Below are 69,994 nucleotides of genomic sequence, written 5' to 3'. Positions count from 1 at the left end.
TACTCACACCCGCAGACAACAAGCTTCACTAACCTAGATTTTGAAGCCATGGAGTAACCAAGCTTGGTAAAGCAAACACTTGTGACTGTCTCTCTACCAAGCTCACCCTTTTACAATAAATATTACATAAAAATATTATGAGTCGTGGTCATGGAACCAAGCTTGGGATTGCTTTAGTGAAAATAGATCCTATGAATTTGAAAAAAAAAATAGAAAGTAAGAAATTGCGTTGACATATAGAGTTATTTTCTAAAAAATGTAGTGAGGTTCAAATCACCAATCAAATGCATGGTTTTCCTTTTGTTAACTTTTTAAAATGTTTTTTCTTTTTCACAAAAGGAATATGAAACTTTAAATTTTTAATCTCTAGTAATCTAATTACACGAATTAAAAAAAAAAGAGAAAGCAATAAATTCGGTTGACATTTTGAGTTATTTTCTTAAAAATGTAGTAAGGTTTCAATTCACCAATCAAATGCATAATTTTTCTTTGCTTAACTTTGTAAAATATTTTTTCTTTCTTAATAGTTTAAATTTGAAATCTACTTTAAATATGTAACCTTCTCCAAACTATTAAAATTCTTCGCTACAAGTTCAATCCCAATTACTAGTAAATATTCTTTTGGGTCCCTGAAAAAAATACGATTTCCACTTTAGTTCCTTACAAAAAGAAATTAGTCGTCTGGTTCCTATGAAATTCAAAGTGGACCCATTTTAATTCTTTTGAGAGACTAATGTGGGTTTTTTTTGAATTTGTGAGGGACCACGATTTCAACTAAATAGATTCATTTTGAATTTTTCAAGGACCTCGAGACTAATTTTTTTTTTAAGGGTATAAATGGAGACCGTGCTTTTTGTTAGGAAGTAAAAAGGTATTTACTCTACCTTTTAAAATGCTTTTAGTAAAAGCCATTTCCTTCAATTCAAGAAAAAAAAAACGTTATTTTTTTTTTGGGATTACTTTCGATCCGGATAAAATCTTTATCCTAAGTTGAATCTTTTTAACTGAATTTTAATTTACTATCCACTTGCGAGTTTGCTTGGAAATTATTATATTCTCCCGTTAAAATGGAATCTAATAATGAGTACTAAAATAATTACATAAAAATTATTAAAGTGATTTTAACATATCTTGTGATAATTATTCATGGGCTAGTTTGTTGGATTGGATAGGATAAGGATAAATAGGATAAGAAGGCTGCATAAAAGTAGGAAAAGATATAAATATGATAAGCCCATATCCTATCTTGTGTTTGATATACATTAGTTAAAGACTCTTATAGAATTGTGTTATCCTACGATCTTGTGTTTAGATAGACCAAATAATTTCAGGATATGATATAAATGAATAAAATATCCTTTATAAAATAATTTTATAAATTTTTACATAATTAATTTTTAAACATTTTTTTACTTTATAAATTAGTTTTTATTATAAGTTCTTAAAATATTTAAAAGTAATAATTTTAAATTAAATATATAAAATAAATATTAAAAAATTTATAACATTAAAAAATTATATCTTTACCAACTGATTTAAAAAAATAAAATTGATTGATAATATTCATGTAACAGATAAATTCATTTTAATATTATTGCCCATAAAAATTAAAAATAATTAAAATAGAAGAAATGAACCCATTCAGAATTTACACTTCTCTTTCTCTCTTTATCTAGAAGGGGGGCATAAGTTCCAATTTTTCTTCGACCCTTTTTGCTTCAATACCCAAATGATTAGAACCTGTTGTGTAGTGGCTCACAAGGGCAATGAATGAGAGTTTATGGTTTGCACTTTGCAGGTTGAAGTGCAAAGTGCAGGTAATACCACTACCAAAAACCAAGCATACACAGGCGGTTATATTATCATTCATAAGCGGTTCAAACCGCCTCTGTTTGCTCTATTTGGCGGTTACTCAACAGTCGGAGATAACACAGTCGCAATGTCATCCTCCGACGATTAATCTCAACCGCTGGACTAACCGCTTGAGGTAAACTCCGACGATCCCTGTGACGGGTGAAAACGCCTGAATTATCATCCAAATATATTGGTTAAGAATTCAGAGGCGGTTTTTAAAACCGCCTCAAATTAACATCTTCACGGTCACAGACGGTTATTAAAAGTTAAATTTTCAAAATGTTTCTCAGGCAGTTTCGTTAACCGCCTCCATATATAAAACGTGATTTTATTTTTTTTTGGTTAATAACGTGACTTTTTTTAACTGGCACTTTTAATAGGCAGTTATTTTTGTCCTTTTATGCACACAAATTCGTTTTTCAGTAATTTTTTGACCTTTTTTTTAGAAAACATATTTCTTTTAAAATAATTTATAAATTTGTTTATAAAAAAATACTAATTTATTTTGTATGTAAAAATTATTTTCAATAATTTTTTTTTTACATCATTTTTTATTTTGGTTAAGGTTAACTATTCTACAGTTAATTTTACAATCTCCAAAAAAAAAAGTAATTAGAATTTTAAGAATAAGAACAAAACATATCCATTAATAAACGAGAATGTAAATATGCATACATTCATTGAAGGAGTAATAACCTAACAAATTTAGCTAACAGTGCATATTCAACAACCATAACCTAGGGACTTAACTAGAAATGTCAACAGTTAAAAATCCAGAAAACTAACAACCATTCATGGAAGAAATCCATGCACAATGTCATGTAGCTAGATTATATCCAGGAAGCAAAAAGTGTCCATACATGGATTGCAAAAAGTGTATATCCAGGAATGCAAAAAGTGTCAACAGTTAAAATTTAAGATTCTGGTGCTAGTGGTGGAGGTTGAGCAAGAGGTGATGCATTTGGTTCTTCACAATGTGGGTCATAACTACCATTAGAGGATCTTCTGAGTCCCGGAGATCCCAAGTCTGCAGCCTTATGCAAAAGAAAAAAAGAATAAATGAGCCATGCTGAATTTACAAGTTTCACACACAATTAACAAAGAAAGTTCAAATAAAAGAATTTCCTGCATTATCATCAGAAACAGAAACAGTGGGAGCAGTTACATCAAGTGTTCATTCTCATCTCACCATACGTTCTACTATCTAAAAACAATATTGCAGCAAATTATTTGACCGATTAACTGAGCACAATAATCATTAGTAACCTCAATAAAGCAGTAACAATTTTTTATAAATGAGTTGTATCTTAATTACATATAGAGAAGTAGCAGAACATCTACATAAAGAGCAATCTTCAAACCAACAAACTCATTAGTACAAATTAAAATTCAAAGGAATGTTTGTCACATAATGAGTTAGTGCTTATGCAGCCATATTTGTTCCGTTCAGCGACATCAAGATATGGGAGGGTACAAAATCATTACAAAACAACTTACAGATTGTATATGTTTTCAATAACTCTCCTAAATGGGCGTTGTCTTCCTATTTCTAAATTTTGGTTCAAAGTGCAAAATCTCGTGATAAAATTAGAAAATACTTTTGAGTTATTTAGAATTAAAAATATATTAAGGGGCTGCACATTAGAAATAAAACATGTATTCATAAAAAAAAGTATATTAAAGTGTTATATATGGGCAGCAAAAAAATATTTTAAAGAATAAAAATATATATTAAGATGTCGCACATGAAGAATAAAAAATACATTAAAGTGTTGCTGCACTTGATAAATACAAACATATGTGAATGAATAAAAACCTAAAAGGTGGCAAATCAATACCTAACCAAAAAGGTAACTTGTTACACTAGCTAAAAAACAAAGTAGGTCTAGAGTTAAAATTTAAGCACAATATACATAACACATAACACAACTTTACTTGTAATAATAGGTTAATAGGAGAAATATGGAATTCAACAAATTAAGGGCTAAAATTGAGAGCTGAAATGTTTGCTTACAAGATGACAAAAGTCTACTATATAGTTTACACTTGTTAGGCATGCCCCATCATTAGTTGTCTAGTTCAAAGCAAAGGACACCTGCAAAGGAAACAACTTTGTTCTAAATCCACAACAATGCTATCATCAAAAGGCTTGATTGCAATGTCTTATCATGCAACGGGAAGACCTCTAATGAGTCGACTTTAATATTTGTTCTTGTATATTCACTATTCTAAATCAATGTCTTATCATGCACTGTTCTGTTGCAATGCAATATTTTGTTTCCCCCAAAAATAAAAAAGACAAAACACATGACCATTTATTTGCAGAGATATTAGCAGAAAGTTGTCAGGTTTATTGATTTTCATGTAGAAAAAGATTATAGACAGACACAGAGATAATGCATATGTTTGGGCACCAAGAAATCAAGTTCTCTTAAAAGAAATTACTATATAAATGTCAAGTTGAATAAAGACATAAAAGTAAACAGCAATGATATCAATATAATGGCAGTTGCTAAAGAAACAAAATTCAAAACTACATAAAATAAATAATAATACAGCCTGTATAATTTCCTATATACACAATTAAATAACTTTTGATTGTTTTATACTTTAGGTCAGCAATTGCAAATTGAATCTAGCGGGCATATAAATGGCACACAATGAGCATCAAAGTCAACCTTTGATGGTAAAAGGGTTTAGAGATAGAAAGGAGTTTGATAGATTAAACTCCTTATTCACACAAATTGTAAACATTAACTCTCCCATCCCTGGCCCCTTCTATTATATGTCTATGATTTCACCATTTAGGAAATAATATAAGGCTTCAAGTCTTCAACTTCTAGAAAATTGAATAACACACATATCTTGGCTTCAAAACAACTTCTATAATGGGTTTTGTTATAATTATAAATCCAACTAAGAAACAACAAGACCTTAACAAAGAAAAAAAATAGACTGTGTAATTTGTAAACATACCTGAATAGGTTAAACATCCATGTCAGTTCCAAGAGCAACAAAGGGTGGAGAACTATAACCAATTTCAGCAACAGTAACAGTCCTAGCCATAGACCACTTGTAAGAATCGAAGGTAAAAAAATTGCAACTTCAAAGTTTCCATTAACCTCACTTATAAAATCAACTCATGCGCCCAAAAAAAATTACAAATAATTAAAAATATAATAAATATCTGTCCAAAAAATTGCCATGCACTTTGCTAGAAAATATAAAGAAAAAAAAAATCAATGATTCAAAAAACAAAACACAAAATCAATGTAAAGAAGCCACCTTGGCGGTGACTTGTGTGAAGAACACTCACCAAGTTTCAGTTTGCAGGGTGATGTTTCCTTGCACGCCTTCTTCACCGTTCACAGCCTCAAAACATCTTCATCGTTGAATGACAGCACCACGATGGCAATGAATTAAACCTAAATGGTGAAAGGATGAGAAAAAGAGTAAATCGTCAGAAAAACATGAACTTTGGACAATGACATTGACGCGGTGAAGAGTAGATTGAAGCCAACAACAAAAACCTAAACTTTAGTCGCCGTTGAACGATGGACGATAAAAAGGAAATTGCAAAGACGATGGAAGTGAAAATCAATTGCACTTTGGAACACAAAGAAAATCAGTAGCGGGAAACTGAAAGCGGGGAAAAGGGGAAAGTGAAAAGGGATTGATTTTGTGAATTTGTGAAAGGGGAAAGTGAAAACGCGAAAGTTTTACTGAGTGGAGGGGAAAGAGAAAGTGCAAAGGGGGGAAGGGGTTGATTTTGTGAATAAAGACGAGGGGGAATCAGAATTCAGTAGATGGAATCACCAATTTTATTAATACTATTACTATTTAAAAACTAATTGGTAAAAGTAAAAAATTATAATCTATTGGTCACAATGGTTAAAAACACTACAACGGACATCATGAGCATGGGTTCGAATCCTACTCTAGTGTATTTTTTTATAATCCAAATATGAACCGCCTCCAAATTCCCCTGAAATCGCCTAAAATTAAGAATTCTCATGCGGTTAATATATAACAGCCTTTGTTTGCTTAAAATTTTCCGACCTCACTCACAAGGGTCGTGAGAACCGCCTCAAAAAGTTAGATACAGACGGTTGATTGTAAACCGCCTCAGAATTATCGCCTCTAAATGCCTATTTCTTTGTGGTGTACAACCACTCTCGATTAATTTGATTTACCTTGGTTCATCCAATTTAGACTACGTCCAGTTTGTCTATACTATATTCATCTCACTTGCAACAAGTATAGCCGTACATGGTAGGGAAACCTAATATTCGGGAAATTTTTATAATACTCTCATCTCACCTACTTTTCCATATTCTCTTCCAATAGAAACCAGACACCAATGTTGATTGATGACATCGAAGAGAGAAAAATATTATCTTAAATACAAGTGTTTGATTGTGAATGACAATATTATATGTTGGGAACTCGGTTCCCTCAAGTCGGCGCGAGAGCGTTTGCAAGTCGGACGTCAAGCTTGAAACTCGGCACACACAATCAGAGGTCGGTCTGAATCACCAGGTCGGCCAGTATGCTGCGAAAATAGAAAAATGCATTGGAGAGAGAAAAAATACAACAGATCCTAACATGCGAAACCTTCTTCAATATAAAGAAGTAAAAAACCCGCAGGACACTAGTCTAGAATCAAATTTTCATTATGAAAATAATGGATACACGATATCAAACTTCACCAATAATGGTTGTACACTCTAATCTCACCTACAATGATGTTATTCTTTCAAACTTTCTTAAGAAAGTCCAACACTCAAGCTTCTCCCTAGAGGTGCTCTCAAAATTGTCTAACCCTAACCTCTCGTATAACACAAGCTTATATAGAAGAAGAGGGAAGATTCTAGAATATCAAAAGTGAAAATTTCTTGAGTCTCACAAAAATAATATTAGGTCTTGTGTAACATTAAGGAGGAAAAGCCTAACAATAAATGAGCTCTAATATTTGAATATGGGCTAATTAGGGTGGAGGACCTACAACAATAACTTTTTGATGAGTAAGTCTATTATTAAGATTACAGATTAGTAGATTTTTTTTTCTTGAGTTAAGTAGTTGAGTACTTAATAAAGAATAGGGCAACTGTGAAATTAAACGAAAAAGCTCCATAGTAGCTAGGTTGATTATCTAATAAGGAAAAAGATATTGTCAGTTTGCCACAAAAATATAAAAGAGATTTTTTTTTCTCTTATGTGTGTGCGATTAATATTGCTTTTTCAGATTGCGTTTTCGTCTATGATTCAGATTGCGTATATGGACAATCTCGAGAGTTCTTCCTCCACACATCGATATGCCATCGATCGATCTATCAAATCTATTTGTCCACTTATCGTATCTATCCATCCATCTATTTATCTATTCATGTTGGAGATTATATGTAACGTATATTGTTTCAATTCTTTGTAACCGTAGGTTTGAATTATATGTAACGTATATTGTTTGAATTCAATTCTTTGTAACCTTAGGACTGTTTAGATAGAGTATTTATTTGTTTTAGTCTGTTACGTTGTTACCATTTATTGTATGTTCGCCTATTTAAAGGCTACCAATGAATGAGATAAACACACAGTTGAAATATCAAGTTTATCTTGGTATCAGAGCTCCATCCATCTATTTATCTATTCATGTTGGAGATTATATGTAACGTATATTGTTTCAATTCTTTGTAACCGTAGGTTTGAATTATATGTAACGTATATTGTTTGAATTCAATTCTTTGTAACCTTAGGATTGTTTAGATAGAGTATTTATTTGTTTTAGTCTGTTACGTTGTTACCATTTATTGTATGTTCGCCTATTTAAAGGCTACCAATGAATGAGATAAACACACAGTTGAAATATCAAGTTTATCTTGGTATCAGAGCAATCCTAGTATACACGTTTCCGCATTCCCTTTCAGTGCGAAAGCTGGTTCATTTAACATGGCACCAGGTGGTGGCAGCAAGTCCAAAACAACTGATCCTAGTTCGCCATTTTACTTGGCTGGATCCGGCAGTCCAGGTCTCTTGTTAACGACTGTCATGTTGCGTGGTGAGGCCAACTATGACACTAGTTTGCCATTTTACTTGGCTGGATCCGGCAATCCAGGTCTCTTGTTAACGACTGTCATGCTGCGTGATGAGGCCAACTATGACAACTGGGCCAAGCTCATGAAAAACGCATTGAAGGCGAAAAACAAATTGGGTTTTGTGACCAGTTCAGTCAAGAAACCAGGAGAGGATGATGCCGAAGAGTGGCGCGCCCGGGAGAGTTGCAATTCGATGCTCAATGGTTGGATTCACAACACCATTGATGCAAAACTTCAACCATTCATCAAGTTCTTTGATGACGTCAAGGACTTATGGAATGACCTAGAGGAAAGGTATGCAGTGCAAAACTTTCCAAGACAGTATCAACTGAAATCCAGTTTAGCCAATATCAAGCAACAAAGCCAATATCAAGCAACAAAGCCAATATCAAGCACTGTCCATGTTGTTGCTGATGGTCATTCCAGCACAATTGTCGTTGCCGATGATAATTCCGGCACTGTTTAGAAGTTCCTCTTGAGGGGGAGCACCGTCCATGTTGCTGATGGTCATTCCAACACAATTGTCTTTGCTGATGATAATTCCGGCACTGTTTAGAAGTTCCTTTTGAGGGGGAGCACCGTCCATGTTGCTGATGGTCATTCCAGAATAATTGTCTTTGCCGATGATCATTCCGGCATCTTCCATGTTGATGTTCATTTCGACGAGCAGCTACAGCAGAGATTGTGTGGCTCAAGTCGTTTCTGACCTCTCTTGGGGTCACTCACTCAAGTCCTATTTCTTAGTTTTCTTCCCAAGTTGGGCATTTCATCCTTACATACTCCGACTTGAGGGGGAGTGTTGGAGATTATATGTAACTTATATTGTTTCAATTCTTTGTAACCGTAGGTTTGAATTATATGTAACGTATATTGTTTGAATTCAATTCTTTGTAACCGTAGGACTGTTTAGATAGAGTATTTATTTGTTTTAGTCGGTTACGTTGTTACCATTTATTGTATGTTCGCCTATTTAAAAGCTACCAATGAATGAGATAAACAAACAGTTGAAATATCAAGTTTATCTATTCAACTACCGTTTGAATTGGTCAAACCCTTCGTACTTATATTTCTTGCGCTCGAAGTAAAACCATCATTGATAGATTCCTCCAAAATTTTATTCGACCTAACAAATTCTCAAGCAAGAAGAAATGGAAGAGAAGCGTTCTCCGTTCAACCCGCAGTGTGGATTACATTGAAGGGTGTACTGCATTTCAACACCTAAGAGTAATTCTAAGCAAGAAGATCATCTCACGCATAGGTATGATATTTTACTACTCCATGAATTATTATGGAGATACTAGGTATTGCATGATATAATTATAAATAAACAAAAAAAATGTTTTTCATCATGCTTTATGATCTTTATCCAATAAAGAATGAATCTTTTTAGCTTTTAGTTTCGTTAAATGTTTACCGCGTCCATGTGCATAAGTTGGTGTACAGGAGTGTTGAAAATCGAGCTTCATCTTTGGAAATGTACTTTTTTCATTTGTTAGTTAATAGCATATAGTCATATTTTTTTTCCTATCTATTTATTCATAATTTAACATTTAACTGTTTAAATCTTTAAACCTCCTCCACGTAATTTCTTGGAAGCCACACAATTTTTTATTTATGTGTAAATAGACTGTTGCGAGGAGGATATTTAAGAAAGTAAAAGTTATAGAAAGACACGGAGGAAAAGAACATTTTTATTACTATACAACTCTTTTTCTTTTTGGTTTGTTACAAAATGATAGAGATGACCCCTATTTATACTAGTGACACCTCCTCAAAACAATGACTCCAAATAATTCTAGAGTTTTCTATACTAGCCTAGTACAAATATTAATTGTGGTAGTGCAACTACCCTCATTAATAATAGTAGGTGCTATTATCTTCTAGATCTTTCATGAAATTGACTAGAATAGAAATTTTTAGATCTTTGGTTAAATGTATACTAAGTCCAATGGACTAAAAACTAAATCAAGTTTATTTATTCAACATAGACGAACTCTGAGTAAAAGTTAAATTTTGATTTTTGTCCTGACTCAAATGCATAAATAAATTAAAATCTACATCTCTTTTGTATATATGTATAAGAAAAAAAAAACTCTAAATATAATATTATTTATTTGTTGTCTCTGAAAACTGAGTTGATGGAAAGACATATTTTATCTTTGGAACTAGTTATCCAGTAGGTATATGCATATGTCCATGTTGCACAACTCCGGATTTAAGCTCTCAACCAACTGACTATTATATAAATATTCATTCTTTTTTCCAGTTCTAGTTATCGAGTAGGCGTATGCATATGTCCCTACTGAATTCATTTATAACTGCAATTTTTTTAGTAATACACCTAACGTTCCATTTTGACAGGCAATGACTCAAGTTTATGTTCCACTTATTGTTTGGCCAGAGGAAAGATCTCGGGCAAATGGATTACCAAATTTCACTTTCACTAATGTATATGTGAAAAATTTCCCGGAAACATATACTGATGAGGATCTGAAAAAATTATTTGGCCCTTATGTACCATAACTAGTGCAACTATAATGAAGGATGTGAATGAGAAATCTAGGTTTTTTGGTTTTGTAAATTTCCAAAGTCCAGATTCAGCAGCAGTTGAGATGTTAAATGGAACTACTGTCACAGATAACAAGGTTTTATTTGTGGGGAGAGCTCAAAGGAAAGCGGTAAGAGAGACTGAGTTGAAAACCAAAATTAGCACATATGAAAAATTACAAGGAACTAATTTGTACTTAAATTTCTTGATGATAACGTAGATGATGAAAAGCTGAGAGAAGTATTTTATGAGTTTGGAACTATAACATCTTGTAAGGTGATGCTAGATGCATATGGGCATAGCAATGGATATGGTTTTGTGGCATTTTCTACTCCGGAGTAAGCAAGTAAAGCTTTAAAAGAAATGAGTCACAAGTTTATTGGACAAAAGCCTCTGTGTGTTGCTATAGCCTAGCGAAAAGAAGAGAGGAAGGCTTATTTGTCGGGTCATTTTGCTAAAATGCGTGCAAAAAATCTTGCCTGGAAGAAAGTTTAGTGTCGCTCGAGAGAGTCCAATCAACTTATCAAGGTCTAGCGGGTCCAATTTTCTTATATTTCACAATTTTCCCCTAATTCTCTTCCTATAGAACAGAATAGTAGATTTTTTTTCTTGAGTTAATTAGTTGAGTACTTAATAAAGAACAGGGCAACCGTGAGATTAAACGAAAAAGCTCCACAGTAGCTAGGTTAATTATCTAATAAGGAAAAAGATATTGCCAGTTTGCCACAAAAATATACACAGATTTTTACTTTTATTTATTTATATATACATATATTTTTATTTTATTTTATTTTATTTTATTATTTTATTTGTGTATTTTTATTTATTTATTAATTTATTTATTTTTTATTTTTTTTGTTACTTTTTTTCAACCGTTTTGTATCTTTCATGTGGGTTCATCTACCACCGACCCCAATTAATTTGGGATAAAGGTATTGTTGATGTTGATGTTGATGCGTGTGCGATTAATATTGTTTTTTAAGATTGCGTTTTCGTCTATGATTCAGATTGCGTATATAGACAATCTCGAGATTCCTCCACAGCATCGATATGCCATTATCAGAAGCAAAATGATACTTTCTAACCAAAATAAGGGTGACAAGTCGTGCAAGTTATGATTTATTTTCCAACTTAGTGTAAACTAAATGGTGAAACCATGCTGCTTCTTTTTTATATTTTATGTGAGTCATCTACCAATGAGTGAAGAGACCCACAAGACAGTTCAAGTAATAAGCAACCTTGAGCTCAGTCGTTGAGGGTCTCTTTCAATGTCAGGAGTTCGAGCCTATGGAAAGGTATAGTTGTCCTACCCCAAGTGAGGATTAATCTCTCAACCAAATGGTGTGGGAGAACCACTTAAAGATTAAAACAAACGAGTGATGTGAAGTTAAAAAAAGTGCATCTTTAGTAGTAAAAGCCTAAAACGAAATATTAGGAGTGAACTGGTAAGGTGCATCTTCTTAGTTCCAGATTTTAAAAAGGAATGGAGAAGTTAAAAAAGAGAAACAAAACATGTAGTGGCCAAGGATAAATTTTTATTCCTCCTCTATTACATTCTTTACCCACTTAAATTACAACACATGACATGTAGTATGCATTGCAATAGCACTAAAAATATATCCCGTGGTCAATGCTCATTGTCTCTGTTTTGGGCAAATGACTTTCCATTTATAACTGACAATCAAACAAGCCAAAAAAATGGTCACAAAAATCATGGCATGACACAAATCATATTCCTGAAAATATAGGCAGCAGGGTGCCTATCCCCTTTGGAGAATAATAACAAAAGAACCATGTCCATATTTTAGGGTACCCTATTTTGTGTAAATAAAGATTAGTGTAAATGAGGAGGAGTCTTTTGTATTTTGTATCAGATCAATATACAATGATTCTCTCTGTTATTAGCTCCATCCTTCCTCCTTCTATACCTAAATCTCTCTATAATTTCAACAAAACTGCACATATAGATCTCTATCTCTCTCTCTCTATATATAGACAACCATGATCATCAAATTTTCAGTTTGTGCATAACAAAGTATAGTGAAAGAACAAGGAAATCATACACAGCGGTGAAAACGAGACTAGTATGGTAGTAGAGGGTCCAATACCAAGTTATGGGGGTGAGATATTACATTAGTCTTCATCATAAGAGACATGAAAATTGGTGGTGCAGCCAGACGCCTCAGGGTCCTCAGCCCCACAGCAGTCGTAGAACTTGGCAGCATACGGAGGATCGTTTGGACCCAATTCATAGTACCTTCATAATTAACAAAGAAGAAATGAGAGAATATGGAAATAGATAGATGATTCGAACTCAAAATTTAACTTCAAAAAAAAAAAACAGAGAGAAGTTTCCAGGTCACCAGCCTGACTTACACCTCATAAGTTGAAGCTATCCTTACGAACTGGTCACCTCAAAATTTTATTTTATTCCTAGGATAGTAGCTAGCAGACTGTCTATCCCTTTAGCAGAATAATAAACACTTAAACTATGTCTATGTATGGTTCCTTATTCATGTTACATTAACTATATAATATACACATAAACATCCTCCAATATAGTAGTTTTCCATGCATAACATTGGCATATCATGCTTTGACTGATTTTTTTTAGGCTATAATTGGAAAATTTATGGAGATCACAGATTTTGACAAATGAAGAAACACCTTAATCACCTGGAACTCGAACAACAAACTTGATGCAAGATTTAGTTAGGGTATGGCGATTTCATAGCAAAAAATTTCCTTTATGTCAGAAAATTGGTTAAGACCGATAGATAACAAATACAGCAAAGTGACCATGTTAAAAATAATCAAGAAAGGAAATTCAGTATCAACTATAAGGAGAAAAGGGGGTGGGGGTGGAGAATGTAGTGATTTTTAGTTTCATAGAGCTAAATGATATGTTAAAGCCTTGGTAGTTTTGAATATCTTAAGATTAAAACAAATGAGTGTTGTGAAGTTAAATAAAGTGCATCTTAAGATTAAAACTAATTTTCTATAGTATTTTATATGTCCATAGTTGTTTACTAATGCTATTTTAATTGTGTAATAAACACATATACATCATCTTCCAATAATAGAGTTTTCCAAGCATAACATAGGCATATTATGATTTGCCTGATTTAAGATTTAAGCAAAACGAGTTCAAAGATCTAAACAGACAGCGCCATGTAAACCCAAAAAAAGAAAAAAAGAAAAAAAAAAAAAAGGGAATCGATGGAAAGAGGGTAACGAGTAACGCACCTCTTTTGGTCATCGTGACGGCGACATACGAAGAAGGAAGTATGAAAACGGCAAGATCTTGAAGTATTAGAAGCTGGGTTATATGTTTGCTTGCACCGCTTGCATAGTACCTTTGATTCTGATTCCTTCTCCCTCTTCTCCATCGAAACTCTCTTTGATTTTCGCCCAAGCACTTCTTATTCACTTCGACAATATTCAAAATCCAATCTTAAATAGAAAATAGAGTAAATACCTGACAAAAAATTACGGTACCCATTCTAATTTTTTACAAAAATAAATTAATCATTTACTCCCTAACTAATTCAAAGTGGATCCATTTTAGTCCTTTTGAAGAATTAATATGGATCTTTTTTGAATTTGTGAGGGATCACAATTTCAACTAAACGAGTTCACTTTGAATTTGTTAGGGACCTCGAGACTAATTTATTTTTGTAAAGAACTAAAGTGGGGACCGTATTTTTTGTTAGGGACAAAAAAAATGTATTTACTCTAGAAAATAAATTTAAAAATGATAAAGTTGACTTTTTTTTTTGGTATGCGATAAAGTTGACTTAACTATAAAAAAAAATGAATTAAAATTTAAAAACTGAATTAAAAATTAATTTAAACATGAAAAATTAATTTTATTTTTCTAACCAATCTAAAATAAATTTGATATATCAAAATGTAATAAATGAATAAGATATGAAGAATAAAATTAAAATTGAAAAATTAGATATAAAATAAATTTTAATATAATAATATTTATTTTATTTTTTAATCAACCTCAAATATATTTGATGTCTATTTAAATATCAATATCACTGTATAATAAATAAAATTAATTTTATTTTGTAATTAATTTAATTAATTTGAATATTTTTATATATATTTTATTAAATTGTATTGTGATTAGTATATTATGAGTATTTTTATTCAATCATATAATTTTTTTAACTAATGAATTTTAAAATATATAATTTAACCCCTCAAAAACAATCTGGCTCTGCCACTGGGGATCAAACTGCATAAGATGCTTCACAAAAATAAGTTTGGAGAATACAAAATTGATACTTTAGGAGAATACAAAATTGTAAAAACATAACGTAAAAAAATCGTAAAAAATCATAAAGGCGTTTTGAATATTTATAAAATCAGTTTGATAAAAAAAATCGTAAAAACGTAACGATAAATCGAGATTTTAACTACCATACCAAGGATTAATAGCCTAACATTGGACGTCTATGTAACAATTCTGAGAGTATTAAGCCACGTAATAAGGTCATCCCTATACATTATGATAGAAAATATTCAAATTTTGACATAATTTTCGGTTCAATTTACAGTATTCTCCTACACTATATTTGGGTGGTGAGCAAATAATGGTATATGCACACAGTTGAATGGTTTGAATTGAACTGTGAGATTTCTCAGATGCTAGTTCTGTCGTCATCATATTCTGCGGTGCCTTCCCTTCCAGAAATGATGTTCAATAAGCTCTTCGTGGCTAGGCCAACTGCTCTAGAAGTCTTTCTTGCAGCTCCAGCAACAACAGGTTGCAAAGATATTATGGGCAAACTTGCCCTCTCTTGAATCATGGCTGTATCCAATCAAAATTATAATCAGACCAAATATAAAGGAAAGAGTATAAAGGTTGCAAAGATATTATGTTGCCCCATGTAACTCTATCCATATTCAACCAAGGCTCCAGTACAGCATATCTTTTTCTTGCTTAAAAATAAAATTAACTCCTTAGTAATTCAATGCTCAGTATATGAAGATGAAAATAAGCAAAACATAATTATATGAATTTTTCAACATGTTCATACCAGGAACAGGATAAATGAAGATTTACGTAGTTACTGATTGAACAATTTAGATTAGATATATATGATTTTCATATTTTCTTCAATTGATAATAGTTTAGTACTTACAGAAAATCCTCATCCGAAAAATGAATACACGACCTTCCAACCCACTGACTAAAGGAGGAAATTGAATAATTCTTGAGTCTTTACCTACCCCTTTTTTTATTTCTTTGTAGATGATTGTGTAGATAAATAAAGAGCTGCTAAACGTTGTAGTTAAAATCAATCATAAAAATGAAGAATAAGATTAAGTGGGGGGGAAATACAAAAGAAACAATAAAAGAATCTCAGCAAACACATTATACATACATATGGTTTGTTGTTGTGCCATTGAACCAATCTGTCGGATTCCAGCTTCTGCTGCTTGCAAAGCTTGAGCTGACTTGTTGACTCCATCTGCTATTTCCTGGCTAATTGCCAAGCAACAAATGATTTTAGATCCAGATATGCAATGAGGTTAAAGCTAAAAACAACTGGCCATGAAACCCCGACTAGAGGTGAGTGAATCCATGTGGTTAAAGCTACTACTTTGAAAAATAATTCCTGATAAAAAGGCATCTACTTTTTATAATTAGAAGTTACCAAATGTTTAAAAATTCAAAGTTCACTTCCAAGCATTTCTTTGTTATAATAGTTAATAGACTTCAAAATTGTATACCGTTGTATCAGGTTGAAAAGTGCATGTCAACACTTGTCACATGCATACTAAATAAAGCACTGGGTAAACAACCAAAACATATCTTCCATGCTGGAATAGAAGGGCCGGCAAGGATGTCTCCCAGACTATCTCAACTTCAGAGTGGAAACTAATCATATAAAGAACTCATCAATCTAAGTCTTGGGTGTGGCAACAAGAAGAAAGAGAGTGAGAAGACAAAGTCTTCCTTAAGGATTCAAATCCTGCAAATGTAAGTGCATATATCCATGTCTAGCTGTTTCAAGGCAATTGTATAAGAAACAATCTTATAAAATTCTTCAATTCAACAACAGCATTGAAGCCCCTTGGTCCATACTTTATTACAATGCACAAGCTTTTTATGGCTAGAAATATGAAGCACTAAGGACCAATGCATTGTCAAAGCAAACTATACGGTCAGTTTATACTCTGAGAATGAGTTTTTAACCCCCCACCAACCGTACCAAGTAGAAAACTAGAATAACAGGGAAACCATTTTGATAAACATATAAATATAATGTCTCTTCCATTTCTGTTGTATTGGTACTGTAAGAATGAGTTGAGTACAGCTTGTTAGAACTGTAGAGTGAAGCAGTACAGATAAGTAGTACAAAACAAAATAACTATGTAAGCTAACAATCTCAAAAAAATAAGCAACATTTCGGAAAAAAAGTACTATAAGAAAAGAAATACAGCAACAATAATTGAAAGCAAGGTATTCATTGTCACCTTAAATCACTTAGTTCTAGTGTCAGATCACTTATTTCCATCCCCGAAAGCCTGATAGCAGCCATGGTGCTCGGCAGTTCCTCACGAGCTGTATCTGCTAGCTTTGAAAGTGATGTTGCAGCATTTCTCATTGCCTAAGGAGTATACGGAAAAGTATATATTTGTATTTAGAGTCTGTTCATGTTTAACAATTATCCAAAAATATTAGGAATGACATATGGTATGGCCAGACCCAAAAAACATACAGGGAATTTCTTTTTTAAAAAAGAAAAAAGAAAAGAAAAATGAAGCACAACCAAGAAATTACAAATTTGTTGCAGAAAGGTATAGGTATAGGCATATAGCCAAGTCAGATTCGTATAGAATCAAACCGAAGGTGAAGATCTTACTCCAAAAATAAAATGGACAAAACAGAATATCAATGTACACTACATACAAGACATTTGGGGTTTCGCAGGCATAAAGATTCATCAATTGGAATATATGTCGGAAAAAGGGGAGGTATAGATTATCCAAATTGGAATATGACTGAGCCTAGCATTCTTTCTGGTCGAAGAGATCTCAAATGCAGATTCCAATTCCTTTTTCAGTGCTTAACTCACTAACCAAACAGCTTACAACTAAAGGTTCCTCCTTGGCTATTTACAAAGCTCCTTCTAAGAGCAGATCTTTTGTTTGGACAGCTGTGCTAAATAAGATTAAAGACAAATGACTTACTATAAATTCATATGCTTCACACCACACACGTGAGTTCAAATTTTGGCAGTTTGTGTGCAGGAATTCCACAATGGGTACGGTTTAAGGATTAGTGCATATTTATAAAAGATGCAAAAAAAAAGGGGAACTCTCAGATCTTAATTTAAAATTTAAACAATGAAATTCCGATATAGCATTAGGCTTTACAGAATCAAAAGGAAGCAAATGCAACGTGCTAGAATTATATGACATATAAGCTTATATGTGATCATCTAAATATAAGCATTGTGATAGACAACTTACAAATAGGGTAGGAACAGCAGCAAAAACAAGGCTAGTGAATGCCACCGAAGTCTGCAGAATCGATAATCAATAGATCTTTTATGAGCTACAAACAAATTTAATTCAAATCTTAAGAAGAAATTCAAGGAACTTGCAAAAAAAAAGATCATGGTTAAGAAACTTTTAGTTAATGTAACATTAAGAATCTTAAATTAAGGGTTTAATTTATAAGAAGATTTATAATAATGATAACCTCAAAAGGAAGGTAAAAAAAGTGTGAATAGACAACACGCAACAGTGATTATTAGAGCAAGAAATAATAAAAGATGCATCACTATACAAAAATTGTCCCTTGTGGTCTGATACGCAAATTCATAGCCAAGTTTTCATTTGAATTCATGATTAATCCAATAGTTAGGTCATAAATCATAAGAAATGCTGAATACAAAACACAAAAGAGAGGAGAGGGTGATTGCAAAAAACAAAAGTACTTATTTATGCATAACAGAACAAAGTAGTGTACTAACCAAAATCAATCAACAACTAGTCCCAATAATAATAATAATAATAATAATAATAATTAAGGGTCATACCGTGCAGGCAATGAATGCGAGGAGAAAGAAAGCTTGATCACTCAAGCTAAACTTGGACATAGGAGAAATAAATGAAGGAACTTTGGGGCTTCCCACTTCAGTATGAAAGCTCTCGTTCTGAAGAATCACTTCATCTGAAGGGTTCGATCCTTTTGATGAAGACCCAGAAGAAGGGGAAGAGTAACATGCAATGAAGTAGGGTGACTTTAATTTAGAGGGTTGTCTGAGTCTGAGCAAAAGAGTGGAACTTTTTGTTGTGAAATTGTGTGGGAAGGCACGGAATGAAGAAGCATGCGTGCTTACGAGGAGAGAGTTCATGGTGAAAAAGGGTAGGAGAACACGAAGACAAAAACGAAGAAGAAATGCTAATGATCGATCGAGACTCAACCCACCGTTCTGTTCCTGTTTTGTTCAATTTTTCATCCCAGCAAATATACCCACAACTTATATTTTTGGAGCATTTACCTAAACACACAAGATGTTATTATTATTAAATAATGTTATTATCAAATTTTAATTTAAGATATGATAATAACATTAATAATAATATTATTGGATAATAACAATATCATATCCCTCCTTTTCCTCCAAATATAAAACATATGAACCAGTTTAGGCATTTGACACAACTCATGTAAAATACATTTCAGGTATTTATTTTTTTATACCAACCTTGCTGCATTTTATGAGAATCGAACTCAAATTCTCATCTTATTTATTATTGCTAAGTAAGCTACACGCAATGGGTGGTTGTTATTTTTTATAGCATTTCTAATAAACAAAAATGCGTTCTCAAATTTACATATTTGTTGTTATAAATTTTAATGTGGATTCATCAAAGACCATTCCAAAAGATCATAATAACACTATAACACTAAAGATTATTCAGTAGGACCAAATATGTACAATTCAATTAATCGTTTTGTTTTTTTTTTTTTATAATTGTACTATATTGGTCACAATAAATGATACAATTTTATGTAAAAAAATTACATACATATGATATAATATAACATAAGGGGATTTCAGATTTGGAGAACACAGAGTGTATACTGATTCAGGATACAGTAACCGAGATGCTTGCGCTGCCGGTCAGGTGGGTAATAACCACAGTAAAAATAACATGTATAAAATTTTGTTCTGGAAAGAAAGTACAGAACATATTAATACAGTAGAATTCTGATACATTTTTACTTCATCAGTAGTTGCTGTAGAATAAAATCATACAACTTAAAAAATATATATATATATCTTAACCAGATGCAAAAACAACTGATAGCTAGGAAATGAATACATACATTAATTTAAAAAAAATTGAAAACGAAAAGGAGCACATTCTCTGCCAATATGTTCAAATCAAAAGATGACGATTTACTAAAAATGCAGGTATTATCCTCAACACTCAGTATAAGTCCAATGATTCAAGGACCCTGCGAGCCTGGATTTGGAGAGCTGTTAGTCTCTGGTCTGGATCCAGTGTTGAGCCAAAATGACTGGCTGCCCATATCAATGAGGCTGATTTCTCCCCAAGTAGACGCCTTGTATCTTCGTGTATAGTTGCCAAAGGTGGCGTATCTCTTCCACTCACATGTCCAATGAGCAGCAACAAAAACTCTCCACATTTTAACCTGATAAATAACATTTAATTATTATAATTGCGTTTTCTAAAGACTGCAGAGCCACCACATGACAAACAAAATACTTAAGAATAAAAATTCTGATTAAAAAATATATACAATGTTTGTTATTCACGGTACAATTTTTCATCTTTTTCTATGGCAGAAATATGCCAAAACAAACTTAGTGGTTTACAAATTTACAGTGCATTCCAACTCATAAAAAATCCTTACATAAACTACAATATAGGTCCAACACTGCTCGAACCAAACTAGTCAGTAATAGATCAACAGGTTGGGAAACCCAAAAAAAAAAAATTACCTCTAATTTGGGCATGGGATGACATCTTTGTTTGGCATTCACGACATGCCTGCACCTGGACTTTAGATCCCTAGGTTTTTTCACCAGTACATGCTTTTCCCAATTTCTTAGGCAACCCTTCTCCCAAAGTTTCTGTTTTGGAAAGTTAAAGCCTCCTACTAAGGCAAGGGCTTTTGTTTGGACTGCTGTACTTAATAGGATTAACACCAATGACTTGTTACATGTGCGGAGACCTCATAAGGCCCTTTCCATGTCATTTCTCTGATGTGTCCTAAATGCTCTGTAACCAATATTCATCTTTTTTCTTTGTGAGGTAGCTTGGCAGTTTTGAGTAAGATATTTGCGCTGTTTTCAGAACACTGAATTTGTCCGCCTGATTTTAAATTATTGTTTGCTACCCAAATTTGAGGTTTTGGGAGATAAAAGGAGAATCCGGTGCGTAGGAAATGTCCTTTTTTGACCAAGGTTTTTGATGGAGTCAAAGGCCAGAAATTTTACTTACCAATTTCTCCATCCATCTCTTCTATGTGACAGCCTTGTTTTCTTCACCTCATTCTTAGAGAGAAGAAAAATTCACAAGTGCGGTAAATGACAGGATTAAAATAAAAAATAAAAAATAAAAAATAAAAGGAATTCTAACTGGTCTACTCCAACAGTCTTTGACATGTCATAACCCACTCACATATTGTTTATGTTTCAGAAACAAAATAAGATAAATGCTCAACGTTTAAAGCAAACTAATATCATAGAACAAGTCTCTACATAATATCTTGCAGAAATGAGAAGGTAAGCTAATATATTGCTACAGCACTAACAAAACACAACATGCAAGAATAGAGCACCTATAGACTAATCGAAGATCTGTATCAGTCATCAGACAAGTATATGAGCAATGAAATGAATGAGACTGGCTGTAACAAGAAGCAGTACCTGAGATTTTCATCCACTTGTTTGTCTCTTAGAAGGTCGGCAACTTCCATGATACCATTGCATTTCTCAAAGTCCTGATAAACAATTATCAAAAGAGAGAGAAATTCAAAATAATAATAATAATAATAACTGACCAAGAAAATGTTCTTTAGCAGCAAACCTCAGATAAACTCTCAGCAAAGAATGAGAGGAACATCAATTGGTAAATCATATCAGCCAGGCCAAGACCATATATATCTAAGCTTCATTAAACGAAAAAGAACCAAACTCTTGGCAGCAAAACTCTTTTCCTTTTATTAGTAATGGTAAATGGTAGCAGGCAAACTATTTTGCAACTTTGCCTTATTGAAACACGAACATTGAAGGAACAATGAACTCAATTCTTAAACCATAAATGGAAGAAACAAGAAACTGGATGTTAAAACTAGAATGATAGAATAATGAAAGACATACGCAAATAATGTAAAGGCAAGAGTCAGGGTACCATTTGATTGGATGACGAATTCACCATCAAAGAGATTAGAGCATCTAAGCATGCACCTTGCTCAAGTACTCCGCGAGTGGATAATATATTCATTAAAATCTGCAAAAGGTAGGTGCACATGTTTCATAAACAAGTCAGTATCTAACAGTTTCTTTCTTTAAGTTTACAGGCTTTGATAGGAGGGAGGGGGATCACCTTATGCAGGTATGCTATTTATGCTGCTATTGTTGTATATGATTGGAGTGCAATGCTGATATTTAAGGATAAACTTCTTTATTTTCCTTTGACATGAACAAGAGTTGTTTTTATGGCTTATTTGGCACTCCACTTCTACACAGTATTAGGGGGCCTCCTTGTTGATTGTGCAAGGAAATAGGAGGGGTTTATTGTTCTTTTTTTTATTGAAGGACGGTTAGGATTTAAGTAGAAATTACAATGTTTGCCACAATATAAGTGTTTTTCCCATAAAGCCATTGAAATACACCAAAAGTCATTGTGGCAATGGCAATAGTAGTTGTAGCTTATGTTTATGTTATGTGCTGAAGTAAGAGTTAATCAGCACAAGACCGTCCATAAGCACCGAAAGGAAGAGAGGGGGGGTTACAGTATAGATTTGGGTGTTCTCTTTTCAGATCGTTTATGCCTTAGTTCTTCGAGGAGAACATATAATTTGCCATCTTTGTTTTCTGCCTTTCTCTCTTTTCAATAAATTTTTTCTTTAATAAATATGAGAACCAAATATGCTATATAGTATACAACTATAAATCATACATGGAAAAGTCACATATCATCATAATCAACTTCAGCCATAGCTAAAAAACTAAGAGAACTATAAATTTTGAAATTAGAAAACAAGTAATTGGAGGGGTTTGCATTATGAATTTGGGTGTTTCCTTTTCAGATTGTTTGTGCCTTTGATCTCCGAGGAGGATATCTTAAATTCTATCTTTGAGGTATATCTCTTTTTTCAATAGAAGTTATTATTTTATTAAAAAAAAAAAAAAAAATTGGGAGGGAGAAGCCTCAGCATGAAGCTTTTATGGAATGGTTACTTTATCATCATAATCAGCCTATTGTCTAGCAATAAATCCAAGAAGAAAACCAGATGTTCGGAAGATAGAAAGTTCCTAAAATTCTCAATAAGTAGCTTATACAGATTGACATGTTAGAATATCCAACTGAATGAAGAAAAATGACAGATGACCACACACTGCTTGTAACCCCAAAAAACAACAGAAAGCACAGTGAAAAGAATCCTGGACTACAAACATTTGTAGTCAGTCAGTCACACAAGATAGTCATAGATGCAATAAGCAAATGGAAAAACATGCTTCCAAATCTTTTTCTTTCTCATTGAAGGGGAATGAAAAGCTACACGATATTTTTTATTTTTTTAAAAATGAAGGTTACCCGAATAGCATTGTGTTGATGGGCCAAAGCTGTACTCTGTGGATGAAGCAAACAACATCCTTCCAAGACTCTGAGTGCAAGCGCAACTTCAGCATCCGTTGATGGACTAGTTAACTTAATTGGTTCCACCCCAAATATATGACTCAAATCTCCTACCCTATTGTCACCATAATCATCCACTGTCTCTTTTAGCGAGTGCTGAAAGAGAACCGGAACCACTGTAAACAGAACCACATAAAAAGTCAACAAAACAGATTGAATAAAAAAAAAGGTGGGGGCTAAGGCAAAACAATGAATGAAAAAACACACCTTGAAGTTGAGGAATAGATTGAGTTTGGTTAAAGAGGTTAATAGTTGAGTCAGACTCAGCAACGGATCGAAGAAACTTGAGAATGGAACGAAGAGCACGGACACGGAGAAATGAAAACTCAGCACGCGCATCTCTGAGACCTGTTCTGAGAGCAAGAGTAACTTCTCTGTATACTCTCTGCTGGTGCAGTGAGTTCACGAGCTCACCCACTCCACCACCATAATCCAGTGCCTTTGCATCTGAATCCCCTTTCCCTATTTCGATCCCTTCACTCCACAACGGCTTCTTCAGGTACATCTCTTTTTTTAATTTTCTTCCAATTCCTCTGTTTTTGATGAACCAAGGGGAAAATTCCCGAATCTCAATAAGCTAGTAATAAGTCATGGTTATCTTTCAACAATTGAATTGAATTGAATTGAATTGAATTGCCCCAGTTGAAGTTGAGATCAGACTGTGGTGCGTGTTCTGATAGTAAAATAACGTAGAATGAGAATGTACGTTCCTGTCAATTCCAATTTTAGGGTTTGTGAAGAACCCTAAAAGAGGTCGTAGGTCAAACAATTTAGGGAGACAAAAATAAAAAGGTTAATGTCTGATTCATTCACAGAGGAAAATGTTCGTGTTGTGTCCTCCGTGTCCCTCCCCAGATCATTTCTTGTCCTCGTATCAATAACCATTTCATTATCTCACTCAAAATAAACATTCCATTCCATTCAGGCCATGCCACCCTATACGAGAACAAAAATAAAAATAAAAATCAAAAATTAAAAATTAAAGACAAAGAGAGAAAATCCATTGAATGGTTGAATGTCCCTAAAATCTTTTTGTACTCTGTCGCAGTAAATAGTAATACATCAAAAATTATGGGAAGAAAATAGGTGATTTTTTTTTTAATTTAAATTTTAAATAAAAAAAGTTATGTCTATTTGTCTCTCAAAATGACATAATTTTATGTTATTTAAAACGATAAATATTTTTTTCGTATAAAAAAAGTAATTTTATTTCTATCGTATCAAACCCTACTTTTTATTGTCAACGGATGTGCTCTCTAGTTATCTCTCTCTGGGAAATATGTAAAATCTTTGGTCAAGAGTGTACGTTATCTGAATTGTACTCCGAGTTGTAGTTTTAATCGATAAAATTGAGTTCTTTCTTTCACTTTTTTTTTTTTTTTTTTTTGGAGTTACCCAACCCTAATTACCTCTTTGAGACGAGTTGGCTTCCTCTGGTATCCCCACGAGCTTCGACTCTTTGAGCCGGCTACGAGACTAATCCCTTTCTTTCACTTCCTTGTGCCATTGAAATACACCAAAAGGACAGAATGGCAGTTTAAAAAAAAAAAAAAAAAAAAGACAGAGTGGCAATTGAAGCTGTAGTAGCTTATGTTTAGGACATCTGCTGAAGTAAGCACTCGTCAGCACAAGACCGTCCATAAACACAACATTGTCCATGCCTTTTTTTGTAGTAAACACGATTGTTCATGCCTTTCTTCTTTGAGTATAATATAGGGTTTTATTAATATAGAGTTTTAAAGAAGATAAATTATTTTATGTCATGAGCTACACTATCTAAAAAAATAAAAAATAAAAATTTATCTCACGTAGCTTTAGAATAGTTTTTTCCTATAATATATTATCTATTGTCTTTGTTTTCTGCCTTACTCTCTTTTTATTTTTCAATAATTTTTTTCTTTATTAAATAAAAAAATAATAATAAAGAATAAAGAATAAAAAGATAAAATATTATATTTATCTTTTTTTTCAAGCCTATTTTACTTCCCTATTTTCATATAGACATATCACAATCTTAATTAATAACAAGAGAAGCGAAAAAGAATAAAATTAATTACAATAGTAATGGAGCAGTATCGAAAAAAAAAATACAAAAATAAGTAGATATAATATATATTTTTTTCAAAATAAAATTGTAAAGGTCAAAAATCATCTTATGTAAGTGAGACATATGAAGACACATGTATCTGAATTTCCAATTTCGGTATTGGGTTCATTCATCTTGCATAATATAATTGACATGTTTAATATCTATAATTAAATAATAGAAAAAGTGTGTATCATTTTAAAGATGTGAAGTTGTATCATTTTAAGTAAGAGAAAGAGATAGATAAAGGTGGAGAGAGAATGGACAAAAAAAATATAAAAGTGTGGGTCCCATCTCTTTGTGAGAGTGAAAGAATATAAGTTGTGTCATTTAAAATTACAAACATTTTTCCCTTTAAATAATTGAATTGAAACATTAATTGGTTGTATGCTACCTGATATTTTATGTCGCTATGCTTTTTGTGATAAGGATTTATTGTATTAAAGTTAACATGCCATAGTAAGCCTTTGAGGATTAGGAGTGGATAATCCGTCAGAATCAGTTGTGAATGTTGGTCAAAGAAAAAAGAAAAAGAAAAAAAGGTGCAAATATTTTTTTGTCCTTTAGTATCAAGACACTTGTATCGGACCAATGCCTTGAGAAAACTAGGAACCAAATTTTCTATCTGATCTATAAAAAAATCATAAAGTGACTTGGATTGAAAGGATTTTCGACTTTTGTTTTTTTTAAGAGATAGTAAATAAATTTTAAAATATAACGAAAATTAAGTCAAAGTATCAAATATCCATCCATAAGTTACAATGTACCTAATACAGATATAGCTAGTTTTAAATTCGTACTATTAAAATAGAACCCCACACAACATTACAATCTTATTCTTGCTTAACTCTTATTAATGAAAATCTATAGTCTAACTAGTTATGATTACTTCTAAGTTCAATTAAATATATTTTTAACTCAAATGTGTTTATATTTTTGCAGCTGTTGTACATGCAACAATCAAATATTTGACATATATATACTTGAAAGCATTAAATGCAGATAATCATAACCATACAGAAGATTAAAGCATTAAATGTGGAGAATAATAACCATACATTTGTCGCTGCTGTACGTAAAACGGCTGCAGAAATGATTTTATCTTTTTATAAATATATATATATATATATATATTATATAATTTTTTATGAATATTTCAAAAAGTAAATATATAAGTAAGTGTGTAGATTTAGTTCTATTTGGATTGAATGAGTTTCTAAACTTCAAATCGAAAAGTGATACAATCCAATAAAAAAAATATTCAATTTTCACATTTTTTTCAATCTAATTGATATCTATTCTATATTTTTATTGAATTTCCGGCAAGTTAGTAAATAATTGAGTTCCTTAAGTATATTGACAGTTTCGATCCTTAGTCGTGTATATAAAAAAGTTTTGTTATGATCTCTTATCCCGAAAGAATTAATTAATTTTAATATCTTGAAAAAAAAAAAAAAAATCAGTTTATGAAAATGCCTTGCTTAAATTTCTTTCGTTACAGATTCAATATCCCGGTTCCCCGGTTCAAATAAAGAAACAATGAAATTTCTTTTTTGGACTAGGAAAATATTGGTTATGACAACGCGAAATAAGGATTTATAGGAGAGAAAAAATATAAGACGCGTGCTGGTCCACGCCATTCAATTACGTGCTCTCAAAAATAATATTAATATAGACTATAAAGTATTGATAAAAAAGATTAGTTGTTATTAAAATTGCCGAAACGTTTGCGTCTGTCTCAGGTAAGAGTTTCTAGAATTTGTACAAGTCATCGTAGGTGGGGTCCATAACCTGAGCCTGCAAGGGTAAATAAGTAATTTAGGCGTACCCCCCCCCCCCCCCCCCCCCAACCTTTCTTCCTTATCTGCTGTCTGAGCGCATTCTACGTTGCCACAACATTCGCAACAATCAGAGCACAGTTTTACTGTGTCTCTTAAGACACAAAAGAGAGACACAAAAGCAACAGTTACATTAGTAACATGTCTGTCTCTGTGTCTCTTCTTCGTATGTCTTCTCCTTCTCACCTTTCAACCTCTCTTTCCCTTCCAATTCCACCACTCTCCCAACCTCACCCTTCTTTCCTTTATCATCTTCCTTCCAAATTACCAAATGCCCACTTTGGTTTTTGCCGCAGAGATTCTTCCATGCGAGGTGGGCTTTTCAAAGTCTGTTCCTTTTCCACCCTTGGAGTCCATGAATTTGACAGTGGCAGTGAAGATGATGATGAACAAATGAAGGCTAGTTATGAGGATCAAATAGAGGAAGAAGAGGAGGGGGCTATTAGCTCCGTAGTTTTTCCTGAAAGATGGGATGTATTGGGTCTTGGTCAAGCCATGGTAATTCCCTTTTCATTTCTCATGGATATGTGGTGAAAGCTATGGACTTGCCAATAATTTTCATATATGCATTGAAGAATTGTTACTCTCTCTCTCTCTCTCTCTCTCTCTCTCTATATATATATATATATATATATATATATATTATTACTATGTTATTTTTTATTTTTATTTTTTCAACTCTTTAGTATTTGAGTTTATCTGCTGCCGACTTCAATTAGTTTGGGATAAAGTTATTGTTGATGTTGAAGTTGATGCATTGAAGAATTGTTGCATGTGTGCCTGGTGTTGTTTTGTTTCCTTGTAAGATTAGAGTTGTGTTTTTCTCTTTTGTTCCCCTGCTTTGAAACTGTTAACATTTTAGGATCCTCCCAATTCTTGTTTTCTGATGAGTTTCTCTTGAGTTATGCTGAAGCCTGAAGGGATGTATACCTTCATCATGTTGCAATATATATACATTTTGGAAATAGCAATGAATCTTAAATGTGTTGTTTTGGGGAATTTTCTTTTAGGTAGACTTCTCTGGCACAGTAGATGATGAGTTCCTGAAGAATTTGGGATTGGAGAAGGGAACACGGAAACTTGTAAACCATGAGGAAAGAGGTAGAGTTTTGCAGGCTATGGATGGCTGCAGCTATAAAGCTGCGGCTGGTGGATCTCTTTCTAATAGCTTAGTTGCTCTGGCAAGGCTTGGAGCTTCCTCCATAAATGTTGCAATGGCTGGCAGTGTTGGGAGTGATCTATTGGGTGGCTTCTACAGGTTTTCCTTCATTGCTTGCACTGTTCTTATTGGTTGTTTCATCAAATTTTCATGCTTACTTAAGTTGTGGCTGATTTAGTTTAATTAAGGAAAGAAGTTAATTTGGAGCTTCCTTCTCTCATCAATTATGGATGATGGAACAATCTACACGCCCTTTTTTATCTAATGTTTAGCATTATAACCCTGAAGTTCAAAGTCTGATCTTGTTTCACCACAGTTCTAGATGGCCCGTTTAGCCTTTTGTTCTTCCACAACTCAGAACCATTCCTTTGGTTGGATTTTGCTATATTTGATCGTCCTGGGTGGTCATAAAAAATAAAAGAGGGGAAAAGGGTGTTTAGAAGGAAACAACCATCAAATACTTTTTACTCTTTTGTAGACTCTATCCTGTTATTTTATTACATATTATATTTACTATTATCTACATTTTGTTGCCACAGTGCTTGGAAAAGTATAGATCAGATTCTGTTAAATCAGTAATATTCAAATTTTTAATCAGAAGCCATCTATAAAGTCTCACACATAACACCACTGTGCTGCATACACGTCCTCTGAAGATAGGTTGCTGTGTTATTCAATGATTCCATCATTTTTGTTTTGGGCAAGTCACATTTCCTGAAGCTACTAATATTGCTTGTTTACATTTTATTTGAATTTTTTTAAGGGAAAAATTACGTCGAGCAAATGTGCAATTTCTTTCTCCGCCTCTCAAGGATGGGACGACTGGAACTGTTATAGTTCTCACGACCCCAGATGCCCAACGCACAATGCTTGCATATCAGGTTCAGTGTGCTACAAATGATGAATACTGAGATATATATAACTGCCACTTCCTTTTTGCAATTTGAGGATTCTATGACAAGATGTTTCTAAGTTGATATATTGATAACAGTTTATATGGTGTTTATTCTTTTTTCCCTTCCCCTTAGCTTCGGTAATTCACTTTTGTTTCTCAGAAGCACATTTACACATCTAAATGATGTTTTGAATCAGTCAACCATAGGAGTTGCTCAAATTCTGTTCAGAAGCTGAATTGTGTAATTTATATTTAATTGTTTATATTGAAGAAAACACTATAACTTTACGAACATGTAAGTTTCATCATGCTGTGAGTGTGTACATTATTTCTCAATTTCGTTTCCAAATTCTTGAGAGCAAGAAACAAGAAACAAAGTGAAAACAAGGTGATTTTTTTGTAATTATTAGCAAAAACATACCAACTGAAAATAAAAACAGAAAATAAACCGAACTTCACTTCCAATAAATTATTGCCCAGAATTTTGAATTTGATTATGCTGTTGTGTCTTTTCTCTTATACAAAGTAATGGTTGTCAAACTTATCTCGTAGAGGAGTTTTTTTTTTTTTTTTTTCCCTCACCTGTATCTGCCGCAATCTACCCCCACTTTTTATTCTATTTTAGGCACTTTTGGCATTGCATTTACCTTTATTAAGGCTAATTCTGTGAGCTCACGTTTATTTGCTACTGTTCGATGAATGGTGAAGATGCTAATATTTCTGTATTCTGGTTTCAGGGCACATCTTCAACTGTTAACTATGATACATCATTGGCTAGTGCAGTTTCCAAGACTAACATACTAGTTGTTGAAGGGTATCTATTCGAACTTCCTGATACTATTAAAACAATATCAAAAGCATGTGAGGAAGCTCGGAGAAATGGTGCCTTGATTGCAATAACAGCTTCAGATGTGTCCTGCATTGAGAGACACTTCGATGATTTCTGGTAAGATTGTTAATTGTCTTTGGTTTTTTTAATATAGTAGTTCATTCATTTCCACTTGATATCAAAATGATTCCATTTTCACACATCAAATTGTATGTTATTTCCATCCAATTAACCTTCGTCTGGTATCGACAGTAATAATGAGCATATTGACATATTCTATAATAATGAATTTCTTAGGCTAAAGTGTAACAGTGTGTAATAAGCTGAACATCATAATTTTTTTCTTGTATTTTCCATTTGTCAGCTCAGTTTTCAATTGTTTAAGCTGTAAAACGACATCCTTTGTTCTGAAACTAGCTACCATATCCCCTAATTTTGGCATGTGTGAATTTTGTAAAATATGGGAAATAGTATTCTAGGAGACCCCATAAATGCGATGTGAAGCAATATTGAATATGTGCATGATGATGAATATGATTGGTAGTAGGATTCTCAATGAATTTCTTTAATTTTACACAATTCTTTTTTACAATTTTATGTTATTAGAACTTTTTCTCTTCCAATTGTTTCATTTGAGACCTGGTAACATAAGAGCTAACCAGGATGTGTGAAGGACTGAAAGGGAAGGAAATCTTCAAACCAGTAGGAACCAAATAATTCAATTAACTCACCTGTGTATCAGTACATTGATTAAAAAGTTATGATAATAAGATGCTTGCTATAAAAATGATATTTGCAGGTGTGTAAATCACACACATATATCTTTTTTTTATAAGTAACTTGTATTTGTTCATGTATCAGGGAAATTGTTGAGAATTATGCGGATATAGTCTTTGCAAACGATGATGAGGCCAGAGCTCTTTGTAATTTTGAAGGAAAGGAAAGCTCAGATTTAACTACAAGGTATCTGAGTCACTTTGTTCCTCTAGTATCCGTTACTGATGGTCGTAGAGGCTCATACATAGGTGTAAAAGGTGAAGCTATATATATCCCTCCTTCTCCATGCGTTCCAGTAGATACTTGTGGTGCTGGTGATGCATATGCGTCTGGCATGCTTTATGGTGTTTTGAGTGGCATATCAGATTTGAGAAGTATGGGCACTATGGCAGCTAAGGTTGCAGCCACTGTTGTTGGCCAACAGGGAACGAGGCTTAGAGTTTCAGATGCACTCAAATTAGCTGAATCTTTCACGTTTCAGCATGATAAGTCCACTATTGGATCCGATAGTTGGTGCTGATCATATTTCCAGTGTCTAATCAAGTGGCACTTTGCATTGAATTCTGTAATTCTTTTATTAGATGAATGTATTACTTTGTTTTATATGTTTCGAGGTCCTGTACATATTTTCAATTTAAAAAAATAGCTATGCTTGCAATTGAATTACTTGTCTTCCATCAGCATTACTGTTATCTTCTATCAAAACATCTATGCATAATATAAAGTGGAATACAGACGGTCCCATTCATATGGAAAGATTATAGGAATGACGTGTATTTTCTTGACTATTTTTGTCATCACTCATTTCTCATTTGGTTTAGTAAAATAAATAAGGGTTTGTTTTTTCTGCAGTTACTGCAGATAAATTATCTGCAATAAGTTCAATACGACGTCGTTTTGGGACGAAAAATCATGGTGTTTTTGTAATTTTAATTTATTTCAAGGTTATAATTGTCTTTATATTTATAATTTTTTAAGATTTCAATACTAAAACGACGTCGTTTTGAGAATAAATGCAGATAACTTATATGCAGGAAACATTTTTTTCAATAAATAAACCAGGAATGAGGTTTCCAATGTTTTTTTCTTTTTTTTTTTTTCAGCAGAGGTTTCCAAACTTTAGACTTGTATATTTACAAATCGGCACTACTCACAAGGTAGCATGTACCCATCTTATTTTTCGCTATTGGGTTCTTGCAATCGGCACTACAACTTTTTTGGTTTTTCTGCGTATTATGCGGGAAGACTAATAAAGACAGAGATGCCGAGAAATTTTCAAATTAATTAGAAATCTATCATCATTGATTATTTTAATGAATTCTGGTTACTTTTTTCTCTAGTTAAAAGTACATTTTCCGTGATTACCGGAAAAAAAATATTAGTTTTCCATCAATAATCTGTTTTGATCTTCCGTTCTTTTTCAGTTTTAAATTTAATTTGTAACTGCATTATTTATATTTACAAATTCAAGACATCTTATTAATCAAAATTGTAATTTCAACTTTAAATATTATACTTTCATCCACAAGATTTACGTCAAATTAATGACATAAAAGCAACTAACATATTCCCAAAACAAAAAAATAAAAAATATTTAAAAAAAGGTCACATACTTCCGAAACTTGTACCAACTGGATTTGAATTTGTCCAAAAAAAAATTTAGATTTTCTTTTCGTGTTACAGAAGAAAAAGACTTATTCCTGCGCGAACAATGGCTAGTCAATTTACATTTTTTTTCTCTCGTAACATTGACACTCATGTTTTTTGAAAACAAAAAACAAATAAATAAATAAGAGCATTCAAATCCCTATCAAAAGAATTCGCGATAGTGCAGTAAGGTTGTTATTTACAGCAGTCACATGTGACTACTTTGTGATATTGGCTCTTAGGAGGCATTGAAAGATGTGTTTAATGTCTCTTTATGTTATAGGAGATAAAATTATCTTCTATGCATATAAATGTATGTGGGTTTCATGCTTTTTTTTATCGCTCTTTTATTCACATGGTCCTACAAACTTTTAGGTGTATATAAGAGATAATTTTATCTCCTACAACATGATAAACATCAAATCCATAAAAGATTTCATTAGAGTGTAAGAACTGCAATCGACCCTACTTTTGCATCAGTTATTTTCTTTCATCAATTGGTATAAAAATTTCCAGATAACTGCCGGACCGAAGTGATCTAATATGCTATTTATCTCTATAATTCAACCAGGGAAGGCCCTAAAGTTATTAAAATACACCTAACCACATTGTTGAATCTTGCTAACACAGTATTGAGAACTCTGTTTCAGATGCCAACTCACAAATGCCTACCGAACAAATCTATCTGGAGGAGCTTCTTCCGGAATCTGTCAAACAGAGTACAAAAATAAAAAGAAACAAACAAAAAAATGTTGGCATATATCACACGAAGCACTTATCAAGATTCAAGATATCCCCAAAACTCGAATTTTAAAATATAATCAACGAAAAGCAAATCTGAATCAGCCAAATTTTAACTATCCGAAAAATTGTGTAATTTCAACACATGCAAATGATGCAATAACCAAAGATCTTAATGCAGATTGTATCCAAACTATGACTGACTACGTATAGGTCATAAGGGGAATTTTGTCCTGGTTTTGGAAATGAAAATTTCCCAACATTAACAGTTAAAGCATAGCAATAGACTTTACCTCTCCAGGATTCCATTTCTCTTTTAACCATATACTGACATCTGGGGACTCATTCTCCACTTGAGACTTATTTCTGCATGAATAGACGACCATACAATACAATCATAAGTATTTATAACTTGCATATGAAGCTGAAACTTTTTCAAATTCTTATATTGATATAACCTCAGAAAGTTGGTGCATTAACAAAGGTGAAGTTTCCAAGCAGATTCAAATACCAACATAAATCAGATGCTTTGTTGAGTAATAATCAAAGGAAACAGAACCACCAACTGCTTCAAGCATCACTACTAACGTTAAAATCTTTCTAATCTATACTGTAACAGATGGCTTAGCAAAATAGATTTTATCCCTTAAGGGATGCACCCAACTTCATCCACATCATAACATTTATGATTGATGCAATTGGGTCCTTTACTTTCTAGGAAAATTAGAATGATTTCGTGAGCTATTAATTGCCCAATGAGTTTAAGTAACCTCCTGACACAATTGTGTGCTGCACCTATCATCTCTTCCCTTTCTTTTGTTTCTTACACTTCGTTGAACCCAAAAACTTACATTTGAAATTTAACAAGAGCGCATCAGTTGAACTCAGACTTCTGCTCATGTCTTGATATATATCTATAACAGAAGGTATGTTGTCTGGTGAAATCTTAAGTAGTTTGACTTAATTCACTAAAATCTATCATAATCATTTCAAAATTTACAATTAGATCAGGATCATATGACTTTTGTCACAAAAGTGAATACCTAAAGAAGATAAAGAGATTTGCTTAAAATTGAAAATGCACAACTAAACTGAAGATGGAACAAACTGAACTCTAAAGGTTGACTGGCTGGGTTACAATCTATTTCATATTAATTAAATCTTATCTGGTCTGAAACATTGTAACTAACCAGGCAATACAATAGAAAGTAGAGCTACTTTTGGATAAATAATGAGAACAGAAATTAGTTAAATTGTGACAATTAGTTCTGTAGAACTTTAAAAGAATGTGACCATGGACTTACAACAATTGAACATCTGATGTTGTCTGAAACATTATAGCGGAGCTAGAGTCATTGAAGGCAATGGATGATTGCTGAGAAGTTGAACCAGGAAAGACCGTCAGCCCCACTGGTGTAGAATAAGGGCTGCTTTGAGCACCTGAGATGCCACTGCCACTTAGGTTAGCTGTGTTGGATGGCAAAGAGTTTCCTAGTGTTTATTACAACATTGATGGTCAAACATATATGGTCAAGAAAAACAGAAAACAAATGTAGCCATAGAGCTACCCAAATTACACCAAATATATACCTCCACTTCCAAAGAAACTAGGCTGCGCCAGAGTGTTCATTAGTGGTGCAGAGGGCCTAAACAGAGAGTCCAAACAGATTACCATAGGCCAAGAGAGGCATAAAAAAAAAATCATCAGAAGAGAAAAGAATAGTAAAAGATGAAGGACATAATTATTGCAAGGGAAGCAATGATTGCAGATCTGCATCTTGTCCATTTTAGCACACAAACTAACCATATTGTCCATAGTTCCAAACAGAAACTATCGCAACCACTTCACCATTATAGGAATGTTTCCAGACACAAATTCTCAAGACCCAGGTCATTCTACAGCACTTGCAACTGATATCCAACTATTATGTAAACTATTTTTCAAGAGAAAAACCCATTAAACCCTAACTAGTGAGAGTAGAGGTGAAGGCTATCTTTATACGCAGCTTTACCCTTATATATGCAAAGAGGTTGTTTCGCGGATTTGAAATTATGACCTTTCAGTCTTAAAACAGTAGCTTTATCATTGCTCTACGTTCAACCTCTCCAACTAGTCTATATAAGCATAAAAAAACTGTAACCTTAGACCACAATAATTAAGGCTCTGATGTCTTTCTCCATTCTCACGAGAATCACACCATAAATCCTAAAAAAGACAAATAGTAGGATCGAGTTCTAGAAAGAGGGATGCCAGTAGAGGTGCAATCTAACCACCTGAAAAACCTAGAGGACAACCTATCAGGCCTCATCAATATATTATAAGGTACAAACCATATTCCATGGGAGCTCTTTGCATTATCTGTTAATTAAATTTTGGATTTTTCTTGACTGAAGTTATTTCGAACGCCACCGAAATTAAAATGGAGAAAATGTTTCCCAGCAGGTCATTACCTTTCAGAACCCATATTCAATGAAGCACCCAGTTGGCTAAAGCTTGAGACTGACAAAGGACCATTATTTTGAGTAGTTGTAGAAAATGGATTTGCATTGACTCCAATAGATTGATGCTTCTGACTCTCAAGAGAAGAATTCAGTGGTAGTCGGTAGGGTTCAGAAAGCAGTTTCTCAAACTCAACAAACTTGGATTTTAGTATACTTCTCTCTTTCTCAACCTACAACAACATATTTAAAGGATAAACAGAGAATACAATTGTATGAACATAACTGTCAGCTTGTAGTTTGAAACGTCAGTACTAATATTGTAAAGGAGGCTTTTCTATAAATGAAAATGAAATTATATTAGGAAAAAATGAAAGTAATTACAACTAGGTAGAGAACAGGGTATACTCCACAAAAGAGGGGGAAATGGAGACATAAATGGGAATTCCCTTGAAACTGTAGGCATATTAGATCAGGTTTCTTACGGGTTTTTGACCACTATAGCCTTTTTTAATAATTAATTACCAAATTGACCCTATTTATGAACTATTTCAAAAATTTAACCTCTCCAGAAAACATAACACCAATCTGCCCCTGTTTGACCGTTGACCATGAAGCCTATCCGGGTACACCCCTACCTACCCGGGTAAATTTTAAATTTTTTTACCTACCCGGGTACACCCCTCCCTACCCGGGTATATTTCTTGAATCTGGAAAATGTTTGAATTATTTACCCGGGTAGGGAGGGGTGTACCCGGGTAAATAATCATAAACTGGTTGTGTGCGCCCATCCTCTTTGTGTGAACAGCAAATGAAAATCTCTAAATTGAAGGACTAACGCATGGAGAACAAAATCTGAAAACAGGTTATTGATGAAAGATATTCCACTGGATCATATGCCTGAGATTAGTGAAGCAAATAATCAAGGTTCTGCTCCAACAAAGGATGCTATTACATGTCACCAGTCAGACAATTCAAAAAAATGTTCAGAATTAGAGGTGAAGGAATTGGGCGTTGACAAGCTTGAGTTGTGGAAAACTGTAAAAGAGACAACTGAAGATGGCAAGAGGAAGATGTTGGAGAGGGTTGTCTCAGATGCTCAGAAATTGGCCATTCTTAAAATGACTCTGCAAGGTTTGAAAAAGAAACCAGAAACAAAGAAGAAAAGCAAGAAGAGAAAAGCTTGAGTTATGATTATTTACCCGGGTACACCCCTCTCTACCCGGGTAAATAATTCAAACATTTTCCAGATTCAAGAAATATACCCGGGTAGGGAGGGGTGTACCCGGGTAGGTAAAAATTTTTAAAATTTACCCGGGTAGGTAGGGGTGTACCCGGGTAGGCTTCATGGTCAACGGTCAAACAGGGGCAGATTGGTGTTATGTTTTCTGGAGAGGTTAAATTTTTGAAATAGTTTATAAATAGGGTCAATTTGGTAATTAATTATTAAAAAAAGGCTATAGTGGTCAAAAAGCCGGTTTCTTACTATTGATTGCAAGCTCATCCCTTTCTTAGCATCCTCATAAGCTGCTGTCCGCAATTCTTCATAGCTAATATCACCAACAATGTCACAAGGAGCCCTGCATAAAAAGAAGTCAAAATCTATCACGGCACTTAGCTTTCTTATTAGTACACTGGTTAAGTTTCTTTAACGCAATTTTTCTTTCAAGAGAGAAAAGTACACTAGGATCTCTTTCAGTTTCAGGTATAACATTTGGAAGGCAAAATACTTGAGGTGATTTTTCAGATTTATTTCTTCAATAGCTGATGTATTCTAAGTGGACATTGGACCAGTCACTTGGGGTTTTTTTTTTTTTTTCTCAAACTGTAAACTGACAGGGAAGTGGCATAACTCATAAGTAACTATAGAAGTCTTGGCTGCTGATTGCCAGAATTTAAATAAAAAAAGAGATCATGGATGTGGTCGTATCACTTGAAGCTTTGTAATGCAAATGAAAAGATGCCCCCATTAAAATCTCTTTCATCTTTTGGACATCAGCTTTGGGGAGGATTTTCAAAGGAAAAGAGCTTATAATAGCTTGAGGAAATGTATAATGATTAGTGGTTAGTTTAATCCATGATTCCATATTCGATGTGGAGGATGGACAGAAAAATAGTTGACAATCTTTTGTAACAAAGTTCAGTGGCACAGATTTTAAGGAATATTGATCTCTCTCAACATGGTCTGCTGTCTGCATTAGGCACTAACTACTGGGCAATAACTTCCTCCATTATAAAGCAACATATTATTTCAGTAACAAATTTGATTAATATTTTCAAGCCATTATGTCTAAAAAGAAGTATACCCCTTGCAATGACTGTAGCACGTAAGAATCCAAAGTGGTTTCTCTTGCTGAAAATCTTCTGCAATCTGGCGCTTGCAGTTCTCGGGATCTGTGCATCTTCAATTACACCAACCAAGCTTTAGCAAAGTATATCACTAAACTCTTAAGGAAGTAAAGTAGTAAACCCAATGCGAAGCACAAACATTATAAAAAGCAAAACCACAAACATTTACAGGCAACATGGATGCAAAATTATCATAATAAGACTATTTTTTGTTTATATAGACAAAAGAAATATTATTAGATAGCAAAGGGAAAATACTAGATGTGGTCAGGCATCCTCCTAAAGAAACCACAAAGCTCAAGGAAAACAATACAGTGACACTAAATTTTTCTTTTGCTTGTTTATTCAATTAAAAAACAATGTAACATGAGATGGACATTCGTTTAACAAATTATATATTAAAAAATGTAAAGGAACATAAACTTCAACTAAAAACAAAGGTAGTGCTTATACAACAAAACTGAAAGATATCAAATTTCGTATCTTCAATATACCAATCGAAGACTATATAGAATTTATTTGGGCACATCTAAGCACCTCTTGTCTGTTTATGCATATTGTAGATGTTTTTAGGCCTGCGCTTTTTATGTTTTTTATTATGAAGTAAAAGGGTGTCCAACATGCAGTTGGCATTATGTGCACCCTCGTTTCCAATGTTGACTTGACATAACATCAAGAAAAATGTCCATGCTTGATGCGAGATGGAAGATTGATCAATACTTACGAATGATTTACCGGTTGGGAATGGTTATCAGATTGACGCGAGGCGCCACTCTGGGGATTGGATGAATGTCGATTCCATTTGTTTTCAAAAGGCTGATTCAGAAGTAAATCATCAATGCTAACAGCAAATAATCAGATTATTTAGCTAACAATTAAGATGAAACCGGAGATTGTAACAATAACTCTCAAAAAAATACTTCAAAATATTAAAGAACTTCAATGATATAATCATTTATTATAATATCCAACAAAATTTGGGGGGGGGGGGGGGGGATGCTTATGAAAAGAGTAAGAACCTTGAATTGGTTTGTTTTGAACTCAGAACGAGGGGTTCCATTCAATTGGGAGCTGTTCTGCACGCCAAAACCAAAAGGATTGGTATTCTGCTGTTGGTGTGAGCCAGAGCCAGCTTGAGTCCCAAATCCAAAGGGATTTGTATTATGCTGTTGGTGAGAACTGCTCGGTCCTCCAAACCCATTAACATTAGATTTTTGCTGTTGTTGGTTTACATGAAGATATCTACACCTTTCTCCGTATTGACAGCTGAAATATGAAGGACAGCAATTAAAAATGCATTTCAAAAAGTTTTTTAATGCAGTAAACAGATTAAGAAAAATATATATATATATATTAAGGATCTATAGCATCTTTTATCACATAGATGATAGGATGAACTGCAGGGAAACATAAAGGGCGAACTGTAGTAGATAATATACAATCGAAGTGCACATGTTTTGTTGATATTCACTAATAGCTGAAAATCTAAAGTCCAATTCTTCATTTCTAAAGCCATAACCTCATTGGTCTTCATTCACCTAAAATTTGCTTACTAAGTACTTCAAATAGTGAAGAATCAAAAGAAATAATTGCGCATGGGAATGGCACACAAAAAACACAACAATACCCTAATTATCCAAAGTTGAAAATTAAGACTGGAACTAAAGCAATTAAGAAGAAAAAAGAAGAAGAAGAATCACCTGCCTCGCTGGAAGTTTCTACAAATTTCTCTCATTGTGTTTGAGCTTAAACACTCTCAATTCGCAACAAACCCTCGCTTCGTCTTTCAATACTCTCAGTTTCAGGTCTTAGCCAAAATTCACTTCTCTTCTGTTCCAACCATAACAAGTTCAATAGCGCTGGAGTGGAAAATCAAGTTCTCACTATTGGAATCGCAAATGTAGTTCAAAAAAATAAAACACTTATTTTTTTTTTTTTCCCTTCAAAACGCGAGCAATTTTGTTTGGGCCTGAGAATCAAATTAGTTTGGGCCTTTGTATTAATTTGTTCAAGCAACAAATAGCTCATTACCTTCTCCTGTAAAAATAGGTGGCTGAGTTGGAATTTTTCATTATATATATATATATATATATATATATATATATATATATATATATATATATATATACATGTGTGTGTATCATTAAAAAAAGAAGAAGCTAAATTACAATTTAACACTCTAAACTTTGATCCTTGTTCAGAAAACCACCCTTTAGTTTTAATTAAAACAATTAACCTAAATATATTATACAATTTAAACAATTACGCATCTCCGTAAAAAAAAACATCCAATAGCGTTAAGTCTTTCTTGTGAAACCCCAAAACGCATGTCGTTTACTTCTATAGTTCTGGCACATGTTCGTGACCGCTCTTCACATGATGATTTTCATTCAGCATCTTTCCTTATAAAAAATTATTTTCTTCTTCTAACACGTTTCCCGTCTCTTCTTTGTTTTCTTCTCTCCATCGGAAAAAACAATCTTATATGGTTTTCATTAGTTGCTTCAGAGGACCAGTAATTTAGTTTTTTATAACTGAAAATATTATTAATTATGAAGTGTTGATCTTATGTGAACCTTAAAGAAATTGATGCTATTATCCAAGAAAGGAGATGTTCCTTCGCCACAGATCTTAGCCTGTTACTTAAGAATAAAGTACTTCTTCTGACTCTTCTTATCTTTCCGTTTATCTGATTTGTTTATATTTTTATTTTTTAAAGTTTTTGCTATTAAGTGAATACAAATTTGGCCTGTGAATCGAACAAATATATTTTTTCTCATTTTGTTGTGTCAAAATTTGGCTAACGGTCAATAATAAGATAAAAGAAAAAGTGTTTTTGTTTTTATATGTTATCTCATGATTTCATAAACTGTCGAGGATTGAATTGCAAGGGGGGAAGTTTATGCTTTTAAAGATGAGACTGACAGATGTTCAGACAAACACTTCCATGTTGCAATTTAAGAAAGTATGATGTTCAGGCAACTAATTAATAGTGCACATCAATCTCCCATATTTTTTTAACTTAATTTTGGAACAATTTTCTGAGAATAATCATAGATTCAGTAAACATCAAATTGATGATCATTGTCTGAATCACAGATTTAGCAAAAGGGAACTCAACTTTCATATGAATCATTTGAAATGTGTTGATTTTTCCTGCCTCTTTCTTTCTATGTTGCTTGCCCTCATTTCTTTCCTCTTTCTGTTCTCTTCTAATTCTCTTGAACATATTCCATTTTTCATGATAAGGATTTGTAGATCATAATTGTGTAATTCTTTGTTTCTGACCTCATCACAGGGATGGTACTGTGCCCGTCTCATTTATTCAAAAGTACCTTGTGAAAAAACTTGATCTTGCCAGCGAGGAAGAGGTGAGTTCATTATATCACCACCTTCTATGAACTAAAATGGTTTCATTCTGCATATAGTTTTGCAGATTTTTCAACTGTCATGTTTTCTTTTTCATGCTATCTTTCATCCAAATTGCAATCAAGTGTTGCCTTTTTATAGGCTTTATGTTGCAAGATTACCTTTCTTGCTCATAGATTTATTTATTTTTTACTCAGATGAACCTTCCAGATACAGCAGTGAAGATGGTTGCTGAATTAGATGAACTAGCAAAGCAAAACTATCCAAGAAAGCATTCATTACAACAAGCTCAAGGAATTCTTAGAACTCAATGCACATCAACAAAAGTCATATGTATTTTAAAAGTGGAGGGCGGCGCAGGAACCAATTTTGAGAGGGTAGAAAATGACAGTGTGTTTTGGTGTTTCACACAAAACTTAACGAAATTGGATGTCTCTTTAATAGATATGTTTATTTGTTTAAATTATATAGTATAATTAGGTTAATTGTTTTAATTATAAGTAAAGGGTGGTTTTTTGCATAAGGATCTAAGTACAGGGGGTTAAATTGCAATTTAGCCACACAAAAATTACGCATGTTTAATAATTTAAATTCTTAATGAAGCATGCCTGAGCTTGTGACTTATGTTGGGGTTATTGCATTCTTAGGGGAAGGGAATAAAAACGGTTATTAAGAATGAGCAAGATGAAATTCAAGTTTCTGCTTATTGAAGATTAATTTTAGAATTTTCTGGTATGAATAGGGATAGCTGTAACATTGAAAAGATTGTTTCAAATTTCGGTTTATTTAAAAAATAAAATATACCTTTTTATGAATAAAATTTTAAACTGAGAAAAGTTTTATTTTTCTTTTATAATCTCTTACATTCATTTTTATTACCGTTCGATCAAAATCTAATCAATGGTTTTTATTTTATGTCTTTTTATAACCGTTGATATAATTTTAATCAAATGGTAATGAAAATAATTATAAGAGATTTTAAGTATAATCTTTCTTATTATTTATACAAAGCTATATTTATTTTAAGGTTGGGTTAAACGATCTATCTCAATTAATATTTACACCAAAATTACATATTTCTTAATAACAGGAGACTCTAAATCCAAACTCATGTTACTTAATAATTGTAAACTAATGGTAGGTAGTGGAACCAATCCACATTAACAATATTTCATATACTCAAATAAATGATATCGTCTATTCAAATAAATGATATTATTTACTCAAAAAAAAAAAAATTGAATTCCACATAAATTTTCTACCGAATTCGTAATTTACTCAAATCCTTTTAGATTTGTTCGGAAGTAAACATAAGTATCTAGATGAAGAACTGGTAATTATATCTACAAACCAAAGGTTAAATTATATCTACAAACCAAAGGTTAAGGTGATTGACAATGGGAAATCCATTACTTTTAGCCAATAGTCCAATGGAAACACAACCATAGGGTGTATGTGAATTCGTGGAGATGGTGAATGCTTTTTAGAGCTCAAAAATACTCTATAATGCATTGTGGTTAGTGTTCTGGATGCACATCTTAGGCTCACTAGTTGGGTCCAATTTCTTAAAGCCCATATCTAGAACTTTCTAGAAGGTACTCATGGCAAGCTATAGAGGCTTATCACTGGGGCTTTCCCCTTCCTTGCACAGCTGCCCCTATACACTGACAATGGGCAGCATGTCTTGTCTCTAGACAAGACATGACTTGAGGGGACAGTTCACCGGAGGGACCAACAGACTCTCCCATGTTAGAGAGGGCTCTTCTCTCTAAATGTTTCCTTCACACATGGAGGGGATCTTCTTCCCCACTCTTTACTATGTTGTTACTATGCTCCTCTGCAAAGTCATCCTTGTCGTACACACACCCCCTTATACACCATGGGAAGCTTCATTAATTAGTGCCTTGGTCTCTACCATTGACACTATGGACATTCCCTATATCTACATATTTCACCCTCCATGGGACATATTTATGTACACCAATAGTACAATTAAGATGATTTCTTATTGAGCATTGTTCTAATATATATATATATATATATATATATATATATATATATATATATATATATATATATATATATATATAGAGAGAGAGAGAGAGAGAGAGAGGTAGGATCCTTGGACACCGGTGTCAAATTTAAAGTTTGACACCTCATCTGAGAGCTATTAGATCAAAAAAGATCAATGGTATCACATGCTTACAAATCAGAGTCATTGATCTTTTTTGATCTAACGGCTCTCAGATGATCAAAATTCAAATTTGACACCGGTGTCAAAGGATCCTACCTCATCTGAGAGCCGTTAGATCAAAAAAGATCAATGACTCTGATTTGTAAGCATGCGATACCATTGATCTTTTTTGATCTAATAGCTCTCAGATGAGGTGTCAAATTTGATGTCAAAGGATCCTACCCCTCTCTCTCTCTCTATATATATATATATATATAAATACTTGTTTCCATTGAGTGAAGCAATTTTGATGCAGACAACATGAAAATGGTGTGGTTCATTTACCATTAGAAAGCATATACCAGGGATTTTTGTACTTGTTTCTTCACCTTGCCGCTTCCCTATTACTTCACTGGGTCATTAGATTTCACAATTTCCAACTTTTCTGTAGAGCAGAGAGCTAAACATATTTTGCTTATATATGCTTTCTAATGGTAAATGAACCACACCACTTTCATGTTGCCTGCATCAAAATTGCTTCACTCAATGGAAACAAGAATTCACAGCACAATGATCTTCTAGCAGTTGGGAGAAGAAGCACAAGACTGCAGTGGCATGAGTTGCAGTTGCGTCTTAAAAGGTATGAATATTTACCCGGGTAACCATCTTCTTACCCGGGTAAATAATTCAAAAAATTTTCAGAATTTTGAAATATATCATGGTATTTTTTTGATTATCTGGGTAGGAAAAAAATTTCAAAAAATATCCGGTAGGGAGGGAATTACCTGGGTATGCTTGATGGTCAACGGTCAAACAGAGACAAATTAGTGTTATGTTTTCTGCCGAGGTTAAATTTTTGAAATAGTTTATAATCAGGGTCAATTTGATAATTAATTATTACATAAAAGTTACACTAATCAAAAAACTCTGAAACGGACTTGAGAACAAGATTGTTACTGTTTGGGTGAAACAAATTTTTAATTTTTTATGGCATGAGATGAGACAAATTATCGAATGTTCTATGATGGCTATCAAATTTTTATAACCTTCTCTACAATCAGCAATATGTTTGGAGTCCAAATAATTAAATCAACATAGGTGAATAAACAATTACAATCAACTGTATTATATGCTAGTATAGTATCCTTATACCAATTCCATAGCAGCTTTACAGACTGGATTCCATTTCAAACACTTAAAAATGATTAGAACGTGAATCCTTAAAGGACATAACCCAATCTATATAATAATTATGGGCGTTTAGCCGAGGAGAAATTTTTTGAATACTAGGGAAATGTAATTGATAGGAAAATTGTTGGAAAGTGAATTTGGTAGGAAAATGTAAAAAAAGTTGTTTGGTTGGAAAAAAATTTATCGGGCAAATTTGGTAAGATTTATAAAGTCTATGTTTGATTTGAGATAAAATATTGACGGGGAAATGAGGTAAGATTACCAAATTAACCCCTTTTTAATTTTTGAATGTTTACATCTTTCTTCCAAATTCACTCTCCTCCAAATTATAAGAGGGTATTTTTGTCATGTTTTTATTTCTCACTTCTCCATTTAACCATGCATCTCTCAATACCATCTCCAAAGTGGCATTTTGGCATAGTGCATTATATCACTTTTTCCAAACAATTCTAAAAGTCTAAGCAAGTTGATTTGCTATCAATATTTTTAAAAAACTTGAACCAAACATGGATTACACAAAATCCTAATATGTAATGCATAAGCATCCTCTAAGAAAACTTGAACCAAACATCTCCTTAGGCATTAGCGCCTACACAGTGAGACCAATTACTGGCTGGCCAGGTAATCCCCTCAACTTTTAGAGTCGGGTATGAGATTAAAGACTCATTTGGATTAGCATTTTAAAAAAATAATTACATCCATAGATTACTTCTCCATTTTATATAATGGTTGATAATACTAAATGACTCCCATATCGATAAATTAAACATATATTTTTGTTAATTCCACTTGTCTATTACATTATCCTTTCTCCAGCATAATTGCGATGTCAATATCCAAGTCTGAAGGATAGGTTTGGTTCCGTCTTTGTACATCCAGTTGACTAAAACTTGATAAACATTAAACCTAAGTTCTATTTCAAAATATCGTAGCCATTGGTCATGTTCCGTGTCCCCACACCAACAACCCTCCACCATGTAAATTTCAATAATTTATCATTATATGTTTTCGAAAATTATTTAAAAAAATGTTCATACTATAATGTATCATATTTTTTTCAACACACTCCTAAAAAAACGTTTCATCAGAGAATTTCTTGTATCGAATTATTAAATAACTTAACTATACGTGTATGAATAATTGAATAAATAAATTTACTTTTAAAGTACATCAAAAGTAAACCTATTTTTCTAAACTAATTAGCGTATATAATAAGCAGCACTCACGTAATCAGCATCATATTCTTGTTTTCATCCATATTATTATTGCTGTGTTGTTTTGCTTTCAACAAAGTACGGCGCAAAGAGCCTTTTGATTCATTAAGAAATAAAATAATGGTTGAAAAAACAATGGAATATGCAATAATTGGGGGCAGGTGTCAGGAAATGATTGCAAAGGGGGAAACACCAAAGCACAGAGGAATGTGATGGGCAACAATCATGTACCTTACTGTTCAAGGAAAGGTCTTTTACACGGATTATTTTTTAATGTATATTACAGTATTCTCTCACTCTTTTTGGTATATTATTTATAGAATTAATATTTTTTCATGTTATATAATATAAATTTATTTATATATATATATATATAAAAATATGCGGGGCTCATGTAAGATTATGTAAAAAGAAAAAAGAAAAAAAAAACTATGAACTCGACATATTTTTATGTCTGTATTGAAGATAAAATTATCTCTTAATTGTTTACCCAAAAAAAATTATTTCTTAATTATAACATGAGAAAAATTAATCACATTATTTATTTGATATTAAATTTGATTCATTAAAAATATTAAGACATTAATAACATAATTAAAATATGAGGTAATAATTTCTCTTATTACTGAAGATATTTTGTCTCCCGCTAATAACATAAATATGGCGTGAGTTTCATCTTTCTTTTTTTTCTTTTTTCATTCACACCATATATTCATGTCAGTAAAAAATGTCAACTATAGCAGGAGAATAGATTATCCCTTAAAATATATTCAAATATTATTCAATGATATTTAAGTCTAATTTTACTCATTTAAAATTGTATTACCAGAATATTTTTTTGTCACATATAATACATAAAATGATAATTTTATATTGTAGAAACAAAATGGGTTGGAACAAACTAACCATTCTCAATTCAAAGTTTGGTAGCTTCTGAAATAAAATATTTTTTTTTAATTATTGAAACTTTTGGTAAAAAATAATAATAAAAAGAGTCAAACTCTTCCGATGTATAATGTTTATATTCAGTTTCTTTAAATTAATAACAAAATCTCGTGGAAAAAAGGAGCAAACACTTTATTCAATTTATGAAAGAAAGTAACTTGTGAATAATATTTATGATAAAAATACACATTTTTATAATATTATTTTGAGTAATAATTAAATTTTATATATTTTTATCAATTTTGTAATAATTATATAAGAACGATACAATTCTTTATTGTATTACCATTATAATACATGAAGGTAGATTGAAAATAAGATTGATATTTAGATAGTATAAGTCAAATAAAGGATAATATGTTAAAATAAATTATTGAAACAGAATATAGAATCACCTATCGCACCTCCCTAAGAAAATGGAGTTTTTTAGTTTTATAAAATAAAGTCTAAAATCACGTTATCATTTATATTATTTTTCGTTAACAGACACAAAAAATATTAATTTCATAAAATAAAACATAAAATAAATTATCCATTCATGTACCAAAGATACCATTGATTATTCTTGGAACAAACTTCTAGTTCTGACGGTTAAAAGAGCCTGAATTTTTTCTAGAGTAAGTCCTACGAAGTTTAGAAAAAATTTAAATTTATGTAATAAAATTTTATTTTATTTTTTTAATTAATTACATGTATGATTATGTATTATTACACGTTATATTGCTATGTTTTGTTTGGTATGTAAAAAGAAGATTTTATTGTATGAAATAAGTATTTCTATGTTTGTTAGCCAAAATAAACAAGAAACGGGAATTTTAGTTCATGTCCCGTTTCATAGAAATAAATATGATCATTCCCTTCTCCAAAAAGTGGGATTAATCATTTTATATTTTAAGAATTGAGACTTTAATTCATGTCTTCTCATATTTTCATTTAATTCTTATATAAATGAAAATAATTTCCCGTTATTATGATTTTTTATCTTGAACTTACCCTTCATGTCTTAAATTTAGTTTTAATAGTTACATAATAATTTTAAGGATAATAATTATGCAAATATATGACAAGAAATAAAAAAACAGAATGATGTTGTTGAAAAACATTTACTCGTATTATTTTTAGGATTAACATAAAGTTGTATTATTTTAAGTGAAAAAAAGAGATAAATAATAGAAATCATAGGGGAAGAAAGTAGGAGATTTTTTTTTCAATTTAAATTTTAGAAAAATAACACTATTTTTAACTAAAAAAATAATCCTTTAAAAAGAAAAATATTTTTTTCATTGCTTTATCACAAACACAAACAGTTTCAAGCATTATTTATAAGAAAGATTAACCCTTTTTATCTTTTTCTCATAAAGGTATTACGTCATTTAAATCAAATTTATAGTTTATATTAATTTTGTATATTAATCAATTGAATAACTTATAAATTGATTACATTTCGAAATTTATCAAAATGTAAATAAAAATAATCATTCAAATATACAATTCTAGTCCATATAATTTTATTATAATCCATGATATTGACGAAGCACCTTAATATTCTAAAAAAAAAATAAAAAATTGTCTAACACGTACGGCGTTGTGGGGTCAATTCCACGTAGGACAAGGATGCTCGATCGTAGATTAGTTTCCAATTCCATTACCGGTAATAACGGAAGGAATTTCCACAACCACAAAAATAAAACGACAAATAGCGTCAACATCTCCATCTCACATTCGAGAATGGAGAGGCTTTTTTTATTTTCAAAATAATTTTTTTTTTTTATAACGATTTTCAAAATATTTTAACTTGAGTATATATGTATTTAAAAAAAAAAAGTTTCCCATTTATTTTGAGTTATATTAAATGAAATGATCAATTGATCATACTTTCATAATTATTTTATATTCTCTCATTTTCATAAAATTAGGAGAAACATAGTATTGTGAAAAGGAAAAGGAAAGAAGATAGAAAATCATGCATCAAAACACAATTATTTCATTTAGAATGACACAAAGTGTGTGGTAACAAATATTTCTCATTTCTTTATTCATAATATGCTTACTCACAACACAACTTTCTCATCTATTAAAATGATAAAATGAAAACATAGGCACATAGAATATAAAGTGAGATTAACTATATTTGAATAGCAAAGATGTGAGATGATATATAAGATTGTGTGTATGTATATTTTTATAGTAATTACGTTCATAAACATATTTATAACCAGATTATAAGAACAAGATTTTATGTATAAATTTTTTTGTAAAGAAGGTTATATTTACAATCTATTTTTTCTTACAATCTCTTATAATTACTTTCGTTATCGTTGGATCAAAATCAAATCAACGACTCTTACTTGCTATTATTTTATAATCGTTGATTTAATTTTAATCCAACGATAAAGAAAGTAATTGTAAGAGTTTATAAGAAAAAATAAGTTGTAAATATAACATCAATATTTTTTATTTTATTTTTGGTAAACACATCTTTCATTTTTTATTCCTAAATAAGAGGGCTTTTTTTTTTAATGATCCGTTTACAAACTTTTTTTACAAATTACATTAAATATGACCAGCCATATACTCTTGATTGAAGTATGACCGATCATACTTAGTGTAGTTTGTAACAGTGTTTTAAAACTCCACTCCACCCCCGGGTTGACCCGGGTCAACCCTGACCCCTCCCCTGTGAGGGTGGGGTCACAAGTTGGACCATATATACACATCGACCCCTCCGACTCCCAAAACCCGGTCGGGTTTCAGTGACTCCCGGGTCAGAGGGGTCAAAGGGGGTAACTGCATGTTTTTTTTTAAAGAAAATTTCATGAAACAACGTCATTTTATTAAAAATAAAATAAAAATGCTTGCAAACCTAAATCTAATCGTTCTCTTCTCTCCAAACGACCTAGACTTGTGGTATCTTGATAATTTGGTATCATTAGAATATGAGTTTTGTACTTTGGTATCTTGATACTTTAATTAGGTTGTGTAATATTGACTTGTGGTTATAATTGGTGAATTATGTTAACGATATTTTGAATCTTTGATGATTGGTGATTTGCTTTTTAATATTTTCATATAGGATATATATAATTATATTTTTTCAATATATAAAACCGGGTCAGAGTAGTGACCCCGTGACCCCCTGGTTGAACCCGTGACCCCTGACCTCGACCTGGTCGATAGCCGGGCCGGGTTTTTAAACACGAGTTTGTAAACAAAAAGTTTATAAATATAACATTTTATTTTTATTTTTCTTTTTTGAGAAAACTGTTTACCCTGAAACAAATGTGATCGATGCTTTCCCTAATGATGGGACTGTCTTTGTTTTTCTAATAGTTTTTTTCTTCAAGTCACAGGTTCAAGGACTAATTCATCCATTCAAATTTCAACTCTACCTCAATCACTTAATGACTCCATTGTAGAGTCCTTTCAAATCCATTATCTCATTATCATCAAAACATGCGAAGGAGTTATCCCCAACAACATCCAACCACCATATCAGAAAAATATTAAGAAGTTTTTTTGGTGCACTCAGTCTCCCCCTCAATTACTCATTGACTCAAGTATAAAGACCTTTCAAGTACACTCCCTTTTGTTCATTGAAGCGCACGGAGGAATCATCCTCAAAGACCTTCAGTCACCGCCATACTAGAAAAAATTAAGAAGTACTATTATCCCCACATGTCCAATATATAATCCAGGTGAGACAACATCTTTACACAATCTTGAAAATTTTCATTTGATTTATCTCTTGCATGGTCTTTTTAGCCTCTTGCACATGCTAGGTGTAATGATAACTTTTTAAAAAGACAATGAAAAGATTTTAAAAAGCTATCTCATAAATCTGAAAATGAAGAATGAATGTTGAAATCGTAAAAGAACACACAAAACACATTGTTCGTGCATTCCATCGTGTATCACACAAATCAGCTACACTAGTGTGTATTGTTTTCATAAGAAGTCAAGCTCCAATAGCAAAAAAAACGAGATGCAATAGCCAATTAAATCTTTGCACTTTAAAGTTTAAACCACTCGTCCACCAACCAAAGACATATACTTTCACCTTTGAAAGGAGAAAGACAATGGTCATATACCAACCAAACCAAGGGAATATAATTAATACTCATCATAACTTTTTATTGTTTAAGTTGATGCTATACAGTTCCTTTCTACAAACCACTATGTACATTTGGCATCACATACCAACACTTGAATGCCATTTTCACACTAACATAAAGTACTCCCCACTCTATATTATATTATTATTTTCTTTTTAACATATACATTTTTCTTTTCTTTTCTTCCTCTTTTTTCTTTTTTTTTTTTGTCCTATACAAGATAGAGCAGTAGTTCCCAACACCGGCCTCAGTGTGCAAGGGCTCAGGTATTGCAACTATATAAAGTATAAAGCATATTTTCTGAGGACACCACTTAAGGAAGTGGCAACAACTGCAGTATCTTTTTTGGGTATAAATATTGATTGGTATAAGTGACCTTAAACCACTTATATAACATTAGTATTCTATAATAAGCCCTCCACCCATTGGAGATCTATGTGGAATTCCTTTCCTCCTCTTAGCAGTTCTGTAATTCACCACTGTTGGCGGTGGCGTTGAAGGTGAAAAGCTATGAATTTTGTTTCTGGCACTTCCATTGCTAATCCCATTCATTGATTCTTCACCATCGGACCCTTCTGTCTCACCTAACATTTTCTTCTTCCGTAACTTCTTGGAGGTTCCAACAATCTGAGAAGAAAAGAAAATTCAAAAATCCAACTATTCTCATCATCATTTGTCTTACTTTTTCAAAGGAAACATAAGAAAAGTACACCTTTAATGTTTACATACTTTATACAGAAAAAAGAGAGTTAGTTATGATTATTTTACTTTGATATGACATTTATAAGAACTTAGGAAAAAAAAATACACCATATTTTGCTATAACTAATGTAATTCAAAGATGTAATTTGGAATCCCAAGTTAATACTGTGTGATAGAAAATTTCCAAGAGACTATTCAAATGAATGGGTAAAAAGTGAGTAAATGTAAATTTGGTTTAACTATATATACCTTACAACCAAGAGAGCAGAAGCTGAAGGAATCAAGGAGGCTGCGCTCACAGACTTGGCAGGTATTGGTGACCCCTTTTCCAGGCCTAGGTTGAGGCCTTTCATTCAAGAACACAATCTTGGCACTGTTTATAATGTAAGTTTGGACCCCTGTTATGTCCATGAATTTCTGTATCTCAGACACCCTTATCACATCATGGTATGAAGACCTCCTTATCTTTGAAAATTAATAAAAAAAAAAAAAAAAAAATCTTCATCAGAGGATATTAACCACATTATTTATTCTTCTATCAAAAAGAAAATACCGAAATTCACAAAACAAATAAAATTATCTATCCAAGCAGAACCAATACTCAATATAATTGAGTAATAAACAATTATTCAGTGGGTTGAAAATTCAAAGTAAATAAAAGAAATAGATATTTCTAGGACCGATCAAAAAGGGATTGGATCCTAACAATGCAAGAAACACGCTAAATCTTTATTTTTGACCGTTTGTGTTCAAATCCCCACAGAATTGGATCAAATTGAGTCATATGAAGCCCAAAAACAATTCATTGTTAAAATAAAAATAAAAATAAAAAGATTTCACCTAAATCTATTACCTGAATTGTCCTGTGTTCTTTATGGGAAAAGAGACAAGCAGAACAAAGGGCTCCATTCATACAATCCAAGCAATACATATTGCATTCACTCTTGTGGGAATCTGCGTGGACTTTGCACTGAACAAAGAAGCTTGTGTTGAGAAGTGGCTGCAACCATGGAGGCCACTTGTTTTCTTCTTCCTTTTCTCCCACAGCACCTTCTTCTTCATTAAGACCTCCCTAATACCATAGACCCATTAACAACAAAACACCAACAATTATCAATTGGAAAATAATTGAAGACAAGCATTAAAAAATAATATATATGTATGAAAGGTTTGATTGAAAAACAACAACCCCATGTGTTGTATCATGTATGTGTCAAGAGGGGTTGCATATTTGCTTTGATTATTAGTACTAATACTAACCATGATGATTCTTGTTGCTGTGCCTTTGGTTTGGGGTTTGATATCTCTTATGATGGGCTATTGATTAAATATCAAAGCAACTCAGAAGAACCAAAAAAGAGAACTTTCTTCAACTATGGTACTTTCTGAGTTAAGAGAGAAGGGAAAAGATTAGAACTTGGAAGTGGGTCTCTACTTTTGTAGTGGCGGGTGATGAAGGGTAAAGCGAAGCTAAGTGCTTATCTTGGTCTTCAAAGTCCAAAACCAAACCTCACTCCGAACCCAAACCAAGGGAGGTTGCGTTTCTTTCAAGGAACTGACCGGGTGTTATGTGGTGACCTTCCGTTTTATTTGTTTATTTAACTATTTGCAATTTTGATAACATCTCCATTTTTTGTGATCGAACTATTTTTCATATTTTACTGACAATTATTGCGGGACTTTTCGTTTTATGGAAACTATGACTTTTATTTTTATTAATATTTATAGTTTTTAATAAACTTTGGACGAATTTTAAACTTGATTGGTGTTGAAGTTTAAGTAATTTGATAATACATTGTCATTGTCTTTCAATCATATTTTATCACAAACTCATTAAATTAATTTAGTGATAAAGAAGTGAATTACATATCATGAATATCTTAGTTTCAAACTTTAGACTTAGAAAATCATTTCCTTTGAATAGATTGTAATTGACATTATATAGCTGAAATATATGATTTAATTTTAAACTCATTATTAAATTTCAAATATAATCATATTGGTAAATTTCGTATTCATTATTATGAGTCATTTGAGTGACAAGTGAGTTTAAGTTCACTTTATTAAGAAGTTCATAATGGAGAATTTTTAATATACTTTTAAAGCATTATTAATTTAAGCAATTTTCTAACTGAATGATTTAAATTCTATCTTATTTTCAATCCATCGCCCAATATGATTATACGGTGTCATTTGTTACGTTGTTATTGAAATAGTGTAGTGCTCTAGAAATTACAAGAAATTTTTCAAACAATATAAGAGAAGGACTTCTACAAATATTGTTTAAATAAGTTATGTAACCTTAAAAAATACTTTAAATCTAAAGTAATTATGCGATGTGAAAAAAAATGTTATTATTTTGCATAAAATAATAATGTATCAACTGTTAATTTAATTTTGCATAATTTATGTAAGATATGTAGGGATTCGAATATGCAGGAAAATATCTCAGAGAAATAATGTAACCGAAGATTAATTTAACATACAATTGAAGCGCGGTAAAATAAAATAAAAATAATTAAAAATTGTATAATTTATTAATAAAACCTATATGAATAGTGTTGCTCTGTTTTGTTTGGCTTACTTTTCTAGCTTGAAAAGTATTTCGGCTAAGAACCTTACCAAAAAGAGTATTATATATGGGAAAAATATTTCTTAAGTAACTTGAGATAAGTTTATCTCCGATTATTTTAAAATTACGTCGTTTTATTTATTTATTTATTTATTTTAATTGATTCACCTTTGATTAGTTATGATTCTGTTTTTTCTCTCTTTTCTTTTATCATCATTGATCTATCTTTGTACGATTATGATTTAGTAGCCGGAGATAAAATTATCTCTGACAGCTTGAGAAATGATAAGGCCTTATATATATATGGGTTTTATAAGAGTTATGTTGTAGAAAAAATAATTGTGTTATGTCATGAAGATTCATTTTGCGTGTCATAACTTTTTTTTTATCAAAATATGTAAATCCCACAAAATATTACGTGTGTAAAAAAATTTTTGTGTTCGTAGTAAATAAGGAAAGCAAACCTCTGTATATATTTGGGGTAAGACACGGCCAAGTTTTGCAATAATGTCCACTTTCTTGATGGACACTCAGGAGAATGAGATTGTGACTTGTGGTGGCAAGGATGAGTCATCTATTTAAAGGGAATATATCATTAGAAAAAAAAAATACTGATTGCCATCAATCCATCATGCCATGTGTTATGTTTTGATTGGAAATAATATATGTATTTTCAAATAAGAAAAGTTACTAAAAAAGATAAAACAGATTTTTCCCTTCGATATTTATTACATTAAACGAGGGAGAAAGAGAGTAAAAATAAATGATTAAACGATTATACTGAAATTTCCATATACATTTGGTCTGAGTGATCAATAACCCATAAAGATTTCAAAATTTAGAGATAGCTGAAAGTTTGTGATACTAAAAACTACAAAATAAACATTTGTAATGCTGTATACTCTGTCTGTGATCGGTGCACTTGCATGGATTAACGAAGATACTGTTTGTAAAGTCTCCTGGCGGCGGCGGATTTTTATAATAAAGGATAAAAATAAAATTTTAAAATTATAAATATTATTAAGACTAATAAGAGATACTAATTATTATAAATATTATTAAGGAAAAGACTAACTATTAGTACTAATAATTTATTATTATTAAAAAAATTTATGTATAAAATAAAATTAAAATTAAAATTTAGGAAGGAACTACCGTCAATACTAATCCCTCCCTTGATGTAGGGTGTGTACGAGTTGAATTGAACTGAATTTTTTGAAAAATCAAACTAAATTTGTTTAAACGGTTCGATTCGAAAATGATTCGGTTCGGTTCAAAATCAATTTGGTTCTGTTCGATTGGAAATAGTTTGAAACTGGTTCAGATCGACTTTATTCTGAAAAGAAAAGAATTAAAAAATTAAAGAAATAAAATAATAAAAACCAGTTCGGTTCTGTTAAAAAATGGTTCGGTTCTTGAACTGTTTCTAAAAATCAGTTCGGCTCATAAGTTAGTTCTTTAAAAATCAATTCGCATCATGAATTGATTTTTAAAAATCAATTATTTTAAGTGCAGTTCAATTCAATTTACAATTCAGTTCAATTTTTTGGTTATTTTGCACATCCTTACCTTAGTGCACCCCTACTTAGCGGTTGTTGGCGGTGGTTTTCTCATATGCTATAGTTGGGTGGTGAATGAGCGAGTATCTACGAGGGGGAAATACTTACGGTACTACCGCCGCACCATTTACTCAGTGTGACGGGCCAATAAAAATTGAGGAATAACTGTGATGTCTGTACGAAGAGGAAAGAAAAATATTTTTTATTCAAATGTCACTTGTTGAATGGTAGACATACCTACTACGATAGTACAGAAACGATGTCCTGTGAGGCTCTACAATTGATCAAATACGTGCAAGTTAAATAAGAAACTTGACATTCTTATTTATAGCGTTTGAGAGATTTATTTTCTTTTATAATATTTTTTTTAGTTAACCCAATCTTAATTAATTCTTTGAGGCAAGTTTGCTTCCCTCGATATTTTTACAAGTTTCAACTCTTTGAGCCTGTTAAGAGACTAAATCGGAGTGCGGGACAGATCAGGAATAAAAATATTTAAATATCTCCTAAAAATAGTATGTGCTGATCGAATTGAGATCATTTTCTTTTCACTTATTCAATTCTCTTGCTCCCAATTGAGCTAAGGCCAATTGGTTGAATGGTTGAGAGACTTAAATGGCGGTTTAGGTTGCTTCCTGGGATTAGACTTGAACCCTATATAGATTGGGCTCTAGGATGCTGGGCCTGGCTCACAATACCCTCCAAAAAGGAATCGTGACGCTTAAAAAGTCTTTACCTTTTTTGGGAAAGAAGTTTTACACTGAATATGATAATTTGTTTCAATTTAGATGTTTTAGATGAAAATTAAATTTATTCCAAGTAAAGATCAAAATCTAACAACTGAAAAATAAACTTAGACGGTGACTTCATCTAAATGTCAAAATTAGAACTAGACAATCCAGTAGCATATTGCAATTCTTAAAAAAGTATTTACATTAAAAAAGCATCCAAGAAAGTAACAATGGAATCATAACATGCTATGAGGATAAGTAACACCTACAATACGCTAGCATTTGGCCTTACAAAAATTACCAGAGGCATCCCTGACTATTATACTGCATGCACTGTTATCCGAGTAAACAGCAGTAATTATATTAACTTTCACAAAATTTGCAACTGGCTATCCAATATTACAATAGTTTATAAATATATTTATGCATTTGAATAATTAATTACAAGCAATGAGGAATTAATCATAAGCGCTAATCTGATTATGAGTTTACTGCAGTCTATAGCTAAAGCACAAGAATTGTTGCCGCCGTTTATTTAACTTGGTGTCGCAACAAATAGCATTTTGATTCAGAAACGGGAAATGCGGGGAACGATATAAATCTTAAAATAAATATTTTTTTTTTGGGAAACATATACTTACAACCAAAAAGGTTTACCACCTTTACAACCAACCTAATCATCACAGTTGATTTCCGTCAATCTAATCGATTATCATTTATTAAAAATTTCACTGAAGATGCTGGCAAACCAAAGTTCAGTATATCATTGAGTATAGTTGTTAAATGGAATAAGAGAACAAAGAACAGAGTAATCGGTATCAATCAGTTGCAATTGTGGAGAAGGTAAATATCTATTCTTCTTGACCTTCGATGATTCCATCAAACACCAGATATTGAAGAGCTATGGAGTACTTTGCAGCTTTAATCCTCCTATCCGTGTTGTCATTTCGTGAATAGCTCCTATCTTTGAGAATAAATGATCCAGATACATCCCCTTCTGCAAGACCAGGTACAACGACAATTAATAAATATCACTCAAGGAGATATATACATGACAAGAAAGAGCACATTCTTTTCTAGAAGAATGATATGGAATCTACATTAAGGGACTAAGGTAACCAACCTTTAATTGTAAAAGTGGTGTGTATCCATTTCTTATAAATGAAGTGAAACCTTGGAGAGTCTCCCTGGTGAGTATGAGTATCTGACAAGAGAAGCTTGCAGAAAGACCCTTTTTGACTGACAAAGAATTTAGTTGTAATAAAAGTTAAACAGATTACTCCAGCAATAAAATTCTCAACAAAAGTAATGCATACTCACTTTGCATAAGTAATTGCATTGTGGCACAAGGCTAGACTCTTGACCATGGCTAAGTCTCGTCCCCGGGGATTAGAATATCTTTGTTGGCAGATCCTATTTCATATCAGAATTCAGAACCAAAAGATGAAATTGAAACACGTAAGTTATAGTTATACGGGGAGGGTTCATTAATGTAAATATTGTTTTAAGGTTGTACAGAAAGCATGAGTTATAAAAGAGTAAAGACCAAATTACTTTTGGTCAAAGAAATCTCCAAAATCATCAATAACAACTGCTGCAGGAAATGTATCAAGCAGATGGAAGGCAGCAAAGTACTTCCTAATGTCTTCATCATCATTGATGTACCTCAAACAGTTAAAAAATTTGCACATGACATACTATCAGGATCACATGTAAGTAGTAAACTATACAAAGGTCAGTGATATTGACCAAAATGCCACTCTTTACCAAGATTTTTACTCAAATATCATGCAAACAGTATTATTTCTCAATATGTCACGTGGACAAGTTCGTTGGGAATAAATCTTTGGTGTTAATGTTGCACCAAAGATTAAGTACTCCTCACCAATAGAAATATTACATGTCAGCTAAATTTTTTTTTCTCTGTCAAATTTTTGCTCTCTCCTATGATGTGTAATACTCTTATTGGTGAGATGCACTGAATTTTGATGCAACAGTAGCACCAAAGATTTATTCGTTCGTTGGGCACTATAACGAACTGATGTATCATGTTCTTAGTGTTCAATAGAAACGTGACACATCGTCAAACTGAGTTCACGTAGAGTAGCGAGCGACTGGGTACTTGACCACAGTTGGCATATTGGAAAATATCATTGTTAGCGAAACATTTCAGTAAAAAACTTGGTGAAGGCATGTTGGTCATTATTCCAAAGGGGTCACGGGTGATACTTCATTTGTATACGCTGGAAGATATCAGATGATGGGTCAATATCCTGAAATTCAGAAAACATTAAGTGAGTATTAAAAAAACGAATAGAGAGAGAGAGAGAGAGAGAGAGAGGATAAATACCTGAGAAAGAAAAGGGGGTTTGGAATCCAACCTGTGGCGGTTGCAAATGAAGAGAACGTTTGGGTTGGAAGAGTTGGAGTGAAGTGCTACATTAAATGCAAATTGGAAAAGCAGAGAGGTCTTCCCACTGCACATTAACGTAACATTCATTCATAACAATTTTCAACAAGTCAAATTCATATGTAGAGAGAGAGAGAGAGAGAGAGAGAGAGAGAGAGAGAGAGAGAGAGAGAGAGTAGAAATACGAAGAAGGAGGGCCAGAAAGAAGAAGAAGATTGGAATGGTTTTGAAATTGTTGAAGCAGGTTCATGTCGGTGCTTCCTCTCCAGAAGAACATCTCCATCATCACTTTCACTCTCAACTCTTCTTCTCACACCACGACGTTGTTTCAGTTCACAGCTGCCGTTGATATCCGACCCGAGTCATCCAGGTTTGGTTTTAAAATTTAAGTTTCAATTTCAAATGAACGAATATTTGTTTAATTTAAAGTGTTTTGCTTGTAATTTCCTTTTTGAGATAATTATTCATTATAATTTTGCTAAATATAATTAATTCGAGTTTTTTTTATTAAGTATTAAATGATATGTAATGAATAACAATTCTGATCTTTTTCCTTTTATCACATACTATTTTCGATCATTTTAAATAGATTTTGAAAATTAATGGACGAAATAAAAAGATTGGTGTTTATTACGATAGTGGTGAAAGCGATGGTAAAGGTGGATTATCAAAATATCAACCTCAACTTAAGAAATTAAAACAACAACAAAAATAAAAAAAAGAAGCAATTGAAGTCACATCCATAATTTATCACCATTAGATTGCACATCGGATGTGATTTAAGAATCAACATGCACCTCTGAACCATTGTAGATGTTTGAAAACGCTACGCTACACTACATTATCTTTAAATGATACTCATACTCTTAAATGATAAGATAAAATATAATTATCTCAATCATATATTATAATCATTATAAATTAAGTTAAATATGTTCTGGATCAACTTCACAGCCCTAATTCATGGCTGACATCTAAAGACCCATTTAAGGGGTAAATATCCTATCTTTCTAAAATGAGACTCCTAGATTCTCATAATCACCCCATGTACAACTCATCATTATACACATTAGTGGTGCGTTGCCTTGACACACAACAATAAAGTCTTGGCCAAAATATATTTCCTTCACCCATTAAAGGACTTTACAAAATTTATGAATTGTTACTCAGCCAAAATATAAAGGGAAAAACACTTCTCATGTTGCATAGGAAATGTTTTATCATATTGTGACTCTTCGATTTACGTGTAAAGCTTTTTTTTTTTTAATAAGTGTGAGACCCATAACTAGTTGAGTCATAACATAAGAATTCAATTCTCATGCAACATGAGAAAATCAAAACCCAAATATAAAATATAGAGCCACAGCCCACAATGCAACCGCTCTTTGGCCATCTATGAGATACTTAGGAGTACTACCTCTAACTAAGAGCACCTCCATCTATAAGAGATATTTATTGAAAATCACTACACCAACAATTCAAAATATATTTTGTATCACATAGCCCGAGGATGAGAACCTCCTTTCAGGTATCATATGATCCTACTATCTGAACTTCGAAGAAAAATCCAATGTTCAAAAGAAGCGAAGAATTACTACATTTATGTTCTCCTTTATCAACATACTATACACCGTTTATAGAATAATTTAGGATAATTTTGAATAGATAGTTGTTATTATTTTAAAGGTGTAAGTAGCATCAACAACTGGTCACAGAAATGCAACTTGTGGCGCTGTAGACTCAATCATCCTACAAATGTAGTCAACGGTGGACCATAACAACAGAATCACAATGCCATAATAAATCAATCGCAATTCCCTGACATTCGCACAAAGATACTATTCAGGAACAGAAGTACTGAAAATCAATAAAACCTGATTGAACCTCCCTTGTTTTCACATGCTCCATTTAAAGATAATGACCTACGCTGAACCTCATATTTGAACAGTTGATAGAACGCACATACAAGTGAAAACGAAAAATCATACCACAAAAAAGTGAAGTTGAAGTAAATATATGAATCAGCCTCACAACTATCTCTTCCCACTGGGCTCCAGATTTAACTCCTGAAGATTCAGTAACAGATCATCTGAATTCAAGTAAACCTTGTTGGCAGAATTTGAAATTGTGTGAGCAATTTCCCTTGCAGCTTCAATTTTCCTTAAGGTGATAAATGCCGGATTACTGGCAATAGCTTGACCAATCAATTGCGCACTCGTGGCTTCACCCTGTTAATCAGAGCGTAATAAGAAAGTAGGGACAGCGGAGCTTTCATATATAAATAAAAGAGAGTTGTAAAAGCAGCCGTCTCTTTATTTTGATGAAGTTCAAAATCAGTTATAAGTAACAGTCATGATATGAGGATTTAATACATCACTCAAGCAGGACAATCAGCAAATACCCTTCTACGATGATACTTTCATCTTCTTTTATATTTCCTTTTCGTCTGGTTTCGTAGCAATTCAGAAACAATAAAAGCATGCAGCCACTTCTAGAATTATTAAGAACCATCTTAAATATAAGAATGGGGCCAATATTTTTCACCTGTGCTCTAATAACAGCACTTCTTTTGTCTTGTTCAGCTTTTTCTACAACAAATTTAGCTCTCTCAGCTTCTTGAGCAGCAACTTGCTTGGCTTCAATTGCAGCTGTGAATTCCTTCCCAAATGTCAAACTTGTGATTGATACATCATCCAATGCCATATTAAAATGGGAGGCCCTTTCAGTCAGTATCTTCCTTATTTCTCGACTAACAGCCTGTAAAATTGGAACAATTTAGAAATAATCAGTCTCACCACTAAGGTTGTAATTTCACTTTTAGTATCCATCCTAAAGTAAATTTACTTGATTCCCAAGAATGCAAATTCCAACTGAGAAATTAAGAAGCATACATACAATTAGTCCAGTTACTAGTTGGTCAAAAGATAGGGGAAAATATAAGTAGATACTAACCTCTCTCTGAGTAATGAGTTGACTAGCATTATACTGTGCAACCACAGTTTTGAGAGTTTCATGTATAATAGAAGGCAGGAGCCTTTCATTATAATTCTCACCCAGGGTTCGATAAATTGTTGGTAATTGGTCTGGCACAGGGCGTGTAAGGACTCTAAGTCCAATTTTCACCTAGCAAAAACAAAGATCCATAACACATGGAAACTGCAATACAAAATATTGTGGTGTATGCTGCATCAAAAATATATTTAGAGAAAATAACTGAATAAAGTACTGTCCATACTCAAATAGAGTAAGCACTGACTACATTTTCTTGATTCTAATAAATCAATATTAACGATTCTACCATAAATCTAGAATATCATGGTCATAGATTGTAATAGTTCAAATATAAGGGATCTGAGCAAAGTGCACAACATGGAAGGGGTTAACTGGGGGAAATGTATGAACAACTTGAGAGTCAAGATTAAGCTGACTCAGAAAAAAATTAAAAGATTGATGAAATGGATAGGCATCAGATCAGCAATGAGTACTACAGACATATAAGCACTTAATGTCAACAGCTCATACAGAAGGAAGCATGCTTACATACAATCATGAAATAGCATTATGCTAATACTAGAAATGAGCCCCAGTGTAATGGCTGTAATGGATTAAAGGAAAGAGAGAGAGAGAGAGAGAGAGAGAGAGAGAGGGGGGGGGGGGGGGGGGAGTCAAGAATGGTGACACTACCCTTTTTTTCCTTAACCCCATATTTTTCTTTTTAGGCAGGAAAGGGAAAGGTGAGGGAAGCTAATCCAGCTTCAAAACAAACAACATGTTGCTATAACTAAAATGAAAGCAAAAAGAATAAGAATAACCTGTTTGACCCTTGATGCCACAAATTCAAACACACTGAAAGATCAGAAGTCATGAGGATAAGAAAAAAAGTGGGACAAACAAAAAGACTTACCATTTGGAGATCACGGCTTCCAGAAGTACTCTCCACTAAATGAGGCCGTGCACGAACATCATAGATCACAGGCCTCTCAAACCATGGAATCATAAAATGTGTCCCTTCTGGGTAGACCTGCACACAAGAGGCATACTATATTGATATGCTGCAATAAGATTACTAGTAAACACAGGTCTAATCGTCCAAGTATGCAGACCTTGAAGCATACTGATTCAGAGTTATGGAAGCTTATAGACCATATGTTAAACTCACGCTTAACAGCAAGATTGTTTATCAACCATAAGGCTGAAAGCCTTTTATTCTATAAGAGATGGTGTGCCACATGAAAACCTAAACACAAGAATATGATAAAATGACACGGTTAAGAGAAATTTTATGCTCCACTTAGGAGAAGCACTACCTTGTTCGTAAAATATAAAAGTCTTCATGGAAGTAGGGCTTTAGGAAAACCTACTCCTAAGGACCAATTAATATTTAGCTAGAATGGTTAAGGCTTGTATGTTTTCCTTCAATTCATATGACAATGGAGTTCATCTAAAAAAAAAAAAAATCTTAAAAAACAAGCAAACAGCATTAAGTTCATTTTCAATGTTCACATCATACTTGAACTTTGCAACAGAAGACTTTCATTTGAGTATAGACTTCAGCTAAAGATAATGAAAGATGTTGCAAGTTGCAAATAGTTATAATACAAAAATTCTTTCAGTTAACAGCCACAGACAATGAAATAACCTTATCTTTGACACCAACTATACGATTGAAGACAATGGCTCGATGGCCTCCCTCAACATTGTACAAGGTGTTAGCAGCCCCATATACAACAAGCCCACCAATTATGCTAACTTTAAGCAAAGCAGAGAGTCCGCCACCAGGAACCTTTGGAACATTCACGTTGTTAAAATTCATCTGCCAACATTATTAAAATCAGCCATTAATAAAGCTTCACGAAGCATCAAAAGGTGGAATAAATCATGCAGATTTAGCATAAAGCACAAGCAATTACAAATAAAAATTGCTTGAAATAAAATAAGATCACAATAACTAAAAACACAAAAAATGATAAATTTTCAAATATAAGAGAACCTAGTGTGTATCTGTAACTCGAATGTTGGAACCTTCCACTTGCAAGAAGCTTTAAAGACCGTAACATTTTGCAACCAAACAAGAAAGAAAAACATTGAACTAAAAAGACAACATCAAAGCAAACATGCAGCGCACCTTACAGTCAACTGTTGTAGAGCTATCTCTGCTTGGAGGAGGTGGACAGGGGGTTCAATTGTTATTGGGTTTTAGGGCTTAGTAGGAAGACACCACTTCCAGCGTGTCATTTCAGCTCTTTTTAGCTTGTCTGGGTCGGGTACCCGAGAATTGCTCATCCATGATTTTTATGTTTTCTTGTCCAAACAAATTTTGTTTTAACAGGAAAACAAAAAAAAATTAACTACCCATATACTTATTTTTATAATTTGTTTTTTATAGAAGTCATTTTTTTATTTAAATCAAAAATTTGAATTCTTTTGTATTAATTATACCTATTTTTTGAAAAATTAATTTTTATCTTTTAATTTATAATTTTTATATTGGTTGTACTTAGAACGTTTATGTTAAAAAAATACTTGTACAATTTTTTTTTCACTATTTGTATTATTTTTTAAGTCAAATATTAAATTTATTTTCTTTTAAAGTATGAATACGTTATTTCTTAATTTTTTGCATTTAAATTTAAATTTTAAATTATTTTTTTGTCAACTATACATATATTTTTAAAATTTTAAATATTCTTTTCATTTAATCTATAATTTTATATGAAATTTAAATTTATTATATATATATATATATATTCTCATTGCAAAAACATTAAATATTGAACTCCTTTCCTATCAATTGAGTTTAAAATTCAAATTTAAAAAGTTTGAATTTTAAATAAAGTAAAGTCATTTTTGGGTCTTCAACAAAAAACACTGTTCCCAATTTAGTCTCTTACAAAAAAAATTAGTCTTGAGGTCTCTAAGAATTTCAAAGTGAACTCATTTAGTTGAAATTGTAATCCTTCACAAATTCAAAAAAAAACTCATATTAGTCTCTCAAAAGGACTAAAATGGGTCCATTTTAAAATTCATAAGGACCAAATGACTAATTTTTTTTGTAAGGGACTAAAGTGAGGACTAGGGTTGGCAAAACTAGCCAACCCAACTCGACCCGGGCCAACCCGCATGCAACCCGGAAAAAAATAAGCGTCGTGTTAGGGTTGGCTCAAAAATATAGCTCGTGGGTTGACTTGAAAAAATAGCTTGTGTGCTGGCTCGAAAATTGGCTTGTGGGTTGGCTCGAAAATTGCTCGCGGGTTGGCTCGTTTTCAACCTATTTAAATGAACTTGTAATATTAATGTATCAGCTATGTGGCTTCCATCAGCTTAAACAAAGGGTTTCAAAATGAGAAATAAAAATAAAATTTTCTAGTTTCAAATTTTCTTCACAACAAATTTACACCAATATCAAGAAACAATCAGAATCACTTGCTACCAAGTGAGTAAGATATTTGAACCAAACAGAGCTAACACAACCTAACAATACAAAAATGGCAGCGATGTGAGAAGATTAGGGACTTAGACTTAGAGAAGGAAGAAAGATGAAACAACATGTGTGGGTTTTGTCCATTTTTGTATATTATATTTTGTATTTTTTTATTAAAAAAATAACTTAACCCGCCAACTGGCTCGTTTGACCCGCGGATTGGCTTGTTTTTTTTCCGAGCTGGCTCGAGTCGGGTTGGCAGCTCATTTTTGCCAACCCAACCCGACTCATTTTTTACGGGTTACGAGCCAACCCGACGGGTTGGCTCATTTTTGCCAACCCTAATGAGGATCGTGTTTTTTGTTAGAGACCCAAAAAGGACTTTATTCTTTTAAATATTACATATTTTCCCACACAATTGTAAAAGTTATTAATACGCTTAATAATTTCCCATACAAAAGTAGTAAAAAACATTAAAATAGTATTTAAAATACTTAATTCCAAACAAAAAAATTACGATACACGAGTTGGATGGTCACTGGTTATTAAATGGTTATTCATTTTTATAGTGATTAAATTTGTATAATTTGTTTGAGTAAAGCTTTTTTTGGGTCCCTAACAAAAAAGACAGTCCTCACTTTAATCTCTTACAAAAAAAAGAAAATAGTCGTCTAGTTCCTATAAAAATCAAAGTTGACCCATTTTAACCTTTTGAGGGACTAATGTGTTAGGAATGTGGCTTCCATACTCAAGAGGGGGTGAATTGAGTATTACAAGATTTTCGCAAAATTCCCCTTCTAGTTTCTAAATAATCATTTCAAGCAAACTTTGATATGTGAAAAGCTAATCAATACATTCAAACAATCCATAATATATAATATATCACAATTATGTAACTTATTCTAGCACATACAAGATATCAAAGAAGAAAATAAAGTGCTAGGAATAAATAATTTAGAGTTTAGAGAATTGCAAACACAATATATCCTGGTTCGGTCACCACCACTTGTGACCTACGTACAAACTAAAGCCGCTCGATCAACTTTTTCACTAATGGTTAAGCTTCACGGGTGCTTGACAAACCTTTACAATCTTCCAAGACTTCGGGTTCTTGGATACCTTACAATCTCCAAGTTTACGGGTACTTGGCAACCTTACAATTCACTCCAAATTTACTTAAGTATTTGGCTACCTCTCAAACAATGGGTCTCACAACCCTTTCAACTCAAGAATATAAGGAAGAAAATATTTGGAAATTAATATACACTCTCAAAGTGTGGATATACAACTTGAAGCACTATGGGTGTACAGATTTTCAAGATATGAGCCCAAATATGTTTGATCTTTGAAAGATATGAAAAAATATGCAAATGATAGTATAAAAGCTCTCAAATCATCCTTAAAATGTGTAGAAATAATGATCAAATCGTTTTAGGGTCATAAGGAATGTATTTATAGTAATTTTTATCAAAATTAGCCGTTTATAGCCGTTATAGACTTTCTGTCGCAGGGGGAATCAATTCCCAATGAGTGAGAATTGATTCCCAACTTTTCCAGAAAGTGGGAATCGATTCCCAACCTGTTGAAAAGGTTGGAAATACGACATGAATAACATTGTTTCGTATTTTGCGTATAACTTTAGCTATTCTTGTCGAATTGATGTGATCTTGGTCTCGTTGGAAAGATAAAAGAAATATCTACAACTTTTATGAAGAACACAAGATCTAAATCCATCATCCTAGATACGAAAAATATTATGCAATGCAACAACGAAATTCTGCAATAAATTTTAAGTTCAAATGTGTTATAGCTTGCTTCCAACCATTTTTTGTGAAAGATCTTAACATTATAAATATTTTTTGAAGTTATAAAATATGTCAAAGATATTTTCCATGGATTTTTCAAATTTCTTTCAAGTATATAAATGTTATAATTATGCAATTCAAAAAACACCTTTACTTTGAGAAAACTCTGAGCTCATGCAATGCAATCTACCATATACCCTCACATATATTCTAAGTTCTAAAGATATATTCTAAATATTATTTTAGACTTAGCTTCATGTCTTTTTTTCTTGGATCTTTACTTGAGCTTGATGCTTTGACTTGTTGGATATGACAATGCTTGACACTTTGTTGGTTTTGATCATTTTTCACCACGGATATGATATTGAGCTTCTCTTAGATGTTGTCAATGGTTTGTTGTCTTTGGTCTTAGTGTTGGTCTTCTAAATATTCCTTGTTGCTCTTGATCTAATCATCTTGCCACTTTGATATGTCATTACTCTTCTTGTGTGGCTACATCATACATCTTCAATATCCACATATGGTTGATGCTTTTTGCTCTTGATTAATACTATGCTCTTTTATGAACCAAAAAAAAAATACTATGCTCTTTTTGTTGTTGTCACTTTGTAATCATCAAAACATACATTGTATCTACATAGTGTTGGTCTTTTTAAAAATTATGAGGGACAACGATTTTAACTAAATGAGTGCACCTTGAATTTCTTAAGGACCTCGAGACTAATTTTTTTTATAAGGGACTAAAGTAGAAACCGTGTTTTTTGTTAGGGACCCAAAATGAGTTTTACTCAATTTGTTTTTAACATAATGATAGTTGTCATTTTTGTATTTAAATTTAAAATTTAAATTCTTTTGTATTTTTTTATACATAATTCTTTTGTATTAATTATGCATAATTTTTGAAAAAAATTATTTTTTATCTTTTAATTTATAATTTTTATATTGGTTATGCATATATGTTTAAAATTTAATGTTAAAAAAATTTAAAAAAAAAATACGTGTACAAATTTTTTCTATATTTTGTATTATTTTTTAATGTTAAATTTATAATTTATTTTCTTTTGAATTATAAAAATGTCATTCTTGTTTTTTTGCATTAAAATTTCACATTAAATTATTTTTTATCAACAATACATATATTTTTATAATTTTAAATATATATATTTTCATTTAATCTATAATTTATATTAAATATAAATTTATTATGTATATTTTTTTTCCAACTGTAGAAACATTAAATGCTGAACTCTTTCACTTCTATCAAGTTCAAAATTCCAATTTAAAAAGTTTGAGGGTTAAATATTAAATATTTTCCCACCCAAAAAACCAATAATAGATATTATTAATAGTTTTAACAATTTTCCATGCAGAAAGTAGTGGTAAATATTAAAATAGTATGTAAAATACTTAACTTTTTTTTTACAATGGAGGAGTTTAATGGTCACGGGTCACTAAATTATTTTTTATTTTTGTTTTTATTAAATTTTTATAATTTATTTTTTATGAAATATTTGATGTCAATTTTTATTTAAATTAAAAAATTTAAATTTTTTGTATTGATTGTACATATTTTTTGAAAAATTAATTTTTATCTTTTAATTTATAATTTAATATTTATGTTAAATATTTTTTTACAAAATACTTTTACTAGTTTTTTCCCCCTCTTTTTGTATTATTTTTTTAAGTTAGGCTTTAAATTTATTTTCTTTTAAAGCATAAATAAGTCACTCTTACTTTTTTGCATTTAAATTTCTAACTTAAATTATTTTCTTATCAACTCTACATATATTTTTATATTTAAATTTATTATATATATATATACACACACATATTTTTTTCACTGTAAAAACGTTAAATGCCGAACGTTTTTCCTACTCATCTAGTTCAAAATTTAAATTTAAATAGTTTGATTTTTAAGTATTAAATATTTTCAATCCAATAGACATAATAATAAACACTATTAATAAACTTAACAATTTTTCATACAGAAAGTAGTGTGAAACATTAAAATAGTCTCTAAAATACTTAATGGTAACATCTTTTTATGATGCAGGAGTTCGATAGTTATTGAATAATCATTGATTTTTATAATTTTTAAAATTTTATAATTTATTTTTTACAGAATGATAGATGTCATTTTTTATTTAAATTAAAAATTTAAATTTTTCATATTTTTTATACGTATTAATTATACATATTTTTTGAAAAATTAAATTTTTATCTTTTAATTTATAATTTTTTATATTGTTAATACATATATATTTAAAATGTTTATGTTTAAAAAAAATTAAAAATACTTGTATGAATTTTTTTTCTCTTGTTGTATTATATTTTTGAGTTAAAATTTAATTTAATTTATTTTAAATTATAAAAATGTTATTTCTTATTCTTTTACATTTATATTTCAAATTAATTTTTTTTTATCAACAATACATATATTTTTCATTTAGTCCATAATTTTATATTAAATTTAAATTTATTATATATATATATATATATATATATATTTCTTTCCACTGCATAAGTATTAAATGTTAGACCCTTTTCTCACTTATCAAGTTCAAAATTCAAATTTAAATGTTTAAGGGTTGGATATTAAATTT

The 69,994-nt window shown here is 32.1% G+C and overlaps 8 protein-coding genes and 1 long non-coding RNA gene across 12 annotated transcripts; 1 reads left to right on the top strand and 8 right to left on the bottom strand.

Moving 5' to 3' along the window:
* Window positions 1-2,545: 2,545 nt before the first annotated feature.
* On the bottom strand, window positions 2,546-5,621 carry LOC133292558 (uncharacterized). The gene is made up of 5 exons (XR_009748934.1): window positions 5,385-5,621; window positions 5,171-5,279; window positions 4,831-4,912; window positions 3,869-3,949; window positions 2,546-2,888 (listed from the first exon to the last, which is right to left on the bottom strand). It is a non-coding gene; the product is annotated as an uncharacterized LOC133292558 (long non-coding RNA).
* Window positions 5,622-12,072: 6,451 nt separating this feature from the next.
* LOC133292557 (uncharacterized) lies at window positions 12,073-13,916 on the bottom strand. Its single transcript, XM_061490978.1, has 2 exons — window positions 13,741-13,916; window positions 12,073-12,751 (listed from the first exon to the last, which is right to left on the bottom strand). The coding sequence occupies exons 1-2, from the start codon at window positions 13,881-13,883 to the stop codon at window positions 12,628-12,630; spliced, it is 267 nt and encodes an 88-aa protein (XP_061346962.1). The 5' UTR covers window positions 13,884-13,916; the 3' UTR covers window positions 12,073-12,627.
* Window positions 13,917-14,949: 1,033 nt separating this feature from the next.
* On the bottom strand, window positions 14,950-18,960 carry LOC133292555 (uncharacterized). The gene is made up of 5 exons (XM_061490974.1): window positions 18,564-18,960; window positions 17,992-18,042; window positions 16,993-17,126; window positions 15,897-15,997; window positions 14,950-15,319 (listed from the first exon to the last, which is right to left on the bottom strand). The coding sequence occupies exons 1-5, from the start codon at window positions 18,879-18,881 to the stop codon at window positions 15,150-15,152; spliced, it is 774 nt and encodes a 257-aa protein (XP_061346958.1). The 5' UTR covers window positions 18,882-18,960; the 3' UTR covers window positions 14,950-15,149.
* A 790-nt stretch (window positions 18,961-19,750) lies between these two features.
* On the bottom strand, window positions 19,751-24,284 carry LOC133292551 (uncharacterized). The gene is made up of 5 exons (XM_061490969.1): window positions 23,635-24,284; window positions 23,326-23,543; window positions 21,916-22,014; window positions 21,432-21,505; window positions 19,751-20,191 (listed from the first exon to the last, which is right to left on the bottom strand). The coding sequence occupies exons 1-5, from the start codon at window positions 23,930-23,932 to the stop codon at window positions 19,966-19,968; spliced, it is 915 nt and encodes a 304-aa protein (XP_061346953.1). The 5' UTR covers window positions 23,933-24,284; the 3' UTR covers window positions 19,751-19,965.
* Window positions 24,285-27,392: 3,108 nt separating this feature from the next.
* Window positions 27,393-31,735, top strand: LOC133292549 (uncharacterized). The gene is made up of 5 exons (XM_061490967.1): window positions 27,393-27,849; window positions 28,362-28,609; window positions 29,274-29,391; window positions 30,143-30,351; window positions 31,096-31,735. The coding sequence occupies exons 1-5, from the start codon at window positions 27,493-27,495 to the stop codon at window positions 31,529-31,531; spliced, it is 1,368 nt and encodes a 455-aa protein (XP_061346951.1). The 5' UTR covers window positions 27,393-27,492; the 3' UTR covers window positions 31,532-31,735.
* A 1,308-nt stretch (window positions 31,736-33,043) lies between these two features.
* LOC133292552 (zinc finger CCCH domain-containing protein 46) lies at window positions 33,044-40,063 on the bottom strand. 2 transcript variants are annotated; one of them, XM_061490971.1, is made up of 10 exons: window positions 39,888-40,063; window positions 39,207-39,453; window positions 38,912-39,003; window positions 38,145-38,240; window positions 37,325-37,418; window positions 35,851-36,071; window positions 34,990-35,045; window positions 34,704-34,839; window positions 33,693-33,765; window positions 33,044-33,365 (listed from the first exon to the last, which is right to left on the bottom strand). In XM_061490971.1, the coding sequence occupies exons 1-10, from the start codon at window positions 39,920-39,922 to the stop codon at window positions 33,327-33,329; spliced, it is 1,089 nt and encodes a 362-aa protein (XP_061346955.1). In that variant the 5' UTR covers window positions 39,923-40,063; the 3' UTR covers window positions 33,044-33,326. The 2 variants fall into 2 exon arrangements, with proteins under 2 accessions (XP_061346955.1, XP_061346954.1); XM_061490970.1 differs by having other exon boundaries at window positions 33,078-33,365; window positions 34,704-34,890.
* Window positions 40,064-51,098: 11,035 nt separating this feature from the next.
* Window positions 51,099-53,357, bottom strand: LOC133292550 (protein RGF1 INDUCIBLE TRANSCRIPTION FACTOR 1-like). Its single transcript, XM_061490968.1, has 4 exons — window positions 53,154-53,357; window positions 52,747-52,965; window positions 52,143-52,358; window positions 51,099-51,818 (listed from the first exon to the last, which is right to left on the bottom strand). The coding sequence occupies exons 1-4, from the start codon at window positions 53,154-53,156 to the stop codon at window positions 51,588-51,590; spliced, it is 669 nt and encodes a 222-aa protein (XP_061346952.1). The 5' UTR covers window positions 53,157-53,357; the 3' UTR covers window positions 51,099-51,587.
* A 4,027-nt stretch (window positions 53,358-57,384) lies between these two features.
* Window positions 57,385-59,552, bottom strand: LOC133292556 (uncharacterized). 2 transcript variants are annotated; one of them, XM_061490975.1, is made up of 7 exons: window positions 59,351-59,552; window positions 59,106-59,232; window positions 58,985-59,028; window positions 58,310-58,420; window positions 58,076-58,168; window positions 57,879-57,994; window positions 57,385-57,752 (listed from the first exon to the last, which is right to left on the bottom strand). In XM_061490975.1, exons 1-7 carry the CDS (start codon window positions 59,449-59,451, stop codon window positions 57,607-57,609), a joined length of 738 nt encoding a protein of 245 aa, XP_061346959.1. In that variant the 5' UTR covers window positions 59,452-59,552; the 3' UTR covers window positions 57,385-57,606. The 2 variants fall into 2 exon arrangements, with proteins under 2 accessions (XP_061346959.1, XP_061346961.1); XM_061490977.1 differs by having other exon boundaries at window positions 57,385-57,749; window positions 58,076-58,153.
* A 1,391-nt stretch (window positions 59,553-60,943) lies between these two features.
* LOC133292554 (prohibitin-1, mitochondrial-like) lies at window positions 60,944-64,363 on the bottom strand. Of its 2 annotated transcripts, none has more exons than XM_061490972.1 (6): window positions 64,291-64,363; window positions 63,805-63,978; window positions 63,070-63,186; window positions 62,118-62,288; window positions 61,710-61,922; window positions 60,944-61,393 (listed from the first exon to the last, which is right to left on the bottom strand). In XM_061490972.1, exons 2-6 carry the CDS (start codon window positions 63,976-63,978, stop codon window positions 61,199-61,201), a joined length of 870 nt encoding a protein of 289 aa, XP_061346956.1. In that variant the 5' UTR covers window positions 64,291-64,363; the 3' UTR covers window positions 60,944-61,198. The 2 variants fall into 2 exon arrangements, with proteins under 2 accessions (XP_061346956.1, XP_061346957.1); XM_061490973.1 differs by lacking the exon at window positions 64,291-64,363 and adding an exon at window positions 64,156-64,267.
* Between the last annotated feature and the right edge of the window lie 5,631 nt (window positions 64,364-69,994).

This window comes from Gastrolobium bilobum, unplaced genomic scaffold, assembly GCF_033153095.1.
Source record: "Gastrolobium bilobum isolate Gb01-03AN ecotype WA unplaced genomic scaffold, APGP_CSIRO_Gbil_v1 utg99765, whole genome shotgun sequence".
Classification (NCBI taxonomy): Eukaryota; Viridiplantae; Streptophyta; class Magnoliopsida; order Fabales; family Fabaceae; genus Gastrolobium; species Gastrolobium bilobum.
Note: the sequence above shows the minus strand (reverse complement) of the source record. Positions and strands in the feature narration are given on the sequence as shown.

What these genes read in the sequence shown, in the direction of transcription:
- LOC133292554 (XM_061490972.1), bottom strand. Translation starts at nt 63,978, where the DNA reads ATGAATTTTAACAACGTGAATGTTCCAAAGGTTCCTGGTGGCGGACTC. An exon ending in TAGTTGGTGTCAAAGATAAG is followed by an intron (nt 63,187 to 63,804) that starts GTTATTTCATTG and finishes TCTTGTGTGCAG; the next exon opens with GTCTACCCAGAAGGGACACA. An exon ending in GTGCTGTTATTAGAGCACAG is followed by an intron (nt 61,394 to 61,709) that starts GTGAAAAATATT and finishes TCTGATTAACAG; the next exon opens with GGTGAAGCCACGAGTGCGCA.
- LOC133292551 (XM_061490969.1), bottom strand. Translation starts at nt 23,932, where the DNA reads ATGTACCTGAAGAAGCCGTTGTGGAGTGAAGGGATCGAAATAGGGAAA. An exon ending in ATCAACACAATGCTATTCGG is followed by an intron (nt 22,015 to 23,325) that starts GTAACCTTCATT and finishes TACCTTTTGCAG; the next exon opens with ATTTTAATGAATATATTATC. An exon ending in CAAGTGGATGAAAATCTCAG is followed by an intron (nt 20,192 to 21,431) that starts GTACTGCTTCTT and finishes GTTATTTATCAG; the next exon opens with GTTAAAATGTGGAGAGTTTT.
- LOC133292555 (XM_061490974.1), bottom strand. Translation starts at nt 18,881, where the DNA reads ATGAACTCTCTCCTCGTAAGCACGCATGCTTCTTCATTCCGTGCCTTC. An exon ending in CTGCTGTTCCTACCCTATTT is followed by an intron (nt 17,127 to 17,991) that starts GTAAGTTGTCTA and finishes TATACTCCTTAG; the next exon opens with GCAATGAGAAATGCTGCAAC. An exon ending in CTAGAACTAAGTGATTTAAG is followed by an intron (nt 15,998 to 16,992) that starts GTGACAATGAAT and finishes CTTGGCAATTAG; the next exon opens with CCAGGAAATAGCAGATGGAG.
- LOC133292550 (XM_061490968.1), bottom strand. An exon ending in AAGAACACAGGACAATTCAG is followed by an intron (nt 52,359 to 52,746) that starts GTAATAGATTTA and finishes TAATTTTCAAAG; the next exon opens with ATAAGGAGGTCTTCATACCA. An exon ending in TCTGCTCTCTTGGTTGTAAG is followed by an intron (nt 51,819 to 52,142) that starts GTATATATAGTT and finishes TTTTCTTCTCAG; the next exon opens with ATTGTTGGAACCTCCAAGAA.
- LOC133292557 (XM_061490978.1), bottom strand. Translation starts at nt 13,883, where the DNA reads ATGGAGAAGAGGGAGAAGGAATCAGAATCAAAGGTACTATGCAAGCGG. An exon ending in CGTCACGATGACCAAAAGAG is followed by an intron (nt 12,752 to 13,740) that starts GTGCGTTACTCG and finishes TTAATTATGAAG; the next exon opens with GTACTATGAATTGGGTCCAA.
- LOC133292552 (XM_061490970.1), bottom strand. Translation starts at nt 39,922, where the DNA reads ATGAGAGAAATTTGTAGAAACTTCCAGCGAGGCAG. An exon ending in TAGTTTCTTTGGAAGTGGAG is followed by an intron (nt 34,891 to 34,989) that starts GTATATATTTGG and finishes AATAAACACTAG; the next exon opens with GAAACTCTTTGCCATCCAAC. An exon ending in AGAAATGGAATCCTGGAGAG is followed by an intron (nt 33,366 to 33,692) that starts GTAAAGTCTATT and finishes TCTGTTTGACAG; the next exon opens with ATTCCGGAAGAAGCTCCTCC.
- LOC133292549 (XM_061490967.1), top strand. Translation starts at nt 27,493, where the DNA reads ATGTCTGTCTCTGTGTCTCTTCTTCGTATGTCTTCTCCTTCTCACCTT. An exon ending in CTATTGGGTGGCTTCTACAG is followed by an intron (nt 28,610 to 29,273) that starts GTTTTCCTTCAT and finishes AATTTTTTTAAG; the next exon opens with GGAAAAATTACGTCGAGCAA. An exon ending in AGACACTTCGATGATTTCTG is followed by an intron (nt 30,352 to 31,095) that starts GTAAGATTGTTA and finishes TTCATGTATCAG; the next exon opens with GGAAATTGTTGAGAATTATG.
- LOC133292556 (XM_061490975.1), bottom strand. Translation starts at nt 59,451, where the DNA reads ATGATGGAGATGTTCTTCTGGAGAGGAAGCACCGACATGAACCTGCTT. An exon ending in AACCCCCTTTTCTTTCTCAG is followed by an intron (nt 59,029 to 59,105) that starts GTATTTATCCTC and finishes TCTGAATTTCAG; the next exon opens with GATATTGACCCATCATCTGA. An exon ending in GGAGATTTCTTTGACCAAAA is followed by an intron (nt 58,169 to 58,309) that starts GTAATTTGGTCT and finishes GATATGAAATAG; the next exon opens with GATCTGCCAACAAAGATATT.